The sequence below is a fragment of the Triticum urartu genome, chromosome 3A (assembly GCF_056163025.1).
Source record: "Triticum urartu cultivar PI428250 chromosome 3A, HENAU_Tu73, whole genome shotgun sequence".
In the NCBI taxonomy this organism is placed as follows: domain Eukaryota; kingdom Viridiplantae; phylum Streptophyta; class Magnoliopsida; order Poales; family Poaceae; genus Triticum; species Triticum urartu.
This window is the reverse complement of record NC_141875.1, coordinates 403,524,003-403,596,091: the sequence shown is the minus strand read 5'-3', so window position 1 is coordinate 403,596,091 and position 72,089 is coordinate 403,524,003. Positions and strand designations below refer to the sequence as shown.

The window sequence follows — 72,089 nt, the reverse complement described above, 5'->3', positions numbered from 1 at the left end:
TTTGTTCACCTAGCCATCCTTCTTATCCGCCAAATACTTGGGGCAGTTCCGCTTCCAGTGACCAGTCTACTTGCAGTAGAAGCACTCAGTTTCAGGCTTAGGTCCAGACTTGGGTTTCTTCTCTTGAGCAGCAACTTGCTTGCTGTTCTTCTTGAAGTTCCCCTTCTTTTTCCCTTTGCCCTTTTTCTTGAAACTAGTGGTTTTGTTGACCATCAACACTTGATGCTCCTTTTTGATTTCTACCTCCGCAGCTTTCAGCATTGAGAAGAGCTCGGGAATAGTCTTATTCATCCCTGGCATATTATAGTTCATCATGAAGCTCTTGTAGCTTTGTGGCAGTGATTGGAGAATTCTGTCAATGACGCAATCATCTGGAAGATTAACTCCCATTTGAATCAAGTGATTATTATACCCAGACATTTTGAGTATATGCTCACTGATAGAACTGTTCTCCTCCATTTTGCAGCTATAGAACTTATTGGAGACTTCATATCTCTCAATCCGAGCATTTGCTTGAAATATTAACTTCAACTCCTGGAACATCTCATATGCTCCATGACGTTCAAAACATTGTTGAAGTCCCGGTTCTAAGCCGTAAAGCATGGCACACTGAACTATCGAGTAGTCATCAGCTTTGCTCTGCCAGATGTTCACAACATCTGGTGTTGCTCCAGCAGCAGGCCTGGCACCCAGCGGTGCTTCCAGGACGTAATTCTTCTGTGCAACAATGAGGATAATCCTCAAGTTACGGACCCAGTCCGTGTAATTGCTACCATCATCTTTCAACTTTGCTTTCTCAAGGAACGCATTAAAATCCAACGGAACAACAGCACGGGCCATTTATCTACAATCATACATAAACAAGCAAGATACTATCAGGTACTAAGTTCATGATAAATTTAGGTTTAGTTAATCATATTACTTAAAGAACTCCCACTTAGATAGACATCCCTCTAATCATCTAAGTGATTACGTGATCCAAATCAACTAAACCATGTCCGATCATCACGTGAGATGGAGTAGTTTCATTGGTGAACATCACTATGTTGATCATATCTACTATATGATTCACGCTCGACCTTTCGGTCTCCGTGTTCCGAGGCCATATCTGTATATGCTTGGCTAATCAAGTATAACCTGAGTATTCCGCATGTGCAACTGTTTTGCACCCGTTGTATTTGAACGTAGAGCCTATTACACCCGATCATCACGTGGTGTCTCAGCACGAAGAACTTTCGCAACGGTGCATACTCAGGGAGAACACTTCTTGATAATTTAGTGAGAGATCATCTTATAATGCTACCGTCAATCAAAGCAAGATAAGATGCATAAAAGATAAACATCACATGCAATCAATATAAGTGATATGATATGGCCATCATCATCTTGTGCTTGTGATCTCCATCTCCGAAGCACCGTCATGATCACCATCGTCACCGGCACGACACCTTGATCTCCATCGTAGCATCGTTGTCGTCTCGCCAATCTTATGCTTCCACGACTATCGCTACCGCTTAGTGATAAAGTAAAGCATTACAGCGCGATTGCATTGCATACAATAAAGCAACAACCATATGGCTCCTGCCAGTTGCCGATAACTCGGTTACAAAACATGATCCTCTCATACAATAAAATTTAGCATCATGTCTTGACCATATCATATCACAACATGCCCTGCAAAAACAAGTTAGACGTCCTCTACTTTGTTGTTGCATGTTTTACGTGGCTGCTACGGGCTTAAGCAAGAACCAATCTTACCTACACATCAAAACCACAACGATAGTTTGTCAAGTTGGTGCTGTTTTAACCTTCGCAAGGACCGGGCGTAGCCACACTCGGTTCAACTAAAGTTGGAGAAACTGTCACCCACAAGCCACCTATGTGCAAAGCACGTCAGGAGAACCGGTCTCGCGTAAGCGTACGCGTAATGTTGGTCCGGGCCGCTTCGCCAACAATATCGCCGAACCAAAGTATGACATGCTGGTAAGTAGTATGACTTATATCACCCACAACTCACTTGTGTTCTACTCATGCATATAACATCAACATATAAAACCTAGGCTCGGATGCCACTGTTGGGTTTCGTAGTAATTTCAAAAAAAATTCCTACGCTCACACAAGATCATGGTGATGCATAGCAATGAGAGGGGAGAGTATGATCTACGTACCCTTGTAGATCGACAACGGAAGCATTTGGTTGATGTAGTCGTACGTCTCCACGGCCCGACCGATCAAGCACCGAAACTACGGCACCTCCGAGTTCTAGCACACGTTCAGCTCGATGACGATCCCCGGACTCTGATCCAGCAAAGTGTCGGGGAAGAGTTCCGTCAGCACGACGGCGTGGTGACGATCTTGATGTACTACCATCGCAGGGCTTCTCCTAAGCACCACTACAATATTATCGAGGACTATGGTGGAAGGGGGCACCGCACACGGCTAAGAATATGATCACGTGGATCAACTTGTCTCTCTAGGGGTGCCCCTGCCTCCATATATAAAGGTTCAAGGGAGGGGGGCCGGCCAGCCAAGGTGTGGCACGCCAGGAGGAGTCCTACTCCTTCTGGGAGTAGGACTCCCCCCTTTCCTAGTTGGAATAGGATTCGTGGAGGGGAGGAAAGAGGAGAGAGAGGAGGAAGGGGGGCCGGCCCCCTCTCCTTGTCCAATTCGGACCAAGGGGGGAGGGGTGTGTGGCCCATCTCTGGATACCTCTCCTCTCTTCCACTAAGGCCTACTAAGGCCCATATACCTCCCGGGGGGTTCCGGTAACCTCCCGGTACTCCGGTAAAATCCAGATTTCACCCGGAACACTTCCGATATCCAAACATACGCTTCCAATATATCAATCTTTATGTCTCGACCATTTCGAGACTCCTCGTCATGTCCGTGATCACATCCGGGACTCCGAACAACCTTAGGTACATCAAAATGCATAAACTCATAATATAACTGTCATCATAACCTTAAGCGTGCGGACCCTACGGGTTTGAGAACAATGTAGACATGACCGAGACACGTCTCCGGTCAATAACCAATAGCGGAACCTGGATGCTCATATTGGCTCCTACATATTCTACGAACATCTTTTATCGGTCAGACCGCATAACAACATACGTTGTTCCCTTTGTCATCGGTATGTTACTTGCCCGAGATTCGATCGTCAGTGTCCTATACCTAGTTCAATCTCGTTACCGGCAAGTCTCTTTACTCGTTCTGTAATACATCATCCCACAACTAACTCATTAGTTGCAATGCTTGCAAGTCTTAAGTGATGTGCATTACCGAGAGGGCCCAAAGATACCTCTCCGACAATCGGAGTGACAAATCCTAATCTCGAAATACGCCAACCCAACATGTACCTTTGGAGACACCTGTAGAGCTCCTTTATAATCACCCAGTTACGTTGTGACGTTTGGTAGCACACAAAGTGTTCCTCTGGCAAACGGGAGTTGCATAATCTCATAGTCATAGGAACATGTATAAGTCATGAAGAAAGCAATAGCAACATACTAAACGATCGGGTTCTAAGCTAATGGAATGGGTCATGTCAATCAGATCATTCAACTAATGATGTGATCCCGTTAATCAAATAACAACTCTTTGTCCATGGTTAGGAAACATAACCATCTTTGATTAACGAGCTAGTCAAGTAGAGGCATACTAGTGACACTCTGTTTGTCTATGTATTCACACATGTATTATGTTTCCGGTTAATACAATTCTAGCATGAATAATAAACTTTTATCATGATATAAGGAAATAAATAATAACTTTATTATTGCCTCTAGGGCATATTTCTTCAGTGTGTCCAAACTTTCGTCAAACATGCCAATTTCTTTACCACATATCTTGGTGGATGACATTAAATCAAGCAAGGCTTCATGTTTTTCTGATCATTTTTTAATTTTTAGGAATTAAAATGCCATGGCATGCACTCCATGCATGTGCCCATCCCTTGACACCAATATGTTTGAAAATTCCTTCTAATTTACTGCACATGGAATTAACTCGCACACAAGTACACAAAAATATGATTTTTCAAACTGTTATGGTTTGGCGTTGCATGTAGATGTAGTTCAAATTTGAATTACGGTCATTAAATGGTAAGAAAATCACTTAAATGTCTTTAAAAGGTCAAATGACCCCTGAAATTTACCAAATTTTCACATGACAATTGTATTAGTGCATGTTAAATGTAGGAAAAAATTTGAAGGCCGTAAGAGGAAGCTATCTCCCGTTCGTCATCAAACATGCATTGTTCCCTCTAGGAACCACGAACCTTCTAGCGAGTTGCTCCGGTTTGTGAGGGGTGTGTGTCCAAACGTTCATCAAACATGCCAATTTCTTTACCACATTATCTTGGTGGCATGACATTACATCAACCAAGGTTTCATGTGTTTCTGATCATTTTTCTATTTTTTGATTTAAAATGCCATGTCACTCCATGCATACGTATGAATGTGTCCATGTCGTGAGACCAATATGTTTGAAAATTCTTTCTAATTTACTGCACATGGAATTAACTCGCACACAAGTACATATATATGATTTTTCAAACCGTTTTGGTTAGGCGTTGCATGTAGATGTAGTTTAAATTTGAATTATGGTCATTAAATGGTTAGAAAATCACTTAAATATCTTTAAAAGGTCAAATGACCCCTAGAATTTTCCAAAATTTCGCATTACAGTTGTAGTAGTGCATGTTAGACGTAGAAAAAATTTGAAGGCTGTAAGAGGAAGTTATCTCCCTTTCGTCATCAAACATGCATTGTTCCCTCTTGGAACCATGGACCTTCTAGCGACTTGCTCCGATTTGTGAGGGGTGTGTGTCCAAACTTTTGTCAAACATGCCAATTTCTTTACCACATAATCTTGGTGGCATGACATTACATCAACGAAGATTTCATGTGTTTCTGAATATTTGGAATTAAAATGCCATGCCACTCCTTGCATACTTATTCATGCATATGTGTCCATGTCGTGATACAAATATGTTTGAAAGTTCCTTCTAGTTTACTGCACATGGAATTAACTCACACACAAGTACACAAATATGATTTTTCAAACCGTTTTGGTTAGGCGTTGCATGTAGATGTAGTTCAAATTTGAATTACGATCATTAAATGGCTAGAAAATCACTTAAATGTCTTTAAAAGGTCAAATGACCCCTAGAATTTTCAAAAATTTCACATTACAGTTGTAGTAGTGCACGTTATACATAGAAAAAAATTGAAGGCCATGAGAGGAAGCTATCTCCCGTTCGTCATCAAACATGCATTGTTCCCTCTCGGAACCACGAGCTTTCTAGTGAGTTGCTCCGGTTTGTGAGGGATGTGTGTATAAACTTTGGTCAAACATGCCAATTTTTTACCACATCATATTGGTGGCATGACATTACATCAACCAAGGTTTCATGTGTTTCTGATTTTTTTAGTTTTTGGAATTAAAATGCCATGTCACTCCATGCTTAATTGTGTCATAGCCGTTAGACCAATATGTTTGAAAATTCCTTCCAATTTACTGCACATGGAATTAAATCGCACACAAGTACACGAAATATGAGTTTTCAAACCGTTATGGTTAGTTGTTGCATGTACATGTAGTTCAAATTTCAATTATGGTCATTAAATGGCTAGAAAATCACTTAAATGTCTTAGAAGTTCAAATGACCCCTGAAATTTTCCAAAATTTGACATGACAGTTGTATTAGTACTACAAAATTTCTCGTTCATTTAAAACACCATCCATTGGCACTTTATTCCAAATTCGTCTTTCACAGCTAATAAAAAATATCTACAACATCACACATAGTTGTTTTCTAGGAACCGTTTGCGATGAAAATATCTGGGTCTATCTAAGTCTCCCTCCTTAAGCTTCGTCGACTCGTCTACTCTAGTGCCGGCAACCCCCGAATCCACGAATCCCGATCCCCATTCCCGCACCCCCTTCTTGCAAAGATGACGCCGTGGAAACGCTTCATGAAGGTCCGTACGATGGCCGCGTCCCCCCCAAGCGCCACCGCCTACATCGAGAGCACGGCTGCCTACGCTGAGAGTGTCGCCGCATCCGCATTGAGCGCGGCCGCTTTCGCCGAGAGGGCGTCTGCGGCAGCCGACAGGGCAGCTGCAGCAGCCGAACGGCTGCAGCTGCTGTGGCCACGGCGGCTGCAAACACCGAGAGCGCTCGAGCTGCCGTCCGTGCCGCTGATGTCGCCCTAGCCCGGGTCGAGGCCATCCACGGCAAGATCGAGGATGCACACGCCAAGATATTCCAGGCCACCTCGGACTCCAGCATGCAACCCACATCTGAAAAGGCGGTGGTGTCCATGGAGCACCTGCTTCCTTATGAGGTCGCCGAGCGGGAGCTGGAGATGCAGGAGGCGGCGGAGATCGAGGAGTGCCGGGAGGAGGAGTTGCGCGTGGCCGAGATCGAGGTAGAGAAGAGTATGTCTGTCGAGGAATCGGCAGTGGAGTACCAACGCGAGCTCTGGCGCAGGCACTACTACGAGTACTACAACCTTGAGGGTGGCACTGAGGACGAGGACGTGGTCGACTTCAGCAGGGGGACGCGGAGTCCACCAACGGCAGCATGTCACCAGGTCAAGGCATCGACGTCTCATCTCACACCGGCGATGCATAGGCCGGCGTGGCAGCGGATTTTTAATTATGCGTACTTAGGCTTTGTTTTTAATACTGGTCTTTTCTTAGAGCAATGTTTAGGTCAACTGGCTCTGTGTAATTACTAAAATTGCTTGATTCAGTAAGTGTGGTATGTCTGGTGTATGCTCTTTTGTGTGCCCAAATTAGCAAGCGATGTTAAATTATTCAATGACGTACCTGGGGAAATTTCCACCAAAATTTGAATTATCAAACTCATCCCATGCGCATAAAGCAGAACAATCGTTTGCGATGCACACAATCGTTCAAAGTGAATGGTCCGGCGGCACCACGCGCATTCAAATTGAATGTTCCCATGCCTTGAGACCAAAATTTGAATTATCAAACTCATCCTATGCGCGTAAAGCAAAAGAATCGTTTGCGATGCACACAATCGTTCAAAGTGAATGGTCCGGCGGCACCGCACGCAAAGTTTCCCTCCACATTTCCAAAATTTTGGCCTACCACCAAAATATCTACCCCCGCCCCCTTCCCCACCCCCTTTCTCCCCAACCACAAGTCATATTTCCCCTGTTTCCTCCTTCCTTCCTTCCTTACGAAGCTATAGCCACTTCCTCGCTCTCGCCGTCTCGCATCCTACCGCCAGGGTCGCCATGGTCTTCTTCAAAGACATCTCCAGTGGTTCCTCCTCCGGCGACTACTCCTTCACCACCCGGGTATGCCTCTCTTCTCTCTCTCGGGCTATGACTTTGAATGAAGGATTTTTACCCGGAGGTCAATTTGAGTTGTTTCTTCCTCTTGTAGCTCCCTAAGACCATCGGTGGCAACGAATAGAGCGGGGTGGCTGAAGATCTATCTGCTCGTTGTCACCATCAATCTCCATGCATGAAGCTAGTTGCCTTCGATTCTATGGACAGTGGGAGGAAGTTTCTGGCATGTGCGGAGAAGGTTAGACCCTCTTTTGTTGTTACAAATCATTTGTTAGATGTGATTCAGACACTGTCACGGTCGCAACCCATTCATACCACACGTTCAACCAAACGCATCCTAAGACAGTGTCACGGTTTGTACCTAGTATCTTAAATTGTTGCCATCTCATCAGTGGTGCCATTAGAAAATTATTTGGCACCGCTTCAGTAGTTTGTGCAGCCAACTTTGGTCCACACATCCGAGCAGCCAAGCAGTAAAATAATAAATCTTTATGGCACAAAGGAATTGGGCATCAGAGCAACTACGTGCTCCGGAGTCCGGGTCCCTGGTTTTTTCCGCTGCATCGGCTCGCCAGTGCAAGGCACCGATGCGAGATATAGGAACAGTTGTCATTACCCCAGTTTTGGCATACATAGTGGACGACCTTAGTGCTATTAGTTCTATGTTACTAAATTTGTGCATGTACACACCTGTTAGTATCAATTTGTTGTCATCCAAACACTATCGCTATGTTGTTGCAGTTATAATTACCTTCCTCATAAAATGTTCAATTTGTTATTTATTGTACATGAGTAAGAACTTGTAGCATCATTGTAGTTAATTATAGCTTCTGATGTTCCTAAATTTGGTTGTTGTCTCAGTACCAATTATTTCATTTGCACATTGATCTTTTTGAGAAGATATGTCATAATTAACATGTTTCTTCAGTTTTTCAAAATAAGCATTGGTGATTTTCTATGTTGCTATAAACCCATTTCCCCTACAATTGTTACTGATCTAGTTTTAAATATTATAGGATGAACGGAAGTGTTCTTACTTGGAGTGGGTTGATCAAGGGTGGCCACAGTCTTTGAAGATGTGCCTAACGAAGCTCCGGAGCATGTATGAGGAAGAGAACACATCTACGCTTAGAGAAAGTCTTGTCAACGCTGAAGCATATTTCAAGATGCGGGATAAAAAGTTGAAGGTGTAGAATGAGCTCAGATTTTTTTAAATCAGACTTTGCTAAGGTGGTGTTGGCGAAGGAGGAGGCACTTTCCTAGTTGGCCCGTGCAAAACGGGTTCTTACTGAACTGAAAGCAGAGGTGGATAAGACGAGCCTGGATGGTCTTGATTAGGGAAATGAATATATTGTTCTTATGAAGTCGAACTAGCTATATGTTGTATTGTGCTGTTTACATGTAGCTACCGTACTGTGATGTTATAATATATTTTTGTGCCTGATATGAAATTGGTAAATAGCTATTCGATATAAAATGTGAATTTGCGTTATACTAGAATTATTAATTGTAAACTAATAAACCTGCTAAATGTGTCATGGATCTTTGCAAACGGTTCTAGCAGTAAAAGCGCTTGCGATGGATAGCCCAATGCCACATAGTTTTCTTCATCAAATCGTGTGTGATATAGTTGATAAAAGTAAACAGTTAACCAAGGAAGACCGTGTGTGATAGTTACACCTTTCAGACACGAGCCTACACATAAAATTGTGTGGGATGTACGTCTGAACAGAAACGTTTTCCCTGGATTGACTGTATGGGATGTACATAAGAACGAAAACATATTCCTTGGATTGACTGTGTGTGATATACATACGAACGGAAATGTTTTTCTGGGATTCACCGTGTGGGATGTACATACCTACGAAAATTATTTTCTCGGATTACCGTGTGGGATGTACATACCTACAGAAATGATTTTCTCAGATTACCGTGTGGGATGTACATACCTACAGAAATGATTTTCTCGGATTACCATGTGGGGTGTACATACCTACGGAAATGATTTTCTCGGATTACCTTGTGGGATGTACATACCTACCGAAATGATTGGGTTTCGATGCCTCGCCTGATCGCACACGGCCCCAGCCTGGGTCCCAGGAGGGCCTATCCCCAACGATTTCTGGGTCGTGTGGGAAGGACACCCTATCGCACACACTCACTTGGCGACGATTCCAAATGTCGTCGCGGAAAGGGGTTAAAAACCATTTGTTTAGGACCGACGCGCACCAGTGACTAATCATACACGCAAATGTGTACGATCAAGATCAGGGACTCACGGAAGATATCACAACACAACTCTAGACACAAATTAAATAATACAAGCTTTATATTACAAGCCAGGGGCCTCGAGGGCTCGAATACAAATGAGTCAGCGGAATCAACAATATCTGAGTACAAACATAAGTTAAACAAGTTTGCCTTAAGAAGGCTAGCAGAAAAACAACAATGATCGAAAAGGCAAGACCTTCTGCCTGGGCGCCTCCTAACTACTCCTAGTCGTCGGCAGCCTCCAAGTAGTAGTAGGCACCCTCCAGGTAGTAGTAGTCGTTGGTGGTGTCATCTGGCTCATGGGATCCTACTATGATCACAACAATCGGGTATGGGGAAAGGAGGTAGCAAAGCAACCGTGAGTACTCATCCAAAGTACTCGCAAGACATACATCAGATCTAAACTAAGTATGCATCTATATCAAAGGGAATGGGCTATATCTATGGACTGAACTGCAGAATGCCAGAATAGAGGGGAAGGCCTAGCCTATCGAAGACCAGCATCTTCAAGCATTTTGCAGCATTAGAAGAGATAAGAGTAACATATTATAATAGTAGTAAGTGTGTGGTAACATTGCCTAGACATCACTTCCTCCACTCCTGTGAGAAAGCAATCCTGGAGCCATCATATCATTTTCATGCCTCAGCATCCAGTTCTAGTTGTATCGATCGGGATATAACTCCGAGCGTCTGTTACCGTGGACATGGCTATTCGAATAGATAACACTTCCCTGCAGGGGTGCACAAACTTACCCAACACGCTCAATCAACTCCGGCCGGACACACCACCAGGTCATGACCAGCCTCGGACGATCAACACACCGCAGTCCTACCTAGGCTCAACAGAGAGGCCAGCACGCCGGTCGACATCCTAAGCACTCAGGGGTCTTGGGCTCATCGCCCTTCGCACTCCTGCATGTTGCGTGGACGGCTAGAATCAGTCCTGGCTACCTCCTTATACAAGGCAGGTGCTTACGCGGGCTACCCAGGTGCGTGCCGCTCCATTGCTGACCTCCGAAGAGCTTTAGGCTGATACATACGACGCAGAGTACCCATACTTATTCCCGCGTGGTGGTTAGTGCGAAAGGGCCAGAGGCCTACTCGGATCACATATCCAAACTGTTAGTGTCTTGGTAGCGCGCAGTAATGAGCAGAGACTCACAATCATGTGACCTCATCGCCCCGCCTCATGGACTTACGGCAAGGGCTAAGGATGCCCGGTCGTGCCACGTAATTATGTCGCGGGTACCCTCTAGGTCAACCCGACTACACATCTATTGGGGAATGCAGTAATTTCAAAAAATATCCTACGCACATGCAAGATCCATCTAGGTCATGCATAGCAACGAGAGGGGAGAGTGTTGTCCACGTACCCTCGTAGACCGTAAGCGGAAGCATTATGACAACGCGGTTGATGCAGTCGTACGTCTTCACGATCCGACCGATCCTAGCACCGAAAGTACGGCACCTCCGCGATCTGCACACGTTTAGCTCGGTGACGTCCCACGAACTCTAGATCTAGCTGAGTGTCGAGGGAGAGCTTTGTCAGCACGACGGCGTGATGACGGTGATGATGAAGTTACCAATGCAGGGCTTCGCCTAAGCACTACAACGATATGACCGAGGTCGAAATCTATGGGGGGAAGCACCGCACACGGCTAAACAATCAACTTGTGTGTCTATGGGGTGCCCCCTCCCCCGTATATAAAGGAGTGGAGGAGGGGGAGGTCCGGCCCTCTATGGCGTGCCTCAAGGGGGAGTCCTACTCCCGGTGGGAGTAGGATTCCCCCATCCCTTGTTGGAGTAGGAGAGAAAGGAAGGGGGAGAGAGAGAGAAGGAAGGGGCAGCCAGCCCCCCACCCAATTCGGATTGGGCTTGGGGGGGCGCTCCACCTTGGCCGCCTCCTCCTCTCTCCCACTAAGGCCCAATAAGGCCCATACACTCCCCGAGGGTTTCCGATAACCCCTCGGTACTCCGGTAATTGCCCGAAGTCATCCGGAACCATTCCGATATCCAAACATAGCCTTCCAATATATCGATCCTTATGTCTCGACCATTTCGAGACTCCTCGTCATGTCCGTGATCATATCCGGGACTCTGAACTACCTTTGGTACATCAAAACACATAAACTCATAATACCGATCATCACCGAATGTTAAGCGTGCGGACCCTACGGGTTCGAGAACTATGTAGACATGACCGAGACTCACCTCCGGTCAATAACCAATAGCGGAACCTGGATGCTCATATTGGTTCCTACATATTCTACGAAGATGTTTATCGGTCAAACCTCATAACAACATACGTTGTTCCCTTTGTCATCGGTATGTTACTTGCCCGAGATTCGATCGTTGATATCTCAATACCTAGTTTAGTCTCGTTACTGGCAAATCTCTTTACTCGTTCCGTAATTCAACATCCCATAACTAACTCATTAGTCATATTGCTTGCAAGGCTTATAGTGATGTGCAATACCGAGAGGTCCCAGAGATACCTCTCCGATACACGGAGTGACAAATCCTAATATCGATCTATGCCAACTCAACAAACACCATCGAAGACACCTGTAGAGCATCTTTATAGTCACCCAGTTATGTTGCGATGTTTGATAGCACACTAAGTGTTCCTCCGGTGTTTGGGAGTTGCATAATCTCATAGTCATAGGAACATGTATAAGTTATGGAGAAAGCAATAGCAGCAAACTAAACGATCATCGTGCTAAGCTAACGGATGGGTCAAGTCAATCACATCATTCTCTAATGATGTGATCTCGTCCATCAAATGACAACTCTTTGTCCATGTCTAGGAAACTTAACCATCTTTGATTAACGAGCTATTCAAGTAGAGGCATACTAGTGACACTCTGTTTGTCTATGTATTCATACATGTATTAAGTTTCCAGTTAATACAATTCTAGCATGAATAATAAACATTTATCATGATATAAGTAAATATAAATAACAACTTTATTATTGCCTCTAGGGCATATTTCCTTCAGTCTCCCACTTGCACTAGAGTCGATAATCAAGATTACATTGCAATGATTCTAACACCCATGGAGTATTGGTGCTGATCATGTTTTGCTCGTGAGAGAGGCTTAGTCAACGGGTCTACAACATTCAGATCCGTATGTATCTTGCAAATCTCTATGTCTCCCTCCTTGACTTGATCGCGGATGGAATTGAAGCGTCTCTTGATGTGCTTGGTTCTCTTATGAAATCTGGATTCCTTTGCCAAGGCAATTGCACCAGTATTGTCACAAAAGATTTTCATTGGACCCGATGCACTAGGTATGACACCTAGGTCGGATATGAACTCCTTCATCCAGACTCCTTCATTTGCTGCTTCTGAAGCAGCTATGTACTCCACTTCACACGTAGATCTCGCCACGACGCTCTGCTTGGAACTGCACCAACTGACAGCTCCACCATTCAATAAAAATACATATCCAGTTTGTGACTTAGAGTCATCCGGGTCAGTGTCAAAGATTGCATCGACGTAACCGTTTACAACGAGCTCTTTCTCATCTCCATAAACGAGAAACATGTCCTTAGTCCTTTTCAGGTATTTCAGGATGTTCTTGACCGCTGTCCAGTGATCCACTCCTGGATTACTTTGGTACCTCCCTGCTAAACTAATAGCAAGGCACACATCAGGTCTGGTACACAGCATTGCATACATGATACAACCTATGGCTGAAGCATAGGGAATGACCTTCATTTTCTCTCTATCTTCTGCAGTGGTCGGGCATTGAGTCTGACTCAACTTCACACCTTGTAACACTGGCAAGAACCCTTTCTTTGCTTGATCCATTTTGAACTTCTTCAAAACTTTATCAAGGTATGTGCTTTTTGAAAGTCCAATTAAGCATCTTGATCTATCTCTATAGATCTTGATGCCCAATATATAAGCAGCTTCACCGAGGTCTTTCATTGAAAAATTCTTATTCAAGTATCCTTTTATGCTATTCAAAAATTAAGTATAATTTCCGATAAGCAATATGTCATCCACATATAATATCAGAAATGCTACAGAGCTCCCACTCACTTTCTTGTAAATACAGGCTTCTCCAAAAGTCTGTATAAAACCATATGTGTTGATCACACTATCAAAGTGTATATTCCAACTCTGAGAGGCTTGCACTAGTCCATAAATGGATCGCTGGAGCTTGCACACTTTGTTAGCACATTTTGGATCGATAAAACCTTCTGGTTGCATCGTATACAACTCTTCTTTAAGATACCCATTAAGGAATGCGGTTTTGACATCCATTTGCCAAATTTCATACTCATAAAATGCGGCAATTGCTAACATGATTCAGACGGACTTAAGCATCGCTACGAGTGAGAAGGTCTCATCGTAGTCAACTCCTTGAACTTGTCGAAACCCTTTTGCAACAAGTCATGCTTTGTAGAAAGTAACATTACCGTCAGCGTCAGTCTTCTTCTTGAAGATCCATTTATTCTCTATGGCTTGCCGATCATCGGGCAAGTCAACCAAAGTCCACACTTTGTTCTCATACATGGATCCCATCTCAGATTTCATGGCCTCAAGCCATTTTGCGGAATCTGGGCTCATCATCGCTTCCTCATAGTTCGTAGGTTCGTCATGGTCAAGTAACATGACCTCCAGAACAGGATTACCGTACCACTCTCATGCGGATCTTACTCTGGTTGACCTACGAGGTTCGGTAGTAACTTGATCAAAAGTTTCATGATCATCATCATTAGCTTCCTCACTTATTGGTGTAGGAATCACCGGAACTGTTTTCTGTGATGAACTACTTTCCAATAAGGGAGTAGGTACAGTTACCTCATCAAGTTCTACTTTCCTCCCACTCACTTCTTTCGAGAGAAACTCCTTCTCTAGAAAGGATCCATTCTTAGCAACGAATATCTTGCCTTCGGATCTGTGATAGAAGGTGTACCCAACAGTCTCCTTTGGGTATCCTATGAAGACACATTTCTTCGATTTGGGTTCGAGCTTATCAGGTTGAAGCTTTTTCGCATAAGCATCGCAGCTCTAAACTTTAAGAAATGACAACTTGGGTTTCTTACCAAACCACAGTTCATAAGGTGTCGTCTCAACGGATTTCGATGGTGCTCTATTTAATGTGAATGCAGCCGTCTATAAAGCATAACCCCAAAACGATAGCGGTAATTAGTAAGAGACATCATAGATCGCACCATATCTAATAAAGTGTGGTTACGACGTTCGGACACACCATTACGTTGTGGTGTTCCAAGTGGCGTGAGTTGTGAAACTATTTCGCATTGTTTCAAATGAAGACCAAACTTGTAACTCAAATATTCTCCTCCATGATCAGATCGTAGAAACTTAATTTTCTTGTTATGATGATTTTCCACTTCACTTTGAAATTCGTTGAACTTTTCAAATGTTTCAAACTTATGTTGATATACCCATATCTGCTCAAATCATCTGTGAAGGTAAGAAAATAACGATACCCGCCGCGAGCATCAACACTCATCGGACCGCATACATCACTATGTATTATTTCTAACAAGTCTGTTGCTCGCTCAATTGTTCCGGAGAACGGAGTCGTAGTCATCTTGCCCATGAGTTCCAAAAGTCTATAAGTATGGAGTTTTTTCATGCGCTTTACACCAATATGACCTAAACAGCAGTGCCACAAATAAGTTACACTATCATTTTTAAACTTATATCTTTTGGCTTCAATACTATGAACATGTGTATCACTACTATCAAGATTTAGTAAAAATAGACCACTCATCAAGGGTGCATGACCATAAAAGATATTACTCATATAAATAGAACAACCATTATTCTCTGATTTAAATGAATAACCGTCTCGCATTAAACAAGATCCAGATATAATGTTTATGCTCAATGCTGGCACCAAATAACAATTATTTACATCTAAAACTAATCCCAAAGGTAGATGTAGAGGTTGCGTGCCGACGGCGATCACATCGACTTTGGAACCATTTCCCATGCGCATCATCGCCTCGTCCTTAGCCAATCTTCGCTTAATCCGTAGCCCCTGTTTCGAGTTGCAAATATTAGCAACAGAACCAGTATCAAATACCCAGGCGCTACTACGAGCACAAGTAAGGTACACATCAATAACATGTATATCAAATATACCTTTCACTTTGCCATCCTTCTTCTCCGCCAAATACTTGGGGCAGTTCCGCTTCCAGTGACCAGTCCCTTTGTAGTAGAAGCACTCAGTCTCAGGCTTAGGTCCATACTTGGGCTTCTTCACTTGAGCAGCAACTTGCTTGCTGTTCTTCTTGAAGTTACCCTTCTTCCCTTTACCCTTTTTCTTGAAACTGGTGGTCTTGTTGACCATCAACACTTGATGCTCCTTCTTGATTTCTACCTCCGCAGCCTTTAGCATTACGAAGAGCTCGGGAATCGTCCTATCCATCCCTTGCATATTATAGTTCATCACGAAGCTCTTGTAGCTTGGTGGCAGTGATTGAAGACCTTTGTCAATGACACTATCATCAAGAAGATTAACTCCCAGCTGAGTCAAGTGGTTATGGTACCCAGACATTCTGAGTATATGTTCATTGACAAAACTATTCTTCTCCATTTTGCAGCTATAGAACTTATTGAGACTTCATATCTCTCAATCCGGGCATTTTCTTGAAATATTAACTTCAACTCCTGGAACATCCCATATGCTCCATGACGTTAAACATCGCTGAAGTCCCGGTTCTAAGCCGTAAAGCATGGGACACTGAACTATTGAGTAGTCATCAGCTTTGCTCTGCCAGACGTTCATAACATCTGGTGTTGCTCCTGCAGTGGGTTTGTCACCTAGCGGTGCTTCCAGGATGTAATTCTTCTGTGTAGCAATGAGGATAATCCTCAAGTTACGGACCCAGTCCGTGTAGTTGCTACCATCACCTTTCAACTTAGCTTTCTCTAGGAACGCATTAAAATTCAATGGAACAACAGCATGGGCCATCTATCTACAACAACTTAGACATGCAAAATACTATCAGGTACTAAGTTCATGATAAATTAAAGTTCAATTAATCATATTACTTAAGAACTCCCACTTAGATAAACATCCCTCTAATCATCTAAGTGATCACGTGATCCATATCAACTAAACCATGTCCGATCATCACGTGAGATGGAGTAGTTTTCAATGGTGAACATCACTATGTTGATCATATCTACTATATGATTCATGCTCGACCTTTCGGTCTCGGTGTTCCAAGGCCATATCTGCATATGCTAGGCTCGTCAAGTTTAACCTAAGTATTCCGCATGTGCAAAACTAGCTTGCACCCATTGTATGTGAATGTAGAGCTTATCACACCCGATCATCACATGGTGTCTCGGCATGACGAATTGTAGCAATGGTGCATACTCAGGGAGAACACTCATACCTTGAAATTTAGTGAAAGATCATCTTATAATCCTACCGCTGAACTAAGCAAAAATAAGATGCATAAAGGATAAACATCACATGCAATCAATATAAGTGATATGATATGGCCAACATCATCTTGTGCCTTTGATCTCCATCTCCAAAGCACCATCATGATCACCATAGTCACCGGCTTGACACCTTGATCTCCATCAAAGCACCGTTGTCGTCTCGCCAACTATTGCTTCTACGACTATCGCTACCGCTTAGTGATAAAGTAAAGCAATTACATGGCGATTGCATTTCATACAATAAAGCGACAACCATATGGCTCCTGCCAGTTGCCGATAACTCTATTGCAAAACATGATCATCTCATACAATAAAATTTAGCATCATGTCTTGACCATATCACATCACAACATGCCATGCAAAAACAAGTTAGATGTCCTCTACTTTGTTGTTGCAAGTTTTACGTGGCTGCTATGGGCTGAGCAAGAACCGTTCTTACCTATGCATCAAAAACCACAACGCGGTATAGTGATTGCTTTTTGATCTTCAGAAAGAACCTTGTTCGTTGAATCCGATTCAACTAAAGTTGGAGAAACTAACACCCACTAGCCACCTGTGTGCCAAGCACGTCGGTAGAACCAGTCTCACGTAAGCGTACGTGTAATGTCGGTCTGAGCCGCTTCATCCAACAATACCGCTGAATCAAGAATCAACTAGTGACGGCAAGCAATATGTACATACCCACGCCCACAACTCCTTTGTGTTCTACTCATGCATATAACATCTATGCATAGACCTGGCCCGGATGCCACTGTTGGGGGACACAGTAATTTCAAAAAAAATCCTATGCACACACAAGATCCATCTAGGTGATGGATAGCAACGAGAGGGGAGAGTGTTGTTCATGTACCCTCGTAGACCGTAAGAGGAAGCGTTATGACAACACAGTTGATGTAGTCGTACGTCTTGACAATCCGACCGATCCTAGCACCAAAAGTACGGCACCTCCGCGATCTGCACACGTTTAGCTCGGTGATGTCCCACAAACTCTAGATCCAACTGAGTGTCGAGGGAGATCTTTGTCAGCACAATGGCGTGATGACGGTGATGATGAAGTTACCGACGTAGGGCTTCGCCTAAGAACTACAACGATATGACCGAGGTGGAAATCTGTGGAGGGGGCACCGCACACGGCTAAACAATCAAGTTGTGTGTCTGTGGGGTGCCCCCCTCCCCCTTATATAAAGGAGTGGAGGAGGCGAAGGGCCGGCCCTCTATGGCGCGCCTCAAGGGAGGAGTCCTACTCCCGGTGGGAGTAGGATTCCCCCTTCCCTTGTTGGAGTAGGAGAGAAAGGAAGGGGGAAAGAGGGAAGGAAGGGGGGGCGGCCCCCACCCAATTTGGATTGGGCTTGGGGGGCGCGCCCTCCACCTTGGCCGCCTCCTGCTATCTCCCACTAAAGCCCAATAAGGCCCATACACTCCCCGGGGGCCATCTGGAACCATTCCGATGTTCAAAAATATCCTTCCAATATATCAATCTTTATGTATCGAACCTTTCTAGACTCCTCGTCATGCCCGTGATCATATCCGGGACTCCGAACTACCTTCGGTACTTCAAAACACATAAACTCGTAATACTGATCGTCACCGAACGTTAAGCGTGGTTTCCCTACGGGTTCGAGAACTATGTAGACATGACCGAGACTCATCTCCAGTCAATAACCAATAGCGGAACCTGGATGCTCATATTGGTTCCTACATATTCTACGAAGATCTTTAGCGGTCAAACCGCATAACAACATACGTTGTTCCCTTTGTCATCGGTATGTTACTTACCCGAGATTCGATCGTCGGTATCTCAATACCTAGTTCAATCTCGTTACCGGCAAGTCCCTTTACTCGTTCTGTAATGCAACATCCCGTAACTAACTCATTAGTCACATTGCTTGCAAGGCTTATAGTGATGCGCATTACCGAGAGGGCCCAGAGATACCTCACCGATACACGGAGTGACAAATCCTAATCTCGATCTATGCCGACTCAACAAACACCATCAGAGACACCTGTAGAGCATCTTTATAGTCACCCAGTTATGTTGTGACGTTTGATAGAACACTAAGTGTTCCTCCGGTATTCAGGAGTTGCATAATCTCATAGTCATAGGAACATGTATAAGTTATGGAGAAAGCAACGGCAGCAAACTAAACAATCATCGTGCTAAGCTAACGGATGGGTCAAGTAAATCACATCATTCTCTAATGATGTGATCATGTTCATCAAATGACAACTCTTTGGCCGTGTCTAGGAAACTTAACCATCTTTGATTAATGAGCTAGGTAAGTAGAGGCATACTAGTGACACTCTGTTTGTCTATGTATTCATACATGTATTAAGTTTCCGGTTAATACAATTCTAGCATGAGTAGAGGCATGTGGATGGCATATTCGGATTCATCTTATTTTTCTGATCATTTTTATTATATAAACTATGTTCATCGGAGTTACGGATTATTTTATATGATTTTCTAAAGTTTAAACAATATTCCAAAAAATTGGTTTTGTTTTAATTCGAGTTGACCAAGTCCATTTGACTGGTCAAAGGGGAGGTGGTGGCCCACATGTCATAAAGTTATATCTAATCTAATAAATAAAAACTAACTTGATCAAATGGGGCCCATATGTCATAGTGTAGCAATTATCCTAACTAGTATGATTAGTCCTAATCTAATTTGAACACTCCGGCCAGAGGCATAGCAAGCCTCACACATGTGCACACACATGCACCGCACAGGGCACTCAGCCATGGCTACAGCCACAACCGAGGACAGTGCAGGAGCGGCCAGCAGCGGCAAAAGGCAACGGCGGCTATGGCTATATCAATAGCAGTACGCAGCAGCGGGGCAATTTTGACAATTTTGATCTGTGAATAAAATCATTTCACAAAATGAATTGCTTCTAAAAAATTCACTCAGCTGACCTTTTTGAGTGATGCTTGACATGGAGGCGCCACATCCTACGGTGCAGCTCCTAGCATGCAGGCATTGCACTTCTGTCCAGCGTAGCAGCCCCGGGGCCCGCACCGAGCAGTGCAGCGCCTCAGAGCTCGGGGCACACATGTAATGTGCAGTGCCTAGCCCACAGGCGTTGCACCGTGACTTAGATGCAGTTGCCGTGCGCTAGCCCTCCCCCACCCACCCCATTCTTCCAGCAGCAGTTACAGAAGCATCCTCGCGACAGCTGGCTCCTCTCCCCCTCTCAATCCCCTCTCCAAAAATCTTCAGATCTGACGATTTGGTCCATGGAATTCTTCACCATTCCATCCTACAAGGTACTCTCCTCCTATCCCTTTCTCTTCCTCCATAAATTCGTTCACATTTGTCTCATTTAGCCAAGTTTTGGTGGAACCCTTGATTTGCTTGGATTTGATTTTTATATGATAAATTGAAATAGTGTGGTGTGATTTAGGATTTGTAGTCATTGTGGAACCTAGATTGTTCAAGTTTTGGTGGTATCCTTGTGTAGATTTGTGTGATTAGGAATAGTAGATGATTTGTAATCATTGTTGGACCCTAGTATGGATGATGGGTATTTGTGATGATTGTTGACGTCCTTTCATTGTATATCTTAGATTAGTATTCAACTTTTCTTTTAGTGTTTACCGATTGTTGAATACGTATGAAATAATGCTCGCATATTAAATAAAGCACATGGAGTAAGCTAATGTATGTTTATTGTTTGAAATTTTGTAGGATGGTTAGCTTCTCGATGATCACTGGGACACTCGACACTGGGCGTACTTTATGTCGCTGGAGCAGCGGGTAATAATGAAAGTGGCCGGTAATATGAATTTTGTGTTTATTTCAAACACAAATGCCCCATATGTAATTTTATGATTTGCTTGTTCGTAGGAGCTTGCACCTCTGAAGATTTGGTCTCACGGGGTCACCCTTGGGGGGTGCACTATGATGAGCGGTACACACCGTACGTGAGGGAGACAGGACTCCTCACTTTCATTCAGTTGGTCAACCGGTCGACGCCATGATGACCCACAAGTATCGGGGATCTATCGTAGTCCTTTCGATAAGTAAGAGTGTCGAACCCAACGAGGAGCAGAAGGAAATGATAAGCGGTTTCCAGCAAGGTATTATCTGCAAGTACTGAAATAAGTGGTAACAGATAGTTTTGTGATAGGATAATTTGTAACGAGCAATAAGTAACAAAAGTAAATGAAGTGCAGCAAGGTGGCCCAATCCTTTTTGTAGCAAAGGACAAGCCTGGACAAACTCTTATATAGAGAAAAGTACTCCCGAGGACACATGGGAATATCGTCAAGCTAGTTTTCATCATGTTCATATGATTCGTGTTCGGTACTTTGATAATTTGGTATGTGGGTGGACCGGTGCTTGGGTACTGTCCTTACTTGGACAAGCATCCCACTTATGATTAACCTCTATTGCAAGCATCCACAACTACAACAAAAGTATTAAGGTAAACCTAACCATAGCATCAAACATATGGATCCAAATCAGCCCCTTACGAAGCAACGCATAAACTAGGGTTTAAGCTTCTGTCACTCTAGCAACCCATCATCTACTTATTACTTCCCAATGCCTTCCTCTAGGCCCAAATAATGGTGAAGTGTTATGTAGTCGACGTTCACATAACACCACTAGAGGAAAGACAACATACATCTCATCAAAATATCGAACGAATACCAAATTCACATGACTACTAATAGCAAGACTTCTCCCATGTCCTTAGGAACAAACGTAACTACTCACAAAGCATAATCATGTTCATAATCAGAGGGGTATTAATATGCATATAGGATCTGAACATATGATCTTCCACCAAATAAACCAACTAGCATCAACTACAAGGAGTAATTAACACTACTAGCAACCTACTAGTACCAATCCCAGACTTGGAGACAAGAATTGGATACAAGAGATGAACTAGGGTTTTGAAAGGAGATGGTGCTGGTGAAGATGTTGATGGAGATTGCCCTCTCCCAATGAGAGGAGCGTTGGTGATGACGATGGCGACGATTTCCCCCTCCCAGAGGGAAGTTTCCCCGGCAGAATAGCTCTGCCAGAGCCCTAGATTGGATCCCCCAAGGTTCCGCTTCGTGGCGGTGGAGTTCCGTCCGAGGAGATGGCTTATGATTTTTTTCCTCATTGAAAGACTCCATAGAGCAGAAGACGGCCATCGGAGGGCCACCAGGGGGCCCATGAGGTAGGGGTGCGCCTAGGGGGGTAGGGCATGCCCCCCACCCTTGTGGGCAGGGTTTGGCCCCCTGGTGAACTTCTTGCACTCAGTATTTTTTATATATTCTGAATGCGTCTTCCGTGAAGTTTCAGGACTTTTGGAGCTGTGCATAATAGGTCTCTAATATTTGCTCTTTTTCCAGCCCAGAATCCCAGCTGCGGCATTCTCCCTCTTTATGTAAACCTTGTAAAATAAGAGAGAATATGCATAAGTATTGTGACATAATGTCTAATAACAGCCCATAATGCAATAAATATCGATAAAAAAAGCATGATGCAAAATGGATGTATCAACTCCCCCAAGCTTAGACCTCGCTTGTCCTCAAGCGAAAGCCGAAATCGAAAAATATGTCCACATGTTTAGAGATGGAGGTGTCGATAAAAATAAACTACGGACATGAGGGCATCATGAACATTCTTAGAATAGCAACTTATATAATTCTTGTCATATGATTTCTTATGCTAGAGTAATAATTCAATCACAATTTCAAGTATGAATCGTAAACTTCATTGAAAACTAACAAACTATAATCTCGGTCATTGGAGCAATTGCAATTTATCATAACATAGGAAAGAGTCAATATATAAGAGCTTTTCAGCAAGTCCACATACTCAACTATCATATAGTCTTTCACAATTGCTGACACTCACGCAATACTTATGGGTATGGAGTTTTAATCGGACACAGAGAATGATAGGGGCTTATAGTTTTGCGTCCCAATGTTTTACCTCAAGGGTAATGTCAACAATAATAGTTCATGAAAACTCACATCCAACTAGCCATATATACCAGGATCTTTCCAACATACTGTGCTTGCCAAAGGATAAAATGTAAAAAAAGGAAGGGTGAAGATCACCATGACTCTTATGCAAGGTACGAGATAAAATTAAAAGATAGGCCCTTCGTGGAGGGAAGGAGAGGTTGTCATGCGCTTTTATGGTTGGATATACAAAATCTTAATGCGAAAGAACATCACTTTATATTGCTACTTGTGATATGGACCTTTATTATGCAGTCTGTTGCTTTTATTTCTTCCATATCACACGATCGTATAAAGTTTATTTTCTCCCACACTAATAAGTCATACATATTTAGAGAGCATTTTTTATTGCTTGCACCGATGACAACTTACTTGGAGGATCTTACTCAATCCATAGGTAGGTATGGTGGACTCTCATGGCAAAACTGGTTTAAGGGTATTTGGAAGCACAAGTAGTATCTCTACTTGGTGCGATGAATTTGGCTAGCATGAGGGGGAAAGGCAAGCTCAACCATGTTGGATGATCCATGACAATATAATTTATCTCAGATGTAAGAAAACATAACCCATTACGTTGTCTTCCTTGTCCAACGTCAACTCTTTAGCATGTCATATTTTAATGAGTGCTCACAATCATAAAAGATGTCCAAGATAGTATATTTATATGTGAATACCTCTCTTTCTTTATTACTTCCTATTAATTGCAACGATGACCAAAACTATGTTTGTCAACTCTCAACAACTTTTATTCATCATACTTTTTTTATGTGAGCTCATTACTCTCCATAAGATCCATATGATCTCTTTGTTTCCCTTTTTATTTATTTCTCTTTTCTTTTGTTCACTTAGGATCATGGCAAAATAATTAAGCCCTTGACTCAACACTAATCTTTATTATATATAGCTCATGGACTCGATTACATAGAGGGGTCATAAAGCAAAACTCACAACTAGATCATACTAAGAAATTTTATTCTACTAGATAAAAATATTATCAAAAAGATCGAACTAGGAAAACGGTAAAGATAAAAGTGATGGTGATACGATACCGGGGCACTCCCCAAGCTTGGCAGTTGCCAAGGGTAGTGCCCATACCCATGTGATTATTTCTCTCTTTTCGGGGATGGTGATGTGATATTCTTGGCGATGATGCCCCTCAGGATACGATTCTCCTCCTCGAGCTTATTGACTTGCTGCTTGAGGTCCATTATTTCCTTTCGGAGTTTTCCTATAACAGCCAAAGCTCCCTGCACCCAAGGGTGCTGCATAGCTGCGGGAGAACCAGTGACACTCTTTTTCATATTATCATAAGAAAGAAATCTAACATTGGAAGGGATAACCGAGTTTGGAATAGCCAAGCTCTGCATTTCTCCCATTATGAATCCAGCTCAGAAGCGGGAAGTGACTTCTTGATCCTCTTCCATGGCATCTATCCTCTTCAAATGAGCCTCCATCTCTTCCTCCATTGCTGGCCCAAAGAGGTCAACATTGTTGTGTGTCATTGATCTCGGTGCCGGATGAGACACCCAGCTCTCCCCGACTAATTCTTGCGAAGACATATTGCTCTAATCTGCAGCAGCAACAGCTTGAAACATAAACAGAGGATATTTGTGTGATACAAGAGTCAAAACGACCGGGAGATTATATAATGAATTTTTACCGACCAAAATACGTGTCGTGTATGAAAACGGAGTCCGGAGAGCACATGAGGTGCCCACGAGGTAGGGGGCGCGCCCAGTAGGGTAGAGCGCGCCCTCCACCCTCGTGGAGCCCTCGTGTCCTTCCCGGACTGCTTCTTATTTTTCTAAATATTCCAAAACGGAGAAATATTGCCTTAAAAACTGTTTTGGAGTCGGTTTACTTACCGTACCACATACCTATTCCTTTTCGGAGTCTGAAACGTTCCGGAAAGTGTCCCTTATGTATTCCTCCGGGGTTACGGTTTCAATAACATTGGTTTCAACATTTATGGGATTACCTGAGATATAATGTTTGATTCTTTGACCGTTCACCACCTTCGTATTTGTGCCTTTGAAGTTGTTGTTTTTTATGGCACCGGAACGATAGACCTCCTCGATAACGTAAGGACCTTCCCATTTAGAGAGAAGTTTTCCTGCAAAAAATCTTAAACGAGAGTTGTATAGCAATACATAATCACCTACATTAAACTCATGCTTTTGTATCCTTTTATCATGCCATCTTTTAACTTTTTCTTTAAACAACTTGGCATTTTCGTAGGCTTGGGTTCTCCATTCATCGAGTGAGCTAATATCAAATAACCTCTTCTCACCGGCAAGTTTAAAATCATAATTGAGTTCTTTAATAGCCCAATATGCCTTGTGTTCTAGTTCGAGAGGTAAGTGACATGCTTTTCCATAAACCATTTTATACGGAGACATAACCATAGGATTTTTATATGCAGTTCTATAGGCCCATAATGCATCATCAAGTTTCTTGGACCAATTCTTTCTAGACCTATTAACTGTCTATTGCAAAATTAATTTGAGCTCTCCACTACTCAATTCTACTTGACCACTAGAATGTGGGTGATAAGGGGATGCAATTCTATGATTAACATCATACTTAGCAAGCATTTTACGGAAAGCACCATGAATAAAATGTGAACCACCATCGGTCATTAAATATCTAGGGACTCCAAATCTTGGAAAAATAACTTTTTTAAGCATTTTAATAGAAGTGTTATGATTAGCACTACTAGTTGGAATAGCCTCTACCCACTTAGTAATGTAATCAACAGCAACTAAAATATGTGTATATCCATTAGAGGCAGGAAAAGGTCCCATATAGTCAAAGCCCCAAATATCAAATGGTTCAATAACGAGTGAATAGTTCAAAGGCATTTCTTGACGTCTACTAATATTACCAATTCTTTGACATTCGTCACAAGATAATGCAAACTTACGGGCATCCTTGAAGAGAGTAGGCCAATAAAACTGGATTGCAATACCTTGTGTGCAGTTCTATCTCCAGCATGGTGTCCTCCATAAGCCTCGGAGTGACACTTGCGTAGGATCTGTTCCTGTTCATGCTCAGGTACACAACGTCTAATAACACCATCTACTCCTTATTTATAAAGGTGTGGGTCATCCCAAAAGTAATGCCTCAAATCATAGAAGAACTTTTTCTTTTGCTGGTATGTGAAACTAGGTGGTATGAATTTGGCAACGATATAATTAGCATATCAGCATACCATGGAGCAGTATGAGAAGCATTTATGACATTTAATTGCTCATCAGGAAAGCTATCATCTATAGGTAGTGGGTCATCAAGCACATTTTCTAACCTAGACAAGTTGTCTGCAACGGGGTTCTCAGCTCCCTTTCTATCAACAATATGTAAATCAAATTCTTGTAGCAAGAGAACCCATCTAATAAGTCTAGGTTTAGCATCTGTCTTTTCCATAAGATATTTAATAGTAGCATGATCAGTGTGAATAGTTACTTTAGAATCAACAATATAAGGTCTGAACTTATCACAAGCAAATACAACTGCTAAGAATTCTTTTTCAGTAGTAGCATAATTTCTTTGAGCATTGTCTAGGGTTTTACTAGCATATTGAATAACATTTAATTTCTTATCAACTCTTTGCCCTAGAACAGCACCTACAACATAATCACTAGCATCACACATAATTTCAAAGGGTAAATTCCAATCAGGTGGCTGAACAATAGGTGCAGAGATCAATGCTTTCTTAAGTATTTCAAATGCTTCTACACAATCATCATAAAAGACAAATGGTATATCTTTTTGTAATAAATTAGTCAGAGGCCGAGAAATTTTTGAGAAGTCCTTAATGAACCTCCTATAAAATCCGGCGTGACCAAGGAAACTTCTTATACCTTTGATGTCTATCGGTGTCAAAACCGGCGGATCTTGGGTAGGGGGTCCCGAACTGTGCGTCTAGGCGGATGGTAACAGGAGGCAGGGGACACGATGTTTTACCAAGGTTCGGGCCCTCTTGATGGAGGTAAAACCCTATGTCCTACTTGATTTATTCTTGATGATATGGGTATTACAAGAGTTGATCCACCACGAGATCGGAGAGGCTAAACCCTAGAAGCTAGCCTATGGTATGATCGTTGTTGTCCTACGGACCTAAACTCTCCGGTTTATATAGACACCGGTGGGGGTTAGGGTTACACAAGGTCGGTTACAAAGGAGGAGATATACATATCCGTATTTCCTAGCTTGCCTTCCACGCCAAGTAGAGTCCCATCCGGACACGGGATGAAGTCTTCAATCTTGTATCTTCATAGTCCAACAGTCCGGTAGAAGGATATAATCCGGTTGTCCGGATACCCCCTAATCCTGGACTCCCTCAGTAGCCCCCGAACCAGGCTTCAATGACGATGAGTCCGGTGCGCAGTATTGTCTTCGGCATTGCAAGGCGGGTTCTTCTCCAATTTCCAAGTGTTTGTAAGCAGTGTCCGGCCCCATAAATGTTGAACCTCTTGGCTTCTGTGCCCAATAAGGGCTATCTCCCTTGCGTCGAATGAATACGAGGCGCCAGGGCATTTTTTACATTTGCCCCCCTAGCCAGATAAATAAATTGTCTATTAAAGGGATAGGGATTCTTAGATCCGATCCACACCATCCTCCCCTCAGCGAGAATCCATCAGAGCGCGTTTCGGAAAGATCCATTCCAGCATGGCCGACCTCCGCAGCTCCTCCTCCCGCCCCCGTAGCCATAAGCCCGGTGATTGGGAGAGGTGTTCAGTCCGACACAGTCGATTGGTCGAACTGTAGACCAAGGGATTTCTCCCTTCGGCGTATATGGTGCCCGTTCGAGCTGGGCTTGCCACCTACAATGGCGGGGAGCAAGCGGAGAGCTTTCCCTGTCCCTCCATGGGGGAACGGGTCTGCCTTGTTCCTTATTTACTAAGGGGACTCGAATTTCCAATTCATCCGTTCCTCCGCGGGCTCCTGGAGTTCTACGGCCTCCAATTACACAATTTCACCCCTGCCTCCATTCTACATATCGCCGGCTATGTTGCTCTCTGCGAGTTGTTCCTGGGCTGCGAGGCTCACTTCGAGCTGTGGAAAAGGCTATTTTGCCTCGTCCCTCGCACACAGAGGGGATCAGTTTATCAATTGGGCGGAGCCGAAATATGGCGCATCGCCGATACCGGATACCTGTCTGGTACCCCAAAGAAGTCGTCCGAAGACTGGCCTTCAGAATGGTTTTATATGGAGGACATTCCCCTTCCGAACCCTGTTCGGCGGGGTCTTCCTGAGTTCAAAAATGCTCCACTGAAGAAGCGCCGAAGTTGGCGCCCACGGAGCCCCCAGGCGGAAGACAACAGAGAAGTCCTCTATCTGATGAACCGGATCAAAGCACTGGCTCAATCATGATTGACAATAATCGAAGTTATGTCAATTTGCATAATGCGGGGAGTGCAACCACTTCAATACCGTGGGCACCCCTTGTGGTGTTTCAACGGGGCGGACGACGCCACCCGCTACGGGCGTAAGGGTCCGGGCGATGCTGTCGCTTTAGCAAAAATTCTGTCCGAATTGTTCAAGGGAGGGGAGGAGGAGTTCACCCGCATCAAGCCACGGGATGGATTCTCCATGTACAATCCTCCAAGCTGGGTAAGCTATATCCCCTTACTTCCATTTTCCCGCATTCTTTGTCGTAAGTATTCACCTTGCCAGTTTGCGGCAGGAACTGCAAAAAGCCATAAAGGAGGTCAGCAGCCCCTCTCCACATCCGGAGGACTCTGACCGGGCCCTCGACTCCAGACTTGAAGAAGATCTGGTTATCTTCGTGGAGCTGATAGACCGGCAGTTCTATCAATTAAGATGCGACTACGCCATGGTGGCCATTACGGCCAACTATCCCGGACTGCTCCCTGCATCGCATGTAAGAAAAACCAAAAATCCCAACTCCAAAAACTAGGATCCCCTTTTAGACACTTCACCCACCATATACACATGGCATTTTTTACAGGGAAGGCATTCGGGACGCCCTACCGAACCCGCAGCAACTCGCCAACAAGAGGCGCCGAGGCCGGGCAGGCCAAGAAGGAAGGCGGTCAGGACGGAGACGCCGGCGCAAAGGTATAAAAACCCCGCTCCGTGGTTGTCGTCTTTCTCAAAATGTAATGACGCCCGTGTTTCTTTAATAGAAAAAATGCTCGCCGGAATATGTCTGGCGATGTTGCTGATCACGCCTCCACCAGTCGGGTGCCAGGACCGGACATAGAGGCGGAAGCCGATATGGGGCAGGCGCCGGATAATCCCCCTACAGAGGATGCGGATAGATTATCCGCTACTAACTCAGAAGTGGAAAGCGCCATGAATCATAGGCGCCGCCGGGCCATACTCCGTGACGCTTGTTTCTCACCAGAGGCATTTGATGCCTTTAATTCCGGAGAGGCGTACCTCCGTGCTGCTCAAGATGGTCTAGCCAGAGCCATGGATCAGTATGTAAAGGATGTATGGGTGAGTAAATTTGGCGATTTATATGTATCAGTAGCCCCTCAGACTTGAAACAGTTAGCAGAACTGATTTAAGGATCATCTTTATTATGCAGGTTCTTACAGAGAAGAATACTAGGCTGTCCCAGGAGCTGGAGGAATGCAAGACCCAACTGCGGGCCGCTGTTGCCTCATTGCAGGAACCGAAAAATCCTCCCACTGGTAACATTTACTTTAAATAATGATGGTTACCATATAGTGTGCAGCGTGGCTGCAGATCTAACAATAGATTTTGCAGATGAATTCGGAGAAAATCCAGAGGACCAGCATGTCGTGCGACAGTTATAGGCTGGAAAATGCGTGCTGACTGAGGTTAGGCGGGAGAAAAACAATCTCCTAGACGCCAATGTCAAGCTGAGCATCGAACTAAAAGACGTTCGAGCCCAGCTTGCAGACTCCGAGAAGGAGAAAAAGCGGCTTCGGCGCGGCATTTTCAGTAAGTGCTTGAACGAATCCTTTTGAAGGAGTTCGGCGAAGAAGCCGACTAACAGTGTTATGTCTGTAGGTATGCTGACGGGTCATCCTGTGGAGGAAATGCCCGGGTCTGCAGGTGATCTTCTATCCGAGCTCTCGCATCTGCACGAACAAGTTTGGTAGGTGATGCAAGGTGTTGCCCAGACCTTGTGGCCATCCACCTCCCTGCCAGAAGGCATTGCAGATCTTACGAATAAGCTCAAGGGAGCACGGCGGTACTTCCGAATATGGAAGATATCGGCCTGCCGACAAGGTGCCCGAGAAGCCTGGGCCATGGTGAAGACGCGGTACACCAAGGCTGACCCAAATCACATGGCTGAGGTCGGACCTGTGGGGCCTGACGGAAAAGAGATCCCCGTTAGCTTAGTTTATGGGCAAGTAGAATTAGCCGCAAAGTATTCCCAACAGGATTGTAGGCTAGACCGCCTATTGGATGGTATAAAGGAGGAATTTAGTCAGTCTGCATGACTATGTAATTAAAGTGACATGTATAATGCCTTCTAGCCGGATTGTAGATCATTTGTCATGGCGTACCTTTTCGCTTCAACCTCGGGACCCGATAGTCCGGAGTGTATCCGAATACCCGCTCAGTTATATAAGAACCGGGGTATGCGTGGAGACCAGGCGTAGGGGTCATTGGTGCTTCAACAGACAAGTGCCCAACTAGTTATGTTATATTACATGGGTAGTAAGAAACATCTTCTAGGGAGAATAGTTCCGTTAAGGGTTCCTTTCCCTGGGTAAGCATGCCGTAAAGTGCATGTCCGGACTGCGATAGGAAACGCGGGAAAAAACATCTGGGGGCAGATGTGGAAAATAAATAAAAATCATCTTTTGTTCGCCGACCGAATATTCCCTTAAGAACGCTAGCTTTCGGCTTCACCCAGTCTGAGGTACACATCCGGCTGACCCGGCAGTAACAATCACAGAGGTGCTCCCCTTATGCCCTAGCCAAATTAACGGGAACGTAGGGCATAAATACAAGAGCCAGGCAACCCAGCTTGTCCAAAACTTAAGTCATATCGATGCATATAATGGCGAAAAAGGTGCATGTGGAAGCATAACACATGTGCGGGGCACGAGGCCCAAATAAATAATCAAGCTTCTGTGAAAGAAGCCCCCGGGTATGATGAGTGTGGCTAGCACATCTGTAATGTGCAAATGAGGTGCAAGTTGGCCTTTGAAGGCCTGGAGCCTGGAGAAAGAATAAAAGAAAGAAAGAAAAACAAGACAGATAATGTATAAAAAATGGACAGACGAAGGGGACGAACACAGGGTCCGGCGCTAGGCGTAGAATCTTCGGAGCCTGGCCGCGTTCCATGGGTTCGGCTCGAGTCGATTAGTCGATGCATCCCGCAATCGGTACGCTCCAACGGTCAGAACTTGGTTAATAATGAAGGGACCTTCCCATTTGGGCTCGAGCTTGGTCTTTTTCTTATCCGGCAGACGTAGAACTAGTTCGCCAACGTTATAAGTTTTGGCCCGTACTTCTCTACTTTGGTATCTGCGAGCCTGTTGCTGATAAAATGCGGAACGGGCTTTTGCCACGTCACGCTCCTCCTCCAAGGTGTCCAGACTGTCCTGCCGATCAAACTCGGCTTCTCTTTCTTTATACATGCGCACTCGAGGTGAGTCATGAATTATGTCACAGGGCAAGACTGCCTCTGCGTCGTACACCATAAAGAAGGGTGTATATCCGGTACTACGGTTCGGCGTGGTCCGCAGCCCCCAGAGTACGGAGTCGAGCTCCTCTACCCAGTGCGTGTTAGACTCTGTTAAGGACCGCACTAGCCTGGGTTTAAAGCCACTCATTATAAGACCGTTCGCGCGCTCCACTTGACCGTTGGTTTGTGGGTGATAGACTGAAGCATAATCGAGCCTGATGCCCATTTTGCTGCACCAGAGTTTTACCTCATCGGCAATAAAGTTCGTGTCGTTGTCAGTGATGATGCTGTGAGGGACGCCATAACGGTGTATGACCCCGGATATGAAGGCTATCACCGATCCAGATTCGGCTGTTTTAACAGGTTTGGCCTCTATCCATTTGGTGAATTTATCCACCATGACCAGCAAGTATTTTTTCTTGTGGGTTCCCCCTTTAAGGGGTCCAACCATGTCAAGCCCCCAGACCGTGAAGGGACACGTAATGGGGATTGTTTGGAGGGCGGTGGGTGGCATGTGGCTTTGATTTGCAAAGAGCTAGCAACCGGGGCAACGTTGGACCAAGTCCTGTGCATCTGCCCGGGCCGTTGGCCAATAGAATCCTGTACGGAAGGCCTTGCTGACAAGAGCCCGGGCTGCGGCATGGTGACCGCCGAGTCCGGCGTGAATTTCTGCCAAAAGGTTCCGTCCTTCCTCTTCGGAGATACACCTTTGAAGGACTCTGGTAGTGCTTTTTTTATACAATTCTCCCTCATGGACCCTGTAGTCCTTAGATCGCCGCACTATGCAGCGTGCCTCATTTTGGTCCTCCGGAAGTTCCTACCTATTTAGGTAGGCCAGGAATGGTTCTGTCCACGGGGCTATGATGGCCATTATTACGTGGGCCGAAGGTGTTATTTCGGTGGCGGAGCCTCCCATTGTGTTAGAGTGTTCGGTATCGGGTATTTTGGCCGGGTCCGGATTATTGTTACCGGTGTCCCCTTCCCATACTACGGATGGCTTGAACAGCCTCTCCAGAAATATGTTGGGGGGGGACCGCATCGCGTTTTGCGTCGATGCGGGCGAGGATATCCACCGCCTGATTGTTTTCCCGAGCCACATGATGAAATTCGAGCCCCTCGAACCGAGCTGACATTTTTAGGACGGCGTTGTGATAGGCCGCCATTTTCGGATCCTTGGCATCAAAGTCTCCATTTATTTGGGATATTGCGAGGTTCGAATCCCCCCGCACCTCTAGGCATTGAATGCCCATGGATACTGCCATCAGGAGACCATGTAAAAGGGCCTCATATTCGGCTGCATTGTTGGAGTCCGTATACATTATCTGGAGTACGTATTGAACTGTATCTCCGGTTGGGGACATCAAAACGATGCCAGCCCCCAGACCAGCCAACATTTTGGAGCCGTCGAAGTGCATGATCCAGTTGGAATATGCGCTGTACTCTTTAGGGAGTTCGGCTTCCGTCCATTCGGCGACAAAGTCGGCCAATACTTGCGACTTAATGGCTCGCCGTGGCTTGTAAGTTATGTCAAACGGGAGGAGCTCAATGGCCCATTTGGCAATACGGCCCGTGGCGTCGCGGTTGTTTATAATATCATTAAGTGGCACTTCCGAGGCTACTGTTATCGAACACTCTTGAAAGTAGTGTCGCAGCTTCCAGGATGCCATGAATACCGCGTATGCTATCTTTTGATAATGCGGGTACTGTGACTTGCATGGAGTAAGGACAGTGGATACATAGTAGACCGGCTTTTGAAGGGGGAATTTATGTCCGTCCGTTTCTCGTTCGACGACGAGCACTGCGCTCACAACTTGATGAGTTGCCGCAATGTATAACAGCATTGGTTCGCCAATGTTTGGCACGGCCAGGACTGGGTTGGTTGCCAATATGGCTTTTATTTCTTCCAATCCGGCTGTGGCGGCATCCGTCCACTCAAAGTGTTCGGTGCGCCGAAGGAGGCGATGAAGAGGTAATGCATTTTCTCCCAGGCGGGAGATAAAGCGGCTTAGAGCCGCCACGCATCCGGTTAATTTCTGGATTTGTTTGAGGTCCGTTGGGATATCCAATTGTGACAGAGCTCGGATCATGGCCGGATTTGCTTCAATTCCTCTGCCAGATACAATGAAGCCCAAGATTTTTTCGGGTTGAGCTTGATGTCATATGTTCGGAGGTTATCGAATGTGAGCCTCAAGTTGTCTACTAGAGATTCGACATGTTTGGTTTTGACGACCACGTCATCTACGTATGCCTCCACTGTTTTGCCGATCTGGTTTGCCAGACATGTCTGAATCATGCGCTGATATGTTGCGCCCGCGTTTTTGAGCCCAAAGGGCATTGTGTTGAAGCAGAAGGGGCCGTATGGTGTGATGAATGCCGTTGCGGCTTGGTCGGGCTCCGCCATCTTAATTTGGTGGTAGCCGGAGTATGCATCGAGGAAACACAATGAATCGTATCCTGCGGTAGCGTCAATAATTTGATCGATGCGGGGGAGGGGGAAGGGATCCTTTGGGCAAGCCTTGTTGAGGTCTGAGGGAGTCCTGGATTAGGGGGTGTTCGGGTAGCCCAACTATACCTTCAGCCGGACTCCTGGACTATGAAGATACAAGATTGAAGACTTCGTCCCGTGTCCGGATGGGACTTTCCTTGGCGTGGAAGGAAAGCTTGGCGATGCGGATATTCAAGATCTCCTACCATTGTAACTGACTTTATGTAACCCTAACCCTATCCGGTGTCTATATAAACCGGAGGGTTGTAGTCCGTAGGACAGAATCAACTCCATACACAACAATCATACCATAGGCTAGCTTCTAGGGTTTAGCCTCTTTGATCTCGTGGTAGATCTACTCTTGTACTACCCATATCATCAAAATTAATCAAGCAGGAGTAGGGTATTACCTCCATCGAGAGGGCCCGGACCTGGGTAAAACAAAGTGTTCCCTGCCTCCTGTTACCATCCGGCCTAGACGCACAGTTCGGGACCCCCTACCCGAGATCCGCCGGTTTTGACACCGACATTGGTGCTTTCATTGAGAGTTCCTCTGTGCCGTCACCTTTGGGCCCGATGGCTCCTTTGATCATCAACAACGATGCAGTCCAGGGTGAGACTTTTCTCCCCGGACAGATCTTTGTCTTCGGCGGCTTCGCACTGCGGGTCAATTCGCTTGGCCACCTAGAGCAGATCGAAAGCTATGCCCCTGGCCATCAGGTCAGGTTTGGAAGCCTTAACTACACGGCTGACATCTGCGGGGACTTGATCTTCGACGGATTCAAGCCACAGCCAAGCGCACCGCACTGTCTCGATGGGCATGATATAGCTCTGCCACCGAACAGCGCCTTGGAGGCCGCACACGCATCGGTTCCGACCATTGATTCGGAGCCTACTGCACCGATCGAGGATCAGCGGTTGGACGCTGCCTCAGGGGCTGCGATCTCAGAGGCGATTGAGCCGAACTCCAGCCCCGCACTCCGTATAGCCCGTGACTCCGAGGAGCCGGATTCCTCTCCGAGCTCCGAGCCCTCCGCGCCCCCGCCGATCGAATCCGATTGGGCGCCGATCATGGAGTTCACCATCGCAGACATCTTTCAGCACTCGCCCTTCGGCGACATCCTGAATTCTCTAAAGTCTCTCTCTTTATAAGGAGAGCCCTGGCCGGACTACGGTCGGCAAGGTTGGGATACGGACGACGAAGAAATTCAAAGCCCACCCACCACCCACTTCGTAGCCACTGTCGACGACTTAACAGACACGCTGGACTTCGACTCCGAAGACATCGACGGCATGGACGACGATGCAGGAGACGAACAAGAACCAGCACCTGTAGGGCGCTGGAAGGCCACCTCGTCATATGACATATATATGGTGGATACTCCAAAAGATGGAGATGGCGATGGAACAGTGGGGGATGATGCCCCCAAGAAACAGCAAAAGCGCCGGCGTCAGCGGCGCCGCTCTAAATCCCGCCATAGCAAAAACGGTGATTCCGGCACAGGAGATAATACTACCCCGGATAGCACCGAAGAACACCCACCTCAGCAAAATTCGGCACAGGAAGATGGAGAAACCAGCCCTCATGAAAGAGTGGCAGACCGAGAGGTCGAGGATGATAACTATATGCCTCCCTCCGAAGACGAGGCTAGCCTCGATGACGACGAATTCGTCATACCATCAAACCCCGCCGAACAAGAGCGTTTTAAACGCAGGCTTTTAGCCACGGCAAGCAGCCTCAAGAAAAAGCAGCAACAGCTTAGAGCTGCCCAAGAACTGCTAGCTGACAGATGGACTGAAGACCTTGCGGCCGAAGAGTATGAACTCGAACGCCCCTCCAAGAGTTACCCGAAGCACAGGCCGCTACCCCGATCAGAGGAGGAAGCACCTACATCACCAGCGTAGGACATGGCAGACCGGCCACCTCGCGGCCGCGACAGAGAGGCCTGTCGGCCCTCCGCCCAAGCCACGCCCCGACGCCACTCAACTAAGGCACGGGAAAATGCGCCCGACCTGCGAAACATACTGGAGGATAAGGCAAGACAAACAAGATCAATCTACGGATCGTGCAGGCGCCCTACGGCATGTGACAATGATCTTCACTCCGGATACAACAAATCCGGCCGGGCCGAACACAACAGACATAGCTCTTCCGAGCTGCTTCGTGATATAGCCCAGTACAGAGGCGCCGCACACCCGCTATGCTTCACGAATGAAGTAATGGATCATAAAATCCCAGAGGGTTTCAAACCCGTAAACATCGAGCCATACGATGGCACAACAGACCCGGCGGTACGGATCGAGGATTATCTCCTTCACATCCACATGGCACGCGGCGATGATCTACACGCCATAAAATACCTCCCGCTCAAACTCAAAGGACCGGCCCAGCATTGGCTCAACAGCTTGACAGCAAACTCAATCGGTTCTTGGGAGGACCTGGAAGCCGCATTCCTCGACAACTTCCAGGGCACTTACGTGCGACCGCCGGATGCCGACGACTTAAGCCACATAATTCAGCAGCCAGAAGAATCGGCCAGACAATTCTGGACACGGTTCCTAACAAAGAAAAACCAGATAGTCGACTATCCAGACGCAGAGGCCCTAGCAGCCTTTAAGCATAACATCCGCGACGAGTGGCTTGCCCGGCACCTGGGACAGGAAAAGCCGAAATCCATGGCAGCCCTCACGACACTCATGACCCGCTTTTGCGCGGGAGAAGACAGCTGGCTAGCTCGCAGTAACAACTTATCAAAGAACCCTGGTAATTCAGATACCAAGGACAAAAGTGGTAGGACACATCGGTATAAGCAAAAACGCTGCGTTAACAGCGACAGCAATGAAGACACGGCAGTCAATGCCAGATTCAAAGGCTATAAATCCGGTCAGCGGAAAAAGCCATTCAAAAAGAATACTCAGGGCCCGTCCAGTTTGCACCGAATACTCGATCGCTTGTGCCAGATACATGGCACCCCCGAAAGGCCAGCCAATCACACTAACAGGGATTGTTGGGTGTTCAAGCAGGCAGGCAAATTAAGAGCCGAAAACAGAGACAAGGGGCTGTAGAGCGACGACAAGGAGCCCAAGCCGCCGAATAACAATGGACAGAATGGCTTTCCCCCACAAGTGCGGACGGTGAACATGATATACGCAACCCACATTCCCAAGCGGGAGCGGAAGCGTGCGCTACGGGACGTATACGCGATGGAGCCAGTCGCCCCAAAGTTCAACCCATGGTCCTCCTACCCGATCACTTTTGATCGAAGGGACCATCCCACTAGCATCCGTCATGGCGGCTTCGCCGCATTGGTTCTCGACCCAATCATCAACGGATTTCATCTCACAAGAGTCCTCATGGACGGCGGCAGTAGCCTGAACCTGCTTTATCAGGATACAGTGCGGAAAATGGGCATAGATCCCTCAAGGATTAAACCCACAAGAATGACCTTTAAAGGCGTTATACCAGGTGTAGAAGCCAACTGTACAGGCTCAGTAACACTTGACATGGTCTTCGGATCCTCGAACAATTTCCGAAGCGAAGAGTTAATCTTCGATATAGTCCCGTTTCGCAGTGGCTATCACGCCCTGCTCGGACGAACCGCATTCGCAAAGTTCAATGCGGTGCCGCACTACGCATATCTCAAGCTCAAGATGCCAGGCCCTCGAGGAGTAATTACGGTCAACGGAAACACCGAACGCTCCCTCTGTACGGAGGAGCATACGGCGGCTCTCGCAGCGGAGGTACAAAGTAGCCTTCTCAGGCAATTCTCCAGTCCGGCCATTAAAAAGCCAGACACTGCCAAGCGCGCACGGAGTAACCCACAGCAGGACCGCCCGGCACACTCTGAGCAAGCGTAGCAATGCGGCCCCAACCCCAGCTTTCGCGACATAGCGAAACCAGTACCTCGCGTACATAACTACGCCCTTGAAATACCATGGGCACAGGGGAAGGGGCACAATAATGGCACGCCCAAAATACGTCTTAAAACATACCAGGGGCTGCCGGATTCTTTTTTTGTAATTTTTTCTTATTTCCAGGACTCCATATTTCGGATGACCTATTCGGCAATTCGACTGCTGCACAAACGATGCAAGATCCAGGGAGGCAGACAAGCCATGCCGCATTATGGAAACCCCAGGTGGTCTCTGTTACGAGCGGTATACCTATTTTAAATACAATTCCGCGGCCTGCCCCTATAAGGACATACTGAATAGTCCAATATCTTTTGCTTATCGCACTATTTGTATCGTTCGGCTTTGATAAATAGCCTCTCTATATACAATGCATAGCTTTTTGTCTATCTTTTGCATTATAATCTCTTTTTTATATGTTCATTAATGACATGTTGCACCCGTACACTGTGGTACGGCAAGTACGCCAGGGGCTTCAGTACCCTTTAATATGGCGTGAGAAGTCCGTACACTTTCACAAGTGCGGCACCCCGAACTTATAGCACTATATGCATCGGCTCCGAATCATGATTTGGGTCAATAGTTGGGTTTACCCGGCTCCTATGTTTTGGTGCCTTACGTTCCGCTCTATCGGCTAAGGTAGCACTAGGAGAACCACTGCGATTGTGCCCCGGTTGAGCTGGGTTAAGCACCTCAGTGGAGAAAGCTAAAACTAACTGTCATGATGAGGCGAGAGACCGGTCGCTGTTTGAGAGGTTTTTCGAGTCCCTAAAGACTTATGCCGCTTCGAGCGAGGAGCTGGATGACCCCAGCCAAGGCGTGGATAGCGCCCCGAACTCGGTCTTCCGAACTAGGGGCTTCACCGAAATTTAAAATTATAAAGTTCTATGGCTAAGTGAGAGTGTTCAAGCATTATAGTCCGATTGCCTGGTTCGTCGTGCTAAGCGCCTCCCTCGAAGGACCCAACCATGGGAAAAAGAGCGCTCAGGTTTATCACCGAACACCCCAGCACTAGTGGCATGGGGGCAGAAGCCGACGACTGGCCATCTCTCAATTTTTGATAAACGGCCGCACAGAAAATAATATTTTAAATTCAATAAGCATTGCTTAGTGCATATGAACAAGTTTTCAGCGCACAGGATAAAATCGAGCGAGTTCATTCAAAAATTACATCCTTGGTACATTCATCCGCCACAAGGCGGGCACCCGCAAGAACATCCTTATAGTAGTTCTCAGGCTTGCGATGCTCCTTCCCCGGCGGTGGCCCGTCCCTCACAAGCTTCTCACCGTCCAGCTTACCCCAGTGCACCTTAGCACGGGCAAGGGCCCGACGGGCACCTTCGATGCAGACGGAGCGCTTGACGACCTCGAGCCTTGGACAGGCCTCCACCAGCCGTCGCACCAGTCCGAAGTAGCTCCCAGGAAGGGCCTCTCCGGGCCACAGCCGAACTATGAAGCCCTTCATGGCCTGTTCGGCCGCCTTGTGGAGCTCGACCAGCTGTTTCAGCTGGTCGCTCAAGGGCACAGGGTGTCCGGCCTCAGCCTACTGAGACCAGAACACCTTCTCTGTCGAGCTGCCCTCTTCAGCTCGGTAGAATGTGGCGGCATCGGATATGCTGCGGGGAAGATCTGCGAATGCCCCTGGAGAGCTCCGGATTCGGGTAAGTAACAAGTAGTTTACTTTTATGTTTCTGCTTTGCATGAAGAATGCCTTAACCGCTGCTATCTTTTTCACCTCCTCCAACTCTTGGAGGGCCTTTTGGGCTTCAGCCTTGGCAGACTTGGCAGCCTCAAGGGCCGTCGCGAGCTCGGATGCTTGGGTCTTTGACTCAAGCTCCAAACTCTCATGTTTTTTCATGAGAGCCTGCAGCTCTTGCTGCACCTCGCCGACCTGAGCCCCAAGTTTCTCTCGCTCGGTGCGCTCCGCGGCCGTTTTCTTTTTGGCCTCAGATAGCGCCTGCTTGAGGGTCGCCACCTCAGTCGTTGCCCCTACAATAAGCAGTACAATCCTGTTATTTTTTGCAATCACGCCTCTCTATAGGCACCCTTTTCAGTAAGGTATTTCTTACCTTCTTTCTCCTTGAGCTGCCGCTTGGCAAGGCCGAGCTCTTGCTCGGTCCGCTCGAGGTCCTGCTTCAGGACACCCACCTCCGCAGTCAGTGCGGCGGTGGATAGCAACGAAGCCTGCATACGCATATTGACTCTTTTTGTTAGACTCCTGCGAAATTTACTAGATCCTCTATTCGGCTTTTCTTTCCGAACGCCAAACAGAGCATCAGGGGCTACTGTCTATGCGGTAATATTTTTACATATTTTTTACTTACCTCGAAGCCTGTTAGGAGGCTAGCGCAAGCTTCACTCAGTCCGCTCTTGGCGGACTGAACCTTCTGGATCACCATACTCATAATAGTACGGTGCTCCTCGTCAATGGAGGCGCCTTCAAGCACCTCCAGTAGATTATCCGGCGCCTCCGGTTGGACGGGGGCTGCCGGCTCAGAAGGCTTGCTCCTCTTGGAAGGAGTTTGCCTGCCGCAGTCCGGAATCATTGAAGATTCCGGCACGGCGTCCGGCTCAAAGCCGGACTTGGAGCCCTGGGGGGTCTTATCCCCTTTACTCCTGGAGTCCGGGAGGTCGCCTTGCGGCTCCTCCAGGACCACCTCCTCCTGCCCCGGAGCTCGTTGTGACGCCACTTCGGCGTCATCCGCAGTGCGGGGGGAGACAGCGGGCGGAACTGAGTTCACGTCCGAAGAATCCAGGGAGCCGCTCGACGACTCATTGAGTTCGGCCCGGGGCGGGCTGCATGATTATATTCGACATTAGGGAAAGCTGTGCAACAAAAGGAATATCATGAATTACTCTGGTATCCGAACACTTACGATTTCGCCGGACGCCTGGCTCTGTCCGGCCACTCCTCTTCGTCCTCGTCGGCGTCGGGGGCGTAGTCCGGCGGAGGGGTTTTCCTCTTGTTGGACCCCTCGGCCTTCCCCCTTGGGGTGGCCTTCCTTTTCTTTCCTCCCCCGCTGGGGGGGAGCTCTCTTCTTCCTCCTCCTCGTTTTCACGGGAGGAGGGCACCTCGGACTCGTCAGATGACGAGTCTGACAACACCACATTACGGGTACTCTTTCGAGTCCCCGTGGCCTTCTTCTTCTTGGCCTTCTTCTCCGGCACCACATAAGGCGCCGGAGCCAGCAACTTCACTAGTAGAGCTAGGGCTGGGTCTTCGGGCAACGGAGCCGGATAGTTAATCAGTTCGGCTATCGCCCGCCAAGCCTGTCAAAGGTAAAGGAGTTTAGATCCTGCATAGAGTCAAACTATGAAAAAAAGCTGAACATCCTGTAAAAGGTGAAGATAGCTTACCTCGCTAGCGTGACACTGCGAGCTGTATCCGCGGTCCTCGGAAGCGGATGTGGGAGCCGTGGCACCTTTGATTAGCACCTTCCAGACGTCTTCATACGTCATGTCGAAGAGCCTGTTAAGGGTTCGGTGCTGTGTCGGGTCGAACTCCCACAGAGTAAAGTCCCGTTGTTGACACAGGAGGATTCGGCGAACGAGCATGACCTGGACTACATTTACAAGCCTGATTGGCTTGTTTACCAGGGACTGGATGCATGTCCTCAGTCCGGTCACCTCTTCCTCGTTACCCCACGATAGGCCCGTCTCTTTCCAGGACATAAGCCGCGTGGGGGGTCCGGATCGGAACTCGGGGGCTGCGGTCCATTTCGGATCGCGTGGCTCGGTGATGTAAAACCACCCAGCTTGCCACCCCTTTAGGGTCTCTACAAAGGAGCCCTCGAACCACAAGATGTTGGCAATCTTGCCCGCCATGGCGCCTCCGCACTCCGCCTGGCTGCCGCTCACCACCTTGGGCTTGACATTGAAAGTCTTGAGCCAGAGGCCGAAATGGGGGCGGACGCGGAGGAAAGCCTCGCACACGACGACAAACGCCGAGATGTTGAGGATGAAGTTCGGGGCCAGATCGTGGAAATCCAGGCCATAGTAGAACATGAGCCCCCGGACAAATGGGTGAAGTGGAAAACCCAGTCCGCGGAGGAAGTGGGGAAGGAATACTACCCTCTCATGGGGCCTTGGGGTGGGGAGAAGCTGCCCCTCCTCGGGAAGCCGGTGCGCAATGTCTTTGGACAAGTATCCGGCCTTCCTTAGTTTTTTTATGTCGCCCTCCTTGACAGAGGAGACCTTCCATTTGCCTCCCGCTCCGGACATCGCTGGAGAAGGTCGAGGTGGGAAGTACGGGCTTGGGCGCTGGAGCTCGAGTGCGCAGGAGATGGATAGGCAAAGGAGGAAGAAGGCGTAAGTAAAAAGGTGGATCCTTATCCCCTTATATGGGCGGATGCGGTTGTACATCCCCACCTGCCTAATAAAACTCGCTTGCCTCCCAAGCGCCGTGGTAAATGGCGCGGTTAGGGTTACCCATGTCCGTATTGATGAGAATCCCGTAAAAAAGGCACACGATCTCTGCTTTGACAAGACGTGCCAAGGAAACCGCCTCACAAAACATGCTGAGGTGGAAAAGTAAAAACGATTCGAGTAAAGAACTTGGCCCTAGCGTGATAGCGCACTGCGAAATACGTCAGCAGATTTGATTTGTGTTAATATTATTCTCTCTATGGCAATATGTGGAAGCTTATTTTGCAGAACCGGACACTACTCTTGGTGTTTACGATCTTCTATGAAGAACTTGGAGGAGGAACCCGCCTTGCAATGCCGAAGACAATTTGCACGTTGGACTCGTCATCATTGAAGCCTGGTTCAGGGGCTACTGAGGGAGTCCTGGATTAGGGGGTGTTCGGGTAGCCGAACTATACCTTCAGCCGGACTCCTGGACTATGAAGATACAAGATTGAAGACTTCGTCCCGTGTCCGGATGGGACTTTCCTTGGCGTGGAAGGCAAGCTTGGCGATGCGGATATTCAAGATCTCCTACCATTGTAACCGACTTTATGTAACCCTAACCCTATCCGGTGTCTATATAATCCGGAGGGTTGTAGTCCGTAGGACAGAATCAACTCCATACATAACAATCATACCATAGGCTAGCTTCTAGGGTTTAGCCTCTTTGATCTCGTGGTAGATCTACTCTTGTACTACCCATATCATCAATATTAATCAAGCAGGAGTAGGGTATTACCTCCATCGAGAGGGCCCGAACCTGGGTAAAGCAAAGTGTTCCCTGCCTCCTGTTACCATCCGGCCTAGACGCACAGTTCGGGACCCCCTACCCGAGATCCGCCAGTTTTGACACTGACAAGGTCCTTAAAATCGACGCACAGGCGCCAGGATTTGTCCTTCTTTGCTACCATCACCAGGTTTGCTAGCCAGTCTGGATGTTTTATTTCTCTAATGAATCCGGCCTCCAATAACTTGGCTAGTTCCTCTCCCATGGCTTGTCTCTTAGGTTCAGAGAAATGCCGAAGATCCTGCTTGACCGGCTTGAATCCCTTTAGAATATTGAGGCTGTGCTCGGCCAGCCTGCCTGGGATTCCTGGCATGTCTGAAGGGTGCCAGGCAAAAATGTCCCTGTTCTCTCGTAGGAACTCTCGTAGTGCGGCATCTACGTCAGGGATTAATTGTGCCCCGATGGAAGCTGTTTTTGTAGGGTCCGTTGGATGGACTTGGAATTTGACTATTTCATCCGCCGGTTTAAAGGAGGTGGACTTGGATCTCTTATCGAGTATCACATCGTCCCTGTTCACCGTGGAGCGCAGCGCAGTCAGTTCCTCAGCCGCTAGGGCTTCGGATAATGCCTCGAGGGCCAGTGCGGCTGTCTTGTTTTCGGCGCGGAGTGCTGTGTCTAGATCACTAGCAAGAGTGATAATTCCGTTGGGCCCGGGCATTTTGAGCTTCATGTACCCGTAATGGGGTATGGCTTGGAAGATTGTGAACGCCTCCCGCCGTAACAAGGCATGGTAACCGCTACTGAATGGGGCCACTTGAACATAATCTCTTCGGACCTATAATTCTCCAGCGTGCCGAACACCACATCTAGTGTGATTTTGCATGTACAGCACGCTTCCCGACTGGGGATTATCCCTCTAAAGGTTGTGCTGCTTCGCTCGATGCGGTTCTAGTCTATTTCCATTTTGAAGGGTTTCCTCATAGATGAGGTTTAATCCGCTACCGCCGTCCATGAGTACCTTGGTGAGTCGAAAGCCGTCCACAATTGTACTGAGGACCAATGCGGCTGGTGCTCGGGCTGTTCGGAATTTAGGTTCGTCACTGGCATTGAAAGTAATAGTCGTGTCACTCCATGGGTTTATTGTCGCCATGTGGTAGATTTCGGCAAGGCTGCGGAGTGTTCGCTTTCGCCTATTATTTGATGCAAAGGTCTCGAAGACCGTTAATACCGTACTGGTATTTTTGGGATGGTGCTCTGTGGCTTCTGGAATTAGGAGATCCTCGCCACTTTTGGCTACCTGCCGGAGTATCCAACATGCTCTAAGGCTATGTGTTGGTATGGCGCCCTCTGTGATGTGAATTTTACAGGGTCCATTGAGCCATCCCTCCAGTACGGTTCCATGCCCTATAGAGGGTTTTTGCTTTTTGGTAGTTGACCCGGGTGTCTTTTGATAGTGCACCCTTTTATTTCGGACTGGGTTCGTATTTAGGGCCGGATTATCCCAAAAGTTTGTTTTGGTTTTCCAGGCACTTTCCATCGCATAGTACTTTCGTACTATGGATGCCAAGTCAGTGAAGCGTGATATCTCACGGCGATTTATGGCGTTAAGGATTCCCTTGTCCGTGCAATTATTGCGTCTTCCTCGCGACAGTCCTTAACCTTGTTCATCGCAAGGAGGAATCTGGCCCAATAGTTATGTACTGTTTCCTGGGGCTCTTGCCTGATGTGGGAAAGATCGCTTATGTTTGGGCGGGTGGGTGGAATTGAATCCGAGCCCTTACCCGATCTGGGATCTAGGGGCCGAGGAATTTCCAACTTTGGAAATTCTAGTTCTGGGGTGTTGTCTGATAATCCTGGCCCGCTGCCTGACTCTAAGTTCAGGGATTGGATGCTGTCCTCCCGCGAACGGGTATCCGGCTCGGAGAGCTCAGGAATCCGGACATAGTTGGTCCTCAATATGGAGGAGAGGTCGCCGCATTGTTCCTCCACCATTGCAATATGATGGGTGACCGGCGGAGAGTTAATCTCCCTTTGATCGGGTTTAAGCCCAATCTGATCATAGTCCGTAGCGACTCCCAGGGCGGTGATGCGATCCAAGAGCTCGTTTAGGGAGGCGAGCTCCACTGGATCCATTTGTTCGGCGAGTGCCGATTTGACGTGGAGGCTGTTTTCAATGACCCGAGAAGTCATCGTCGGCGCGGCGGCCGAACAGGCGGTCATGATGAAACCGCCTAGCCGGAGAGTTTGCCCGACAGCCAAAGCTCCCCCAACATTAGTACCGTCTTTAAAGACGAGACGAGACATCCTTCCTTCTGGCGACGGCATAGTGGAACTCTCAATGAAAGCACCGATGTCGGTGTCAAAACCGGCGGATCTCGGGTATGGGGTCCCGAATTGTGCGTCTAGGCGGATGGTAACAGGAGGCAGGGGACACGATGTTTTACCCAGGTTCGGGCCCTCTTGATGGAGGTAAAACCCTACGTCCTGCTTGATTTATTCTTGATGATACGGGTATTACAAGAGTTGATCCACCACGAGATCGGAGAGGCTAAACCCTAGAAGCTAGCCTATGGTATGATTGTCATTGTCCTACAGACCTAAACCCTCCAGTTTATATAGACACCGGAGGGGGCTAGGGTTACACAAGGTCGGTTTCAAAGGAGGAGATATACATATCCGTATTGCCTAGCTTGCCTTCCACGCCAAGTAGAGTCCCATCCGGACACGGGACAAAGTCTTCAATCTTGTATCTTCATAGTCCAACAGTCCGGCCGAAGGATATAATCCGGCTGTCCGGATACCCCCTAATCCTGGACTCCCTCAATGTCCTTGGGGCATGGCATCTTTTCAATAGCATCAACCTTGGCTTTATCAACTTCAATACCTCTTTCAGAAACTTGATGCCCCAAGACAATACCTTCATTAACCATAAAGTGGCACTTTTCCCAATTCAAGACAAGATTAGTTTCTTCACATCTCTGCAAAACTCAATCAAGGTTGCTCAAGCAATCATCAAAAGAAGATCCATAGACGGAGAAATCGTCCATGAAAACCTCACAAATCTTTTCACAAAAGTCAGAGAATATAGCCATCATGCATCTTTGAAAGGTAGCAGGTGCATTACATAAACCAAAAGGCATACGTCTATAAGCAAAAGTACCAAAAGAGCAAGTAAAAGTGGTCTTTGATTGATCCTTGGCTGACACAGGTATTTCAGAGAAACCAGAATAACCATCTAGAAAGCAAAAATGTGTATGTTTGGATAATCTTTCTAGCATTTGATCGATAAAAAGTAAGGGGTAATGATCCTTTTTAGTGGCCTTATTTAATTTGCGGAAATCAATTACCATCCTATAACCTGTAATAATTCTTTGAGGAATCAATTCATCTTTATCATTAGGAACGACAGTAATACCTCCCTTCTTAGGGACACAATGGACATGACTTACCCACTGACTATCAGCAACGGGATAGATTATACCTGCCTCAAGGAGCTTAAGTATTTCCTTTCTCACCACTTCTTTCATTTTAGGATTCAGCCGTCATTGATGATCACGAACTGGTTTAGCATCTTCTTCCAAATTTATTTTATGTTGACATAGAGTGGGACTAATGCCCTTAAGATCATCAAGAGTATACCCAATAGCAGCATGATGCTTCTTCAGAGTTTTCAATAATCTCTCATCCTCATGCTCTGAAAGGTTAGCACTAATAATAACAGGATATATCTTTTTCTCATCAAGATAAGCATATTTAAGAGCATCCGGCAACGGTTTAAGCTCAAACACGGGATCACCCTTGGGTGGAGGAGGATCCCCTAGGATTTCAACAGGCAAATTGTGTTTCAGAATAGGTTCCTGTTTAAAGAATACTTCATCTATTTCCCTTCTTTCATTCATAAACATATCATTTTCATGGTCTAGCAAATATTGTTCTAAAGGATCACTAGGAGGTACGGCAATAGAAGCAAGACCAATAATTTCATCCTTACTAGGTAATTCTTCTTCATAGTGTTTTCTACTAAATTTAGAGAAATTAAATTCATGAGACATATCATCTAAATCGATAGTAACAGCATCCTTTTTGCAATCTATCTTAGCATTAACAGTGTTCAAGAAGGGTCTACCAAATATAATGGGACAAAAGCTATCTTGTGGGGAACCAAGAACAAGAAAATCAACAGGATATTTAGTTTTCCCACATAAGACTTCAACATCTCTAACAATTCCCATTGGTGAAATAGTATCTCTATTGGCAAGTTAATTTGTGACATCAATATCTTCTATCTCAGCAGGTACAATATCATGCATAATTTCTTTGTATAAGTCGTAAGGTATTGCACTAGCACTAGCACCCATATCACATAAGCCATGATAACAATGATCTCCTATTTTAATAGAAATAACAGGCATGCCTACCACAGGTCTGTTTTTATCTTTAGCACAAGGTTTAGCAATTCTGGCAGTCTCATCAAGGAAATGAATAACATGCCCATCAATATTATCAGACAAGAGATCTTTAACAATAGCAATATCAGGTTCCACTTTAATTTGCTCAGAAGGTGTATAAGTTTTAATATTGCTTTTACGAACCACAGTTGAAGCTTTAGCATGATCCTTTATCCTAACAGGGAAAGGTGGTTTCTCAACATAAGAAGTAGGAACAATAGGATCATTATAAGTGATAGTCTTTTCTTCAATTTTAATATGTGCAGCTACTTTTACTTCTATGGGAGGATGATATTTAAACCACTTCTCCTTGGGGAGATCAACATAAGTAGCAAAAGATTCACAGAAAGAAGGTACTATCTCAGAGTCAAGTCCATATTTAGTGCTAAATTTATGGAAAATATCGGTATCCATAAAAGATTTAACACAATCAAACTTAGGTGTCATACCTGACTCCTTACCTTCGTTGAGGTCCCAATCTTCAGAGTTGCGTTTAATCCTTTCCAATAAATCTGAATTCAATAGTCTTCGTCATAAAAGAGCCAGCACAAGAAGTATCGAGCATGGTGCGATTGTTATCAGAAAGTCGAGCTTATAAATTTTGAATAATCATCTCTCTTGAGAGCTCATGATTGGGGCATGAATATAACATTGATTTAAGCCTCCCCCAAGCTTGAGCGATGCTTTCTCCTTCGCGAGGCCAAATTATATATATATAATTGCGATCACAATGAACAAGATGCATAGGATAAAACTTCTGATGAAATTCCAATTTCGATCGTTTGTAGTTCCATGACCCCGTATCATCACATAGACTATACCATGTCAATGCATCTTCCTTCAAAGATAAAGGGAAGACCTTCTTCTTAACAACATCTCCAGTGTGATGACCTGGCTTATTAGGGATGATAGACTACTCATATCAATAAGGAATTCCTTCTTTTCCGGTAGCCCATTCGGACAGAACTCCAAAGTTAAGCGTGCTTAGCTTGGAGTAGTGTCAGGATGGGTGACCGACCGGGAAGTTGCTCCCGGGTGCGCATGAGTGAGGACAAAGTGCGCAGAAAAGACTAGTATTGATCTGTGGGGACAGTCTAGATCCCACCAGGAGTAACGACCACTAGCGAGTGTGTCCGGGGCGTTACATTCGGGTACACCTGCAAGCTTAAATAATCCACAAACTTCATCCACATATATTAGGTGCTCATCAGGATGAATTGTTCCATCTCCTGTAAAAGGATTAGCTAGCAGTTTTTCTATCATACTCAAAGGAATCTCAAAGCAGACATTTTCATTTTTAGTAGGTTCAGTAGGTTGAGGAACAACTCTTTGCTCTACTGGTCGGGGTGAAGATACCCCGAACAAGCCCCTCAGAGGATTACTTTCCATAGTAACAAGTGACAGTAAATTTCAGCACACTATATAAATTTTCCTTACCAAATTCCACCTACCAAAGGCGCTTCACTCCCCGGCAACGGCGCTAGAAAAAGGTCTTGATGACCCACAAGTATAGGGGATCTATCATAGTCCTTTCAATAAGTAAGAGTGTCGAACCCAACGAGGAGCAGAAGGAAATGATAAGCGGTTTCCAGCAAGGTATTCTCTGCAAGTACTGAAATAAGTGGTAATAGATAGTTTTGTGATAGGATAATTTGTAACGAGCAATAAGTAACAAAAGTAAATAAAGTGCAGCAAGGTGGCCCAATCCTTTTTGTAGCAAAGTACAAGCCTGGACAAACTCTTATATAGAGAAAAGCGCTCCCGAGGACACATGGGAATATCGTCAAGCTAGTTTTCATCACGTTCATATGATCCGTGTTTGGTACTTTGATAATTTGGTATGTGGGTGGACCGGTGCTTGGGTACTATCCTTACTTGGACAAGCATCCCACTTATGATTAACCTCTGTTGCAAGCATCCGCAACTACAACAAAAGTATTAAGGTAAACCTAACCATAAAATGAAACATATGGATCCAAATCAGCCCCTTACGAAGCAACGCATAAACTAGGGTTTAAGCTTCTGTCACTCTAGCAACCCATCATCTACTTATTACTTCCCAATGCCTTCCTCTAGGCCCAAATAATGGTGAAGTGTTATGTAGTCGACGTTCACATAACACCACTAGAGGAAAGACAACATACATCTCATCAAAATATCAAAGGAATACCAAATTCACATGACTACTAATAGCAAGACTTCTCCCATGTCCTCAGGAACAAACATAACTACTCACAAAGCATAATCATGTTCATAATCAGAGGGGTATTAATATGCATATAGGATCTGAACATATGATCTTCCACCAAATAAACCAACTAGCATCAACTACAAGGAGTAATTAACACTACTAGCAACCTACTAGTACCAATCACGGACTTGGAGACAAGAATTGGATACAAGAGATGAACTAGGGTTTTGAAAGGAGATGGTGCTGGTGAAGATGTTGATGGAGATTTCCCTCTCGCGATGAGAGGAGCGTTGGTGATGACGACGGCGACGATTTCCCCCTCCCGGAGGGAAGTTTCCCCGGCAGAATAGCTCTGCCGGAGCCCTAGATTGGATCCGCCAAGGTTCCACTTCGTGGCGGTGGATTTTGTCTGAGGAGATGGCTTATGATTTTTTTTCCTCATCGAAAGACTCTATATAGCAGAAGATGGCCATCAGAGGGCCACCAGGGGCCCACAAGGTAGGGGGCGTGCCTAGGGGGTAGGGCGCGCCCCCACCCTCGTGGGCAGAGTGTGGCCCCCCGGTGAACTTCTTGCGCTCAGTATTTTTTATATATTCTGATAACGTCTTCCGTGAAGTTTCAAGACTTTTGGAGCTGTGTAGAATAGGTATCTAATATTTGCTCCTTTTCCAGCCCAAAATCCCAGCTGCCGGCATTCTCCCTTTTTATGTAAACCTTGTAAAATAAGAGAGAATAGGCATAAGTATTGTGACATAATGTGTAATAACAGCCCATAATGCAATAAATATCAATATAAAAGCATGATGCAAAATGGACGTATCACGCCACCCCTCGAAGCTGCAACAATCACCGCGCTTGTTGATCATTGGAGGCCGGAGACACACAGTTTCCATCTTCGGACTGGGGAGATTACCATGACGCTCTAGGATATTGGTATGATCGCCGGTCTTCCTATCGAGGGGAATCCTCTTTGTATGAGCACCGATTCTGATGACTGGCGTGAGCAGATGCATGTCCTTATCGGTATGGTTCCTCCGAAGCTTCGGGAACCAGAAGCAGAAGACATGAAGAAGGAAAGAGTCGTAGCCGGTGCTCCTTTCACCTAGATTGCATGGAACTTTGGTTCTTGCCCTGAGGGTGCTAATGAGGATGAGGTCAATACATATGCTCATGTCTACATGTGGTATGTTATATTCAGGACTTTGTTTGCTGATGGCAGAGGCAAGAATGCTCTATGGATGTGGCTGAAGGCATTGACCGTCTTCGATAGCAAATGGAGTTGGGGTTCAGCGACACTGGCTTACTTGTATAGACAGGTAGGCAGTTGTTTATTTTCACTTCATTGGTACATGATCAATGCGATCTTCCTGTTAATTGAACCGTGTTTTCTTCTATGTGCAGTTGGATGAAGCCTGTGTAGGACCTCAAAGGACGGAGGTATTTGTCGTTGTATGCTCGTACTTTCTATATGGAGCTGGGAGCGATTGCCGGTTGGACGACCGAAGACCGTGAAGTACGAGGATTGGGACGACAAAGATGACCCACTACGGTTCCCCACTTGGGCTTACAAGTGGGATGTGTTAAATGAGACGACGGATGATCCCTCGGTCATGTACAAGTTGTACACGGATGAGATGGACATGATTACGGCTGAGCAGGTGACTTGACATTGCATAAGTGATTCTCAAGCTTTTATTGTAACTCGAAATCAATTTTGCATTCTATGCTATGTTGCAGGTGGAATGGGAGCCGTATGGAAAAGGGGTAGTTTTGCTAACCCTAGAGAGTTCGTGCTGAATCCGATGTACCTTAGGGATAGGGATCTTTGGCATATGCGGTGCCGACTCATATGCAACTGGGCGGTTGAGCTTCACATGCCACATCGGGTGTACCACCAGTTTGGTTTGTTCTAGCCACACCCGCCGGAGTGGGAGGACACGAACAAGTTGCTACACACGTAAGATAGAATTAAACTTGAGCACTTAGCATCTTCTCGGCGGTTTCGATGGTGCTAATATTCTGTTTTCTAACTTGTAGGTTGGATAGGAGAAAGCAGCGGAAGATCAAGGACTGGGACAAGCATCACAGGAAGTATATCATACAGTTCGCGCTTAATGTGGAGCAAGCTAAGGCTGGAAAACGATCCCAGCTTCGTGAGCATTGCCCGATCACATTCAACAACTACCTCACATGGTTTCTTGCAAGTACCCGTGTGGAGATATGCAAGTCGGTGTATAATGAGGAGATTTTGGAAGATCCCACCATCTTCGATGAGCTAACCCAGCACCAGTACAACAAATTAGTCAGGGAAGGCACCCAAGTCCCTTCAGCATCAATGAAGAACTTTGTGGTATTTCCCTCTTTGCTTTCCAATTCGCACTATTCACATGTTTGCTTGCCTAACACGTTAATGTCATTTCTGTTCATAGTGTACCCAGATCAAAAATGCAGTTGATGAGACCGAGACTATTCTGGAGACAACCTCGGTTGGGAAAAGCGATGGGGAAGGTGCACTTCGAGCATTCATTAAGGTTCACATCTCCTTCAATTGTCCATGTACCATGTCTTGCTACGTTCGATATCTCATTCACTTGTACATGTTGCAGCGCCAGGGCCAAAGGTTAAGGTGGTTATCGAACCTTGTCGGTTGTCGTGACCCCGAATATGTATCACCTCAGCGGTCTAGGTCGGCGACACCATCAGATCCCACTTCTGGCCATGGTGCTCCTTTGGAGGATGAGGATGTGGGTGTGGTCACCCAAGAAGTATGCCAATAGCATATATTCAATTATTGATGCATTGCTAACTTTATCCTCACACACGGTCTTTTCCATATCGTTTGTTTTTGTAATAGGTTGATGATGGCATGACCTTGGAGACCTATCAAGTTCGGTAAGCATACATGTTAAAGCCTAAGAGGGGAAACAATAAATACACACCCAAAGACTTCACCGAAAGAGGCAAGAGGACGGTCGGCACCTCACGGATGGCGGCTTTGGATGACTATGTGGATGAGGTGGAGGAACCGGAGCCGGTTGCTCGTGCTAGGAAGAAGAAGATATCCGTCAGGAGGGGGGCAAGAGGCGGCAATAAGCGCGGAAGGAACTAGTCGTTGTCCTCTATTTGTTATGTAACTCACCTAGTGGGCGTTTTCTTATGTCGAACTTGATATGTCGTTGAACTTGAAGTGATGGTAGCTCTTAGTAAGTGATTGTATCTCTTAGCATGTTGAACTTGAAGTGATGGTCACTCTTAGTAATGTTGTCTTTGTTGAAGTTGAAGAGGTGTTGAAAATTTCATAATGATGATCATTACTGTTTTTTCTGTGATGCAAGTATATGTATAACTATTGAAAATGTGTCTGAAATGTATGCAACACTGCATCTTTTACTTCTGCGGTTAACAGAGCCATGGCACCTAAGGGCTAGGCGCCACACAGAACAGTGCAACGCCTCAGAGCTAGGTGTTGCACTGTGTAATGTGGCGCCTCGGAGCTAGGCATTGCACAATATACTGTGGCGCCTCATGTCTAGGCGTCGCACCAACACTTAGAGATTTTTTGGCCCTCAAACTGGGTGAAAAGTTTCTGTTGCTCTGTGGATAGATCTTTCCAGACGTGCAACGCCACAGAGCTAGGCGCCACACCATGCAGTGCATTGCCTAGCTCCGAGGCATTGCACGTCTGGGAAGAGCTATCCGGAGAGCAACAGAAACTTTTCACCCAGTCTGAGGGCCAAAGAATCGCTAAGTGTTGGTGCGGCGCCTAGATGAGAGGCGCCGCACTATATTGTGCAATGCCTCGGAGCTAGGCGTTGCACAATATAGTGTGGCGCCTCAAAGATGCTTTGTCTTACATCTACCCCATTTAACAACCTTCAACTCCGGACTTGGCCATAGTTGAAGTCCATGGTACTCCAGCCATTATGGTTGGTCAAAGCATGGGTGAAAGCAGGGAGCCCATGTATTCTTGACCGTCATGATTGAGAACTCCGGCTCCCTCATGGTGAGGGGGTGATTGACGTCCACATTCCTAACGTGACAGGTGGTATACAAGTGTGAGCATGGGAGATGAAGCAACAATGGCCTCCCGCAAGAGCAATCACACCGTGTTAACGAGACCTTGAAAGCCCGACCTCCATGTTGGCGTCCATTGTTTGTGGTTCCTCCTAGCTCTTTCACTTCATACTTCCAATCTTCGTTGTCATATAGTATAGCTTCTTGTGAGTCTGCCTTCTGTGATTGAAATTCCAACCATTCATCAACCTTGGGTGGGAACTTGTACTTGTACTTGCGCTTGTTCTCACCCGCTACCTGTGCATCCATTTCCATTGAGTACTTTAGAAAGTACACATTCATGTTGTCAAATGTGTATTGAACTATTGTCATCACGGGTAATGCATGTGCACCCTTGAGCACCCTATTGAAGCATTCAGCCATATTTCTTGTCATTTGACCATATCTCCAGCCATCTTCATCAAAAGCACATGCCCACTTGTTCCGGTATTGAATGTGCCTATTGAGAAAGTCTTGACCCTCGAGATCAAGTTTTTTGTGTGCCAGCAATTTGTTGTACAAAGTGGCGAGCAGCTTGTAGGAGAAAGCAAGACAACAATCTTGAAGATCATCAGCCAACTCCTTAAGGCCACATGCCCTATAGAAGTTCGAACAAAAGTGCCTCATGCACCATCGATGGTGCAACGGAGCATGCCCGGGAATGTCAATCTCCACCGTGTTAAGAATTCCTTGATGCCGATCCGATATGACACAAATTTCCCTCTGAGCGGGTAAGACCTTCGTCCTCAAAAGACGCAAAAACTACTCCCAGTTGTCATTGTTCTCCACCTCAACCAAAGCAAATGCCAATGGCAACACCCGGTTATCGGCATCACTTGCTACCGCAACCAACAAGGTGCCCTTGTATTGTCCGGTCAAGAACGTGACATCAACGGCGATGACCGGCCTACAGTGTTCGAAATCCCTCACGCATTTCTCGAACGCCCAAAAGCATGGGCAAATACTCGGACTGTCCTTCCATCAAGAACCGTTGTTTTTCCCATGAGGCTCGACCACATGAACCATGCCCGGGTTTGTGGCGGCCATGGCTAACAACAACCTAGGGATTCGATTGTATGCTTCCTCCCAATTACCATACAACATCTTAAATGCGGCTTGCTTTGCCTTCCATGCCTTGCCGTATTTCACCTTGTAATGAAAGATGGCTTTCACAAGGTCCATGACATGTTGGATCACTACTAGGGAAAACCCTATACACAGAATCTTAGTAGCAGCGCGGCTCAAAAAGGAGCGCTGCTGCTAATTAGCAGTAGGGCGGGTGTGGAAACCCCGCTACTGACAAGTGCTTAGTAGTAGCGTGCTCGGCGTAACCCGCGCTGCTACAAATATCGACCGACAATGCCCACCCAACTCCATTTAGCAGCAGCACGGTGCCGCGAGCCGCGCTACTGCTATAGTTGTAGCAGTAGCGCGGTTTTTCTGACGTCGTTGCTGCTAATTTTCAAATCGGTCACACTTTTGGTCCCGGTTAGCAGTAGCGCTTGTACCGAAAGCGCGTTGCTGCTACTTTCTTAACAGCAGCGCGTTTTACGTACCGTGCTACTCCTAATCCGCACCCAGCACCTTTTCCCCACCCGTCCTCCCCCTCCCCCAAATTCCTCCTCTCTTCCGCCACTCCCTCCTCTCTCTCCATACGTTCTCACATTGACCTCTTGCCCATGCGCCCCTCCTCCATGGCACCGAAAGAGGGTGCCGCCTCACGCCACCGGCGTCTAGGAGCTCGCCGATCTTCCACCGGCATCTAGGAGGCCGCCGCCTCGCGTCACCACGCCGGAGACCTAACCACCGGTGACCAGCCCCGCTACTCCCTCCATCTCCTTCCTCTCTCCCTCGGTTTTCTTTCTCTCTCTCTCTCTCTCTCTCTCTCCCTCTGGTTTGACTCACAATCCCATGTCCATGCCCGTGCAGGTAGTCGCCATGGATGACTATATCTGACATGGTCGGGAAGAGGAGCCCCACGCCGCTGCCTTGCTCTTCCATGGAAACAGGCCGTCCTCTAACAGCCACTGCCAGATCTGGTCTGCCGCTGCTCGTTCATGTCTCCGGCGACCCCAACCATCGCTGGATCGAACAACTGCTGCCATTGACAACACGCACGGGATCGATATGTTTTTTTTGCTTTTGAAAGTAATAGTAGTAGCGTGGGGTATAAGACCTGCTACAGATAATTAGCAGTAGCGTTGTACTGCAACGCACGCTACAGCTAACCATGTATAGCAGTAGCGCGTGTCATCACGCGCTACTGCTACAAGTTAGCTGTGGCGCCGTATCAGTAGCGCGGGCGCCCACGCTACTGATACACCCAAAACCCGCGCTACTGCTAGGCTTTTCCCTAGTAGTGGATGTTCATTGTTGGAAGTGTGGATATTGAGTTGGAGAGCCTGTAAGCGATGAACTCAGATGTGAGTTGTCTGTGGTCTTGGGACACAACCTTGCCACCCACCATCTTTCCTCGGCACATGTGACTTGGTACACAACTCACTACGCGCCAAGTGGGACCTCCTTTCCATGGTCTTGCACGCACAATCCACACACATGTGACTTGGTACACAACTCACTACGTGCCAAGTGGGACCTCCTTCCATGGTCTTGCACGCACAATCCACGGACATTTTTCATCTTCACATGCAACTGTGTAGTGCACATTGACGTCTGAGTTCACCACCTTGTGTGGATGATAATGCGTAACTGAGTAGTTGTCGAGCCACATCTTCAATTCCAAGAAGGTTTCGAACTTAGACCCACGAGCAATCCCATTCTTGCCATCTTCCAAATCACGGTGAGATCTTGGCCTAACCCCAAGAGATATACCTTCACCATCTACCACGGCTTCATCCGTGAAACTAACATCCTTGAACAATGTACTTCGATTATCCCGCCCAAATACCTTCTCGAAAGCTTCAGCCTCCTTCACCGTGAACCCCTCCTCATCAACTTATTCATCGGGACCTTCGTCATCCGAATCCGACACATAGCCACGGGAATAAGGGATGGAATGGTCCATTGTCTCTTGCAAATGATATTTGTCGATATCACCCACATTGTTGTCATGGAGATCAACTTCATTGTCATCGTTCGCATACTCATCATTCTCCTCTTGCAAAGCTTCATTTTAGTTGTTTGGAAATGGGCTCAATGTTGGCCTCACTTGTTGGGTCAAAAGAGGTTCAACAATTTCATCTCGGTTCAAGGGTGGGGGGCTACTACCAACCAAAGGGGAGGGGTTCTGGTTCAAATCCAAATGCAAACTTGAATAAACCTTCTTCGTTGCAAATAACTCAAGAGCCTTGTCTAGTGATTCAGCCGCCATCTCCTTGTATGCAACCCAACATTGCTCCGAGTTCACACGCATTGTCTTCCAACAGATGTGCATTCCAAAACCAACATTATGCCTTCCCTCCAACTCAATGATATCACTGGGTCCATCCAATTCAAATCTTTCCTCACTTGTTCCAAGGCCTCCGCATAGCTAGGACTATTATCAAACACCATGCCAAGCTCATCCGGGTCTGGTTCAATATTGCCTTTCAAGAAGGCATGTTTGTCCCCATGATGAACAAACACACATGTTCTTCCCATCCCTATAAACATTCAAACAACAAAACATAACATTTCTTCCATGAGTACTAATCTAAAGATTAACACGGAATACAAACCCTAACTTAGATATGAAACAACAACCCTAACCCTAACCCTTGCCCCAACATAACAACACCCATAACCCTAACCCTAACATACTAACAAGCCTAACCCTAGCACCAACATAAGAATATCCATAAGAATAACCCTAACATACTAACAACCCTAATCATAGGAAATTGGCAAACAAACATCTCATATCACTGGTACGCGTCAGTGCTATACAAACGATTTTTAACCCCTTTCCACGACGACATTTGGAACCGTTGCCTAGTGAGTGACGGTGATAGGGGGGTCCTTCCCACATGACCCAGAACCACCAGGGATAGGGAGCCAAGATGCATATACAGTACTCCTACTCGTTTGTGCTCGCATTGCTATCGCAGTCGGTATTCTGTGGTGCTACGTTTACGATGCTCGGCCCATCACAAACGGTTCACTATGATAGAACGTGTATGATAAGCATACAATCACACACATTCACTTCCCCAAACCGTATGCGATAACTAATTAAGAAGATTAGCTAATCGTCATATGAGTGTTGGACAGGATTACGAAACGCCGGACCGTCGTAACATCATCGTACACGACAACTATCACACACGCTATTATGTGGTGCAACGTTTACGATGCATACTTCATAAGAAACAGTTCATGGTTGCGAATCGTGTACGATAAGGCAACTAACCCACAACGTTTAGTTTACCCGCACCGTTTGTGATATTGTCTGACATCACATATGTTTTGCAAATGGCAACTGTCTGCATGCTTGCACACGTTTCCTCTCTGTGAACCGTCTCGAATTATGGTTTATATCGCAAACGTTTGTTTTTTACCAACCGTGTGTGCCGTAACGACCTGGAGAGTGTAATTTCACCGTAATTTAATTGTTGCTATTTCAAATTGTACCGGATTTGAATTTGAATTTGAATGTATGTTATAGCTTTATTCATACCCATCAAGTTCAAACAACCAATGCATTATTCGATTCATAGGTACATATGTTCAAGAATTACATAAGAACCAAATAAACAATGATGAACCACAGTTGTATACTTGTACTATTAAAGACGGTAAAGAAAGAGGCGAAATACATTCTGGTTGCTGAACAAGGTGAAGCGGAATGCCCATATTGTGCCCTCCTCCATGCAGATGGAACGCACGACTCTAGTCCAATACCTTGTGATGGCCGACCGCCCATCCTTCATGATCTTCATGAAAACATCTAGATAATCATCGTGTTCCGGTAGAAATACTTTAACCTTTGCATGCCCACCAATCATGTAGTTTGAGAGGTAATCTTGAGTAAACTGATTTGGCAACCACTACAAAGGAAAAAGATTCAGACATTGTCATCTAACACAACTCATTATGGGTAGTAAAAAGAAGGCTACAGAGTTCTTACTTACCATCCTGTAGTTCGTTGTTGTCTTGGATAAAGTGCAAACAAATAGTTTAATTGCCATCTTTGGACCCATTTTACTAACAATCTTTATTAGCTTATGATACGTCTCCGACGTATCTAATTTACGAAGTATTCATGCTAATATATTATCATTCTTGGATGTTTTACAATCATTTTATAGCAAACTTATATCATTTTTTGGGACTAACCTATTGACCCAGTGCCCAGTGCCAGTTGTTGTTTTTTGCTTGTTTTTTACATCATAGAAAATCAATATCAAACGGAGTCCAAACACCGCAAAACTTTTTGGAGATTTTTTATGGACCAGAACACCCAGGATGGGCCAGAGCAGCACCTAGGGGTGCCTCGAGGGGGGCACAACCCACCAGGGCGCGCCTGGGCCCCCAGGCGTGCCCAGGTGGGTTGTGCCCACCTTGGTGGCCTCTCGCACCCCTTCTTTGCACGATAAATTCCTAAATATTCTAACACCCTTCGGGGTTAACCTAGATCAGAAGTTCCGCCGCCACAAGGCTCTGTAGCCACCGAAAACCGATCTAGACCCCGTTCCGACACCCTACCAGAGGGGGGAATCATCACCGGTGGCCATCTTCATCATCCCGGCGGCCACCACGACGAGGAGGGAGTTGTCCACCCTCGGGGCTGAGGGTTTGTACCAGTAGCTATGTGTTTAATCTCTCTCTCGTGTTCTTGAGATGTCACAATCTTGATGTATCGCGGGCTTTGTTAATATAGTCGGATCATATGGTGTTTTCCCCTCTCTATCTTGTTGTGATGAAGTGAGTTTTTCCCTTTGAGATTCCCTTGTTATCGGATTGAATACTTTGATGGATTTGAGAACACTTGACATATGTCTAGCAATTGAACACTCGTGGTGACAATGGGGTATCGCATTGATTCACTTGATATATGTTTTGTCACTCAACTCGCGGATTCCCGAGGTGACATTGGGGTAATCTATGCATAGGGGTTGATGCATGTTCTTGTCTTTGTTTCTCCGATAGAAATCTTGGGGCACGCTTTGAAGTTCTTTGTGTTGGATTGAATATTATGAATCTGAATTTGCTTTGGTGTTATTTTAGTACGAACTCTTGGTTAGATCGATCGGAAAGAATAGCTTCGTGTTATTTTAGTACGAACTCTAGGATAGATTGATCGCGAAGAATAGCTTTGAGGTGGTTTCATACCCTACAAACAATTCCATCTTATGTTCTCTGCTAGATAGGTTTGGAGTGATTCTTCACTGCATGTTGAGGGATGGTTATCTGATCCAATTATATTAGCATTGTTGAGAGATTGCACTATCGAAAGTACGGACCCTAGGCCTCATTTTTAAGCATTTGCACCTATACAATTTGCCATTGTATTGGGTGTGTTGGGGACACAAGAGATTTCTTGTATTTGGTTGCAGGGTCATTTGAGAGAGACCATCTTCATCCTACACCTCTCACGGATTGATAAACCTTAGGTCATCCACTTGAGGGAAAATTGCTACTGTCCTACAAAACTCTGCGCTTCGAGGCCCAACACGAGTCTACAAGAATAAAGTTGCGTAGTAGACACCAAGCTCTTTTCTGGCGTCGTTTCCGGGGAGGTGAGTGCTTGAAGGTATATATTTAGATCTTGCAATCGAATCTTTTAGTTTCTTGTTTTATCACTAGTTTGGTTTATAAAGAAAACTACATAAAAATGGAATTGAGGCTGCATGATATTATTGATCATCTTTATAATATCTTTCTTGAAAATGATGGTTCGGAAAATTGTGCTCAATTGTTAGAATAAGAAGACAATAAAATGTTTGGCACAAAATATTTGAATGATGTACATGATTGCAATGTTGTTAGTATGAATTCTTTGAATATCCATGATGTTAATGATATGCAAAGCTACAAGCTTGGGGATGCTATGTTTGATGAAGATGATATTTTTAGTCCCCCAAGATTTGATGTGGAAATTTGTTATAATGTGTCGGATTTCGGGTTCCGACAGACCCTTGAGGTTCGAACACTGGGGTGCGCGCGGAGATTTCGCCTCCTACCTACCTGCACCCCTCCGCCTCACTAAGATCTAAGCTATGGAAAGAACAACACAAGAGACACAGGGTTTATACTGGTTTAGGCCACCGTTGTGGTGTAATACCCTACTCTAGTGTGAGGTGTGGTGGATTGCCTCTTGGGCTGATGATGATGAACAGTACAAGGAAGAACAGCCTCGCGAGGGTCTGTTCTTGGCTGGGGCGATGAACTGCTGGGAGGAGTTCAGTCACCCTTCTCTCTCTCTCTCTTCCGAGGCCAAGGCGTCACTGGCGGCCTCTCGGGAGGCCTGATCTTGGGCCGCTGAGGAGGCTCGGGAAGCCGACCGGCGGCGAAAGGAAGCGGAGGAGCGGGCTCGGGAGCTCCTGGCCTGGTGCCACTCATTGGAGGAGCAGGTGGAGCTGCGCGAGGCAGCCCTCGCGTCGATGAAGGTGGCCTCTGGCGACTCAGCAGAGCTCCAGAAGCGTGAGGAGGCGCTGATGCTGGAAGCCGCCGAACGTACCCGCGAGTACGAGCGTCTGCAGATGAGGGAGCACTTGGTGACGCAGGCGGAGGATGATGTCGCTGCACAGGAAGCCCGTGTCCTGGAGGAGGTCGGACGTCGGGTGGCGATGGTGCATTTGAACCTTGAGCACGAGTTCGAAGAGAAGCTGGGGTTGATCCGGGCCGAGGCTGAAGGCAGGACTGCTGCCTTGAGGGCCAAGCTGGAGGAGGCGACGCGGCGGGCCGATGCGTTCCGGGCCGCCCTTGAGGTGGCGCAAGGTGAGTTAACCACCTCCCAGGCCGAGGTGCTCCTTCTCCGCCAGCGGGTGGAGGAGGCTGAGGTCGTCGCGCGCCAGAATGCGGACGAGATACGTCAGCGGCGGATCCTGGAGCATGAGCACGGCCCCATGCTCACCACGCTCCGGGAGAGAGCCAACGCAGCCTTGGGCAACATCTATGAGGCGGCTGTTGGCGAGCCGCACGCAGTCAACTACGCCGGCAATCTTTAGTTCTTCACTGACGTGGTGACGCAGCTGGAGGCGCGGTCGGTCAGGGCTGATAGGTTGGTGGAGGAGAGGAGCCGCGCCCTGCTCGGGCGCGCCTTTTCTCGCGTCTTCAGCCATCTTCGGAACATGGATCCCCACTTCGATTTCGACGCCGCCATCGCCCCAGTCCCCCAGGCCGTCCGAGATGATCTGGCGCACTGGGTGGAAGACAATGTGGATGCTCTTATCAGGGCCTTCGCTTCGGACAACGACAGCGTGATCGTGGCTGCCGACGAGGGTGGCGTGGTGAACGGCCCTGACGCCGCTGACGGCGACGCGGACAGCGATGGCGAGTTCAGCGACGCCAGCAACGGCTCGGGTGGTGCTCCTGAGGACGCATTGGGGGATTTATCCGACTGATTGTGCATCGTTCCTGCTTCCTTACCCTGCATGAATAGAACTCAGGTTTTGGCCTGATGGCTGTGAGAGCATTTTGGAGGGGGAGCCCCTCATGTAAAACTTGTGTTCATCGTATCAGTAGACGCTACATTGCCCATGCGCCCGCGCCAAGCGGTTGGCTTAAGCGACGCGCTGGTCGGCTAGTTTACCTTGGTCCCGTGCTGGCCCTGAGGTAGCCCATGGGAGGCTGTGGTGTCCTGAGTGTCCCCTGATTGAATCCGTAGGATCTGCAGTAAAACACCCTCCTGAGAGGACGCGGCGGCGGCAGTCTGGGCTGCGCGCAAGCTAGGCCTGACCCAGCTCGCGAGGGGCTCACGAGGGGAGGCAGCTGAGGCGAAGCGGTAACCAAAACGCGAGAAATCACTCGAACGAGACTAAGCACCCCTTTCCCCGAACACACGCAAATCTCAAATTCGAATCCAACTTGAATCCAGCGGGGGAAAGCGACAACCAAAGGGAAAAGCAATGAAAGCAGACAAAAGGCCGCGTCCGGCACCTAATCTAGTCTTGGACGTCTTCTCACCAGCGCGGAGCTAAGTGCTACCACTGGGCGTGGGAGGGAGCCCCAGGGCCTGAGGCCAGCACCCCTGAGACTCCGGGGCGTGTACATCCCCACTCATTATTACGTGAGAGTGTCACGGGGCGGCAAGCTTCACAGGCACTGGGCCTTCTTCACAGGTACCGGCCTTGGTTCATATCGCCAGACGAGGGCCCCGCCTTGCGCCACACTCTAGTGCCATCAACGACGATCGGAAACCAGGACGCCGCCGATGGGGTAGAGCGGTCGCCAGCGGTTCCCCCGACGACCACGGGTCCTCCGCCAGGGGCAGGCCCTGAGGCACCTCCCCAGCGGAGGGCCTACCTCCTGAGAACACCTTGCTCCGAACGCCGCGGTGGTGATGTCGGATCTTGGCCCCTCTCCTGCAGCCCCCTACGCCCTCCTCCCAAGGGATAGGAGACTGTGGGAGTGGGGCAGCTGCTCGCTGTGGCGACCTGCACCTCCTGCGATCCATGGTTAGTGTATGCCTGCTCCTGAAGAATTAGCGGTACCCGATAATCGTTGCCTCCAGCGTGGCCAGTGGGACCGTCCAGGGGCTCCCGGAAAGGCTCAGCTTCTGGCGCCTCGTCCCCCCAGCTTGGGCTGAGGAGCGAGCCTTGTTCGCTCTCATGAGGGTGTCCTTGGTCCATCATGAGGGGCACATATTCCTCTGGCGCCGTCATCCCGAAGGCCACGCCGTAGTGCTCCGCATGCCACACGGTCCTGCCTGACACGCCCACCGTGGGGTGGCAGCGCGGCAGTCCATTGGGGCCGCGGGTCATGTCGAGTCCTTCTTCTTCGCGGACCGGGAGCGGGGGCAGCGCCGCCGCCGGTCCGGCGCTGACAGCTTCGCTGGCGTTGGAGTAGCCTCGGAGCCCGCGGGCGCGCGCGGAGCCCCCGTGCGGGCCTTCCTGGGCTTGAGATGGGAGCTGGGTGTAGAAGGGGTGAGCCCCCGAGGCGGCGAAGCCCAGGAGCTCTGCCACCCGCTCCAGCAGCACGTCGCGGCCGCCCCCCAGCAGCCTGCACTGCAGCAGCTCTCGGGCCACTGTGAGCGTGGCCCTCAAGTTCGCCTGCTCCCGGCGGGTGTACGGTGTCGTGGTCACGGCGTGATTGGAGGCCCTTGCTGCCGACCGCGCCTGCCGTGGTGTGAGAGCTGTCGAAGCCTGTCCGCGTCGCCCGTGGCCCGCAGCGCCCTACGGACCGCGAGCTGCCTGGGGCACGGGGTCGCCCGAGGCGAGCGGCTCCGCGCGTGCGGGCCACGCCGCCCATGGATCTGGGTTGCCCGCCTGGTCGCCGGACATGGTGATGACGACGCGACGGGGCACGAAGCGGTAGAAGGTGGATTCCGGCGCACCCCTACCTGGCGCGCCAAATGTCGGATTTCGGGTTCCGGCAGACCCTTGAGGTTCGAACACTGGGGTGCGCGCGGAGATTTCGCCTCCTACCTACCTGCACCCCTCCACCTCGCTAAGATCTAAGCTATGGAAACAACAACACAAGAGACACAGGGTTTATACTGGTTCGGGCAACCGTTGTGGTGTAATACCCTACTCCAGTGTGAGGTGTGGTGGATTGCCTCTTGGGCTGATGATGATGAACAGTACAAGGAAGAACAGCCTCGCGAGGGTCTGTTCTTGGCTGGGGCGATGAACTGTTGGGAGGAGTTCAGTCACCCCTCTCTCTCTCTCTCTCTCTCTCTCTCTTCCCGGTTGTTGATCTCGATCTCCCTAAAACCTCTGTCCTCCCCTGTGGGTGGCTGGTCCTATTTATAGAGGCCCTGGTCCTCTTCCCAAATATCGAGCGGGAAGGGAGCCAACAATGGCGGGCTAATTTGAAGGGGGACGGCTAGTACCAGCTATCCTGACAAAAGTAGTCTTCGCCTGCGCAAAGCTCTGGTGGTGACGCCGTTTTGGGCTCCACGATGACCTCCGTCTTGCAGTCCTCCTGGTCTTGGTCTTGTTGCACCGAAATGGCAACCTTTTCCTGATGCCTCGGTACTCCGTGGTTGCGCTTGCCCCCTTTGCACCAAAGGGGAAAGGAGGACACTGCGCGGGCTGGCACCCGCCTGGCGCCCTTGGTCGTCATGGCTTTCGTCACGGGCACCTCGTGAGGTACCCCGCCTTGATCTCTCCGCCTCCTCGCGAGCCAGCCTGATGAGGTCGTGCCTGAGGAAGCTCCGCGTCATCCGCCCCGCGAGGCTTGGCCCCTCGCGAGGGTCTTGGGTCTGTGTTGGTGAAGATGGGCCGTGCTGGGCCCCCCTTTGAGCCATGCCGCAGGCCGCAGGCAGGCAAGTCTGGGGACCCCCATTCCCAGAACGCCGACATAATGATTGCATGCCTCTTATTTATGATGATTATAATGATGAAAGTGGATTTGGAGAGTTCATGACTTTATTTAGTGATGAATCCACTATTTTGGAGGAGGTTGCAATTGATTATGACAACAAAGTTCCTACATATGATGATTATGGTGATGACATGTATGCTATATTGAATAATGATAACCATGAAACTTGTCATCATGATTTTAATTTCCAATCAAATGAGAGTTACTTTGTTGAGTTTGCTCCCACAACTATTAATGAGAATAAATTTGCTTATGTGGAGAGTAATAAAATTTCTATGCTTGTGAATCATGAAAAGAATGCTTTATGTGATAGCTATATTGTTGAATTCATTCATGATGCTACTGAAAATTATTATGAGAGAGGAACATTTGCTTGTAGGTATTGCAATAATATCGAGTTTCCTCTCTATGTGTTGAAAATATTGAAGTGATGCTTGTTTTGCCTTCCTATGCTAGTTGATTCTTGATCCCATGGATTGTTTGCTCACAAAATCCCTATGCATAGGAAGTGGGTTAGACTTAAATGTGCTAGTCATATGCTTCATGATGCTCTATTTGTGTTTCAATTCTTATCTTTTATGAGAGCATCATTGAAATCATCATGCCTAGCTAAAAGACATTAAAGAAAAGCGCTTGTTGGGAGACAACCCAACATTTTTACCTACTGTTTTTGTGTGTTAACATGATTATGATACTGTAGTAATCATGTTTTATTGCTTTTGTTTCAATAAAGTGCCAAGTAAGACCTTTGGGATGGCTTACGGTGATAGTTGATTTGATCTTGCTGAAAAACAAAAACTTCTATGCTCAGGAAAACAATTCTCATTTTTAACAGAAGCATGATAAAATGTTGATTCTTTTTTAAGAAGATTAATACACATAACCCAGGTTTTCCTACTTTTTCAGAATTTTTGGAGTATCAGAAGTATCGTTTGAGTAAAGATTACTATAGACTGTTCTGTTTTTGACAGATTCTGTTTTCAATGCATAGTTTGCTTGTTTTCTGGTTTCTATGGCTTATATTACTCAATATAAAGTGTAGAAATGATATGATACAGTAGGCATTGTGTGAGAACAATTATGAATCTTGTCTTTGACAGTACCAAAAGTGAAATGGTTTGCTCTTTATCATACTAACCTCTCACAAAGTTCCGTTAAGTTTTGTGTGATTGAAGTTATCAAGTTTTGGGTGAGACATCGATATGAGGAGAATAAGGAGTGACAAGACCCTAAGCTTGGGGATTCCCAAGGCACTCCAAGGTAATATTCAAGGAAGATCCAAGCAATTAAGCTTGGGGATACCCCGGAAGGCATCCCCTCTTTCGTCTCCAACATTATTGGTAACCTCACTTGGAGCTATGTTTTCATTCGTCACATGATATGTGTTTTGCTTGGAGCTCATTTTATTTTATTAGGATTTGCTTTCTATTATTTAGAATAATTTTTGCATCTTTCTTTTCAATAAAAATATCAAGTTTAACCTTTGCTATGCTTATTTTGCAAGTCTACTTGTTGCTGTTTCAAAACAGAAAGTTGATCGATGTTGCAAAAATTCCCTAGAAAAGTCAGAATGTGATAAAATGTTGAAACTTTTTGCAAAATGAGCTCTGTTAAATTTTCTACAGTTTGTAAAATTTTCATAATTTTTGAAGTTTAATAAGTATTGATACTTTTGCATTCTTTATAGACTATACTATTTTGGCAGATTGTTGTTATGTTTGCATTGTTTGCAAATGTTTGCTTGTTTAATGATTCTATTTGAGGATAGGAGTATTAAATATGAAGAGGCATTTAGTATGCAATGTTGAATACTAATTTTAGTGATTTTCTACTGTAGATAATGATAAGGTTTTTGCATTGGTTTATACTAACTTATCTCACGAGTCCTTGTTAAGTTTTGTGTGGATGAAGCTTTTGAGATTTAGGAAAACCGTGATATGAGAAGAATTAAGGAGACACAAATGCTCAAGATTGGGGATGCCTAAGGAATCCCAAGATAATATTTCAAGAAGTCTCAAGAATCTAAGCTTGGGAATGCCCCGGTAGGCATCCACCTTTCTTCTTCGACAATTATCGGTTAGTATCGGTTGAGCCTAAGTTTTTGCTTCTTCACATGTGTTGTGCTATTCTTAGAATGTCATTTTATTTTCATTTTGCTTGTTGTTTTAATAAAATAGTTAGATCTGAAAGTTTTTAAATAAAATAAAGTCCTCAAATAGTTACCAGGGAGGCTAGGTAAGTGGCATTCACATCCCGTCAACGAAGCTCTTTTCCATGACATTTACTCTTGTGCTTCACTTATATCCTATAAGTAAATTGTTGAATAAATTGAATGTCATGAAGTTGAAATCATATCATGCCTAGTGGTATATTCACATTGGGTTTAGAAAGTGAAATATTTTGAGGCTTGACAATCACAATATTGGTCATACAAGCAATTCATGAATAATTAGTATAAGGAAGAGAACTTTCACATGCAAATACACTATCATGGAAAAATTTTGTGATTATGAGCCCCCATCAAAATATTATATGCCAAAATTGTTGACATTGGACAAGGAAGAGAACGTAATGATTTATGTTTGTTCATATTCACATAGAAGTTATATTGTCATAGATCCTTGAACATGTGGTGCTTGCCCCCCATCTTTGCTAGCCAAAAATTTCGCACCAAGTAGAGATACTACTTGTGCATCCCAAAATCCTCAAACCCAAATCTTATTTTCAAGAGTCCACCATACCTACCTAAGGATTGAGCAAGATCCTTCAAGTAAGTTGTCATCGGTGCAATAAGGCAATAAAAATTGCTTTAAAAGTGTGAGATCATTTAGTGTAAGAGAAAATTGAGCGTTGTACGAACTTGTGAAGGAAAAGTAATAAAAGTGACGGATTGCATAATAAAGGTTTCTATCATAAGAGGAAATACAACATGACATTATTTTGCACTAAGGGGTTGAGCATACAAACAAATAAGCGCATGGCAACCTCTGCTTCCCTCTGCGAAGGGCCTATCTTTTACTTTTATGTATTTACTTTTATGCAAAGAGTCAAAGTTTTTCTCTCTATTCCTTTTTACTTTTATCTTTTGGCAAACATAATGTGGTGAGGAAAGATCTAGGCACATATGTCAAGTTAAATATGGGTAGCATGAGTTATTATTGTTGACACCACCCTTGAGGTGAATAAGTTGGGAGGCAAAACAATAAGCCCCTATATTTCTATGTGTCCGGTTGAAACGTTTTGCTCATGTGTACACGGTGAGTGCTAGCAATCATAGAATACTATATGATGGTTGAGTATGTGGAGCTCTTACTTAAACTCTGTTGAATAAGTTGAATTGCAATTGCTTGGTGACAAAGAACATAGGTTGTTGGGTTTCAAGAGAATTCATTGTTTGAACCTTAACATGTGAATTGGTTGCCACTATAACATGAGAATTTTTATAAGAAAGAATTGTTGTCATGATGCTAGGAAAAGTGATTGAAATTATGGCTATCGCAAAAGATTGGATGTGTTCTCCAAGATCCTCGGCAGTCACCTTGGCCCAACCAGAGGCCTTAGAATGGGCAAGTTTTGTTCCAACAGCAAGGACCGAGCCAAGCTTGACGACTGGTTCCGATCCCCGCCCTAGATTATTCTACCACGACTGAAGCACCTCGAGCTCGTCACCGTCTGCCTCTCAAACGGTGACATGGAGCACCTGCTCTGTGGCTGTAATGCACTCGAGTACCTTCGTCTTCAGGCGATCAATGGGTTGAGTACCTTCCACATCACCTTCATGACTCTCCGAACTATTTATGTGTGTTGCTAGTGCGGCAGGAAGACATCACAAGATGCGTACCACGGTATGGTCAATGAGAACACACCTGCACTTGAGAGATTACTTGTAGTTGATCAAGAAGGTCCAACAAGAATCAATGTCATTTTTGCGCCGAAATTGACAGTGGTGGGCTAGTCGTCTGACAAATACTCCAAACTTGTTATTGGATCCACACCCGTTCAGGTACAAAGCTGCCTTCTACCTCTCCTTCTACAAATTAACATTATTTCTAATTTTGGAGATGTTTGTTCATCTGTCATTCGTAAAATGATTTCGATAAGCTTGACCCCGAAACTGTGCACAGTGAAGGTCTTGGCACTAGAATCTATCGGCCCCAACCTGGAGCAAGTTGTCAGTTTCCTAAGATGCTTTCCATGCCTGTAGAAGCTATATATCGAGGTGATGTTCCTTTCCTATTAAATGTTAACCATAAGGGAGTTAAATTTGTGACACCTTTTTCCAAGTTTACAATGACAATGTACTATGATTTCTGAAGGATTCTTTTGGAGGATTTCAGTACATACATGTCCCCCCCCCCTTGGTTGTTTGATCCATATGGTTACAATCAATAAGCATTTCTCCTTTGGATTCATCTGTACTAGTTTTCTTAGGGAACTTTTCATCCACTCCAACCTCTTGTGAAGAAGGCTACATTTTTCTAGAATGTAATCAAATGCCCATGTTAATCATGTCAGATTGAAGATGGCATGTTAATGCATTTTACAAATCCTACAAACCAAATAGGCCTGTAGTAATGTTCAAAACTGCATGTAGGCACTAACACGTTTTCTTCTTTTGTAGATAAGATTAGGCCCAGTGGTGGATAATGTGATACAATATAACAATCACATCGAATGCCTAGATTTTCTTCTCTCGGGAATTACTTTGAACTCCTACCGAGGGACCTTACCAGAGATTATATTCGCTAGGTTCTTTGTTCTCAGAGCAAGGGTGCTGAAGGTAATGAGGTTTGCCCTACATTTATTTCACAAAAATGAATGGTTTGTTGATCAGCGCCGGCGCCTGCGGCAGAATGGAATAGGCTCCAAAAATGATGAATTTCATTTTGGAACTTCAGATGACAGAGTAATCGGAAGTCATCGTGTCAACCCCATACATGACTTCTTAGTGGTTGGCCCCTTTGCAAAAATTGTGAGGTTTTGAAACCAGACTTAGAAGTGGTCATATTAGTTTGAACCTCTCTGATATCCATGTTCAGCGGATCAACGTGAGCGTTTGCAACTGATGAGCTGAATTTCATTTCTCATATCAGTTTGAACCTTGTAATCTTCGAATTTGAGCCATATAACTTTGGAATTTGAACCTTGTAATATTTCGAGCTTTTGTGGTACAATCGTTGAAATGGCAGCGTATGAGACTCATATATTGGTAGCACTATTTTGACCATAATATGCAATAGTCTTAGATTTTATTAACCATTCTCGAATCTGTTTACCTTGTTGATCTCACGGCACACAATCTGTATAGCTAACTCAACTGCGATCTTCGACATTATTGCACACCGTTGGTTTCTTCCACCGTGTGCCCTGTAGAGCACAGAATTAATTATCGCACTCGAGTGTCCATCATCACCCTTCTATGTAACTTTGACCTCATCACCCACGGGTAAACTTATGACCGAAGTCATTCCACACACTTCATTTTTACAAAGCTTTTTGCCAATAAACACCCAGTATGTGTCCCTCTTCTAGCCGACGCGTGGCCAAAGTAACCGAGCGGGAAGCTTGCGCGGTAAACTGCGCGGTAGCACGGGAACAGCACCAACGATACATTTGGCACCTCTTCGAGCCCATTCGTGCGGTGCGGTGTTGTCAAGTGTGCACTGGAATCCTCCGCTATGAATGTCGTGACAAGACATGACGATTATAGGCCGACCGTCCCCCATTTATTATAGCGGCCATTTAACCCTTGTGTCTCTTCAACCTTTTGATCACACCCCACCATTGCAAGAAGCACACCCACCACGAGAAATTCTTAGAGGGTATCCTGCACGGCTACAATGGTGCTCCGAGCGGTTGCCGACGACGAGCAGCAGTTCACCATGTGTGCCATGGTGGACACCCACAGAAGTTTCATGGACCTCTCCGTGGTGTACACCAATGACCCGGTCTAGGTGGAGCACTCATCCACATCATGGAGTTGTTGCTTGCCGAGGAGAAGTACAAGGTGGTCGGGTTCGACCTCGAGTACACCCACGCTCGTGTCGGGTCTCGTCCCAAGGTCGTCGTCGCCCAGATGTGTGTGCGCCACCGCGTCCTCATCTACCACTACTACCTGGCCACAAGGCCTTGCGAGCGTTTCGCTAGGTTTGTCAACAGCCCCCACTACATGTTCGCTACGGTGGACATCACCAACGATGTAAAGGCACTCAAGAATTCGGGCATCGCCTGCCAGAATCTTGTCGACATCCAGGGCCAATACAAGATCTTGGGCAGCAAGGAGCATGAGAAGGACTCACGGGTTCACCTCGCTGAGGCCATCATTGACCCCTACTACACAGACATGAATGCTTCGTGAAACAAGGAGAAGCGTGCCTGGCACTCGGCTGGATGGAGAAACTCGACAAAGCTCACGTCGTGTATGCGGCCAAGGAGGCGTGCACGAGCTACGACATGTACAGGCGGATCGTTGACATGAGGAAGTGCCTCCTTCCCCAAAATGGACAGGGATCCAGCCGGAAGCAGAGCAATGGCAAGCATCATCGCAACAATAAGTAGATGATTAGATCCTCGTTTCTCCTAGTTTAGTATGCATGTAATTGCTTACTTTGGTGTGTGGAAATGTTATGTGTGTAGTCACTTGTGTAATTGGATGCTTAGATGTTGTGCAGACAAAGAAAATCACATTGCACACGGACTAAACAATGGAACCCGTCGGTGATGTTTTCATCGATCACTCACAATTGTATACCAGCAATCGTTTGCTCACAACACACACGGCTTGTTAGCAGCAAT

General features: G+C 46.4%; 1 protein-coding gene across 1 annotated transcript; it reads left to right on the top strand.

Annotated features, from left to right (window-relative positions):
• The first annotated feature begins 50,992 nt into the window (after positions 1–50,992).
• Positions 50,993–53,116, top strand: LOC147979856 (uncharacterized). The gene is made up of 6 exons (XM_087515369.1): positions 50,993–51,130; positions 51,216–51,251; positions 51,552–51,565; positions 51,852–52,164; positions 52,244–52,345; positions 53,039–53,116. The coding sequence occupies exons 1-6, from the start codon at positions 50,993–50,995 to the stop codon at positions 53,114–53,116; spliced, it is 681 nt and encodes a 226-aa protein (XP_087371495.1).
• The last annotated feature ends 18,973 nt before the right edge of the window (positions 53,117–72,089 follow it).

What these genes read in the sequence shown, in the direction of transcription:
- LOC147979856 (XM_087515369.1), top strand. Translation starts at nt 50,993, where the DNA reads ATGTGGTATGTTATATTCAGGACTTTGTTTGCTGATGGCAGAGGCAAG. An exon ending in TGGCTTACTTGTATAGACAG is followed by an intron (nt 51,131 to 51,215) that starts GTAGGCAGTTGT and finishes TTCTATGTGCAG; the next exon opens with TTGGATGAAGCCTGTGTAGG. An exon ending in CATCAATGAAGAACTTTGTG is followed by an intron (nt 52,165 to 52,243) that starts GTATTTCCCTCT and finishes TTCTGTTCATAG; the next exon opens with TGTACCCAGATCAAAAATGC.